General features: G+C 42.2%; 4 protein-coding genes across 4 annotated transcripts; 1 reads left to right on the top strand and 3 right to left on the bottom strand.

The window, feature by feature from the left end:
- Nucleotides 1-1,149: 1,149 nt before the first annotated feature.
- On the bottom strand, nt 1,150-25,003 carry LOC125098263 (olfactory receptor 13-like). Its single transcript, XM_047726915.1, has 2 exons — nt 24,925-25,003; nt 1,150-2,107 (listed from the first exon to the last, which is right to left on the bottom strand). Exon 2 carries the CDS (start codon nt 2,095-2,097, stop codon nt 1,150-1,152), a length of 948 nt encoding a protein of 315 aa, XP_047582871.1. The 5' UTR covers nt 2,098-2,107; nt 24,925-25,003.
- Nucleotides 18,930-19,877, bottom strand: LOC125097406 (olfactory receptor 2A5-like). Its single transcript, XM_047724944.1, has one exon. The coding sequence runs from the start codon at nt 19,875-19,877 to the stop codon at nt 18,930-18,932; it is 948 nt and encodes a 315-aa protein (XP_047580900.1).
- A 12,074-nt stretch (nt 25,004-37,077) lies between the features above and the next one.
- LOC125098850 (olfactory receptor 2A12-like) lies at nt 37,078-38,013 on the bottom strand. Its single transcript, XM_047728042.1, has one exon. The coding sequence runs from the start codon at nt 38,011-38,013 to the stop codon at nt 37,078-37,080; it is 936 nt and encodes a 311-aa protein (XP_047583998.1).
- Nucleotides 38,014-52,828: 14,815 nt separating this feature from the next.
- Nucleotides 52,829-53,776, top strand: LOC125097405 (olfactory receptor 2A12-like). Its single transcript, XM_047724942.1, has one exon. It carries the CDS (start codon nt 52,829-52,831, stop codon nt 53,774-53,776), a length of 948 nt encoding a protein of 315 aa, XP_047580898.1.
- Nucleotides 53,777-56,308: the final 2,532 nt, after the last annotated feature.

Below are 56,308 nucleotides of genomic sequence, written 5' to 3'. Positions count from 1 at the left end.
GCGGGGAGCCTGCTTCCTGCTCTCTCTGCCTGCCTCTCTCCCTACCTGTGATCTCTCTCTCTCTGTCAAATAAATAAATAAAATCTTTTAAAAAATTAAAAAGCTCTACCATGTGAGGATATCAGTAAAGGTATCTTTTGAGGAGTGCTGGCTGTTTGTAATCAGGTTCTCTTCATTTGGTATCTTGAAAGGGTGTCATAATTTTTCTGTAGTTTTGCCAAATCAGAGTTCATGAGCTTCTTGGTGACAGACCCAGACTTACTAAATCCACACCAGAATGAAGTATAAACAAATGCCAACCTCTTCATTTATAATGTTAGCTATCCTTTCCAGAGAGCCAAGTGGCCCCTCTTTTGAAGCTGAAATGGTCTTGATCAGTTGCTTGGTAATTGTGGTATTAGGAAAGAGAAGTAGAGCATAACAAGAATGGCAATGTTTATGTAAAGTGTGCAATGCATCAAGCACTATTTTGAGAACTTTACTTGCATTAACTTCTCACAGCAATCTTACAAGGTGAGGGTTTGTTGCAAAGTATGCGCTCTGACCTAGTGTGATATGGTTTGGGTGATGTTTTATCTGTATACGAGGGGGCCCCTCAAAATATCTCTTCACCACGGCAGGGACTCTCTGTGTACCTTGGACCCATACTCCCATGGAAGTGCTGTATGAACAATGACCGATTTCTGAACCCTGTTTCTAAGACCACTTTTCCTTTCTCCTGAGACTGTGTTTCTTTGATCTGTTCATGCTCCTGATTGAGATAAAATAAAGTCACTGATATGGGTCCTGTCAGTCTTCTTGTCCTGGCCATCTTGAGTTGATTTAATAGGCTCGAACCTTAGGAACTCTGCCATTTGATTAGCAAATGTTAATGATGCTTTGTTTGTTCCAGATCCTGGGCTAAGCCCTGGGAAAGAGAAATGAATCAGACATAAGTCCTGATTGGCACTTTGTCTACAGTAAAGTTGGGTTTCTTAATGTTTGAAGGTAGCTCTGTTGCTGCAGCCATCAACAAGTCACAGCCAGGCACCTTCCTTATGTATTATCTCCCTTCAGTCAGTGATTCTTGCCTATCCAGTGGGTAATGGGATGGAATGGGTGGCACTTGTGGTTTCAGTTCAAGTTGTGGCCTCCTGTGCTCCGGTGGCCTCACTCAGAGGCCCTACCCCAGCCTGTTAACTTGAGGAAAGCCCTCTTCACGTCTTTGTTTCTAAGGCTATAGATGATGGGATTGAGAAAGGCAGAGATAACATTGTAGAACAGAGCCAGTTTCTTGTCCCTCTCTGGGGAGGCATTGGCCCCGGGGTTCATGTACATAAACATGGCAGGTCCACAGAACATGGTGACCACAGTGATGTGGGAGGCACAGGTGGAGAAGGCCTTCAGTTGACCCTGGGTTGAGCGGATCTTCAAGATGGTGGCAAAGATGCAGACATAGGAGGCCAGAATGAAGGAAAGGGGTACCAGGAGAAGGATGAAGCCCAGGATGAAATCCACTTGGTCATTGAGGGATGTGTCTGCACAGGCCAGCTTCAAAACAGCAGGGACCTCGCAGAAGAAGTGATTGATCTCATTGGGGCCACAGTAGGGCAGACGCATCGTGAAGACAGTGTAGACTAGGGAACAGCTGATTCCCCACAATCCACAAAAGACCACCATTGCCCCACACAGCCATGGGGTCATGATAATCTTGTACCTGAGTGGATAACAGATGGCTACATATCTGTCATAGGCCATGACAGAGAACAGCCAGCCCTCAGTGATGCCCAGCACCAGAAAGATGTACATCTGGGCCACACACCCAACATAGGAGATAGTTTTCTTCTGGCAGATCAGATGTACCAACATCTGGGGCACAGTAGTGGTGACATAGCTCATGTCCAACATGGAGAGGACACTGAGGAAGAAGTACATGGGTGTGTGGAGGTGGGAGTCCATGTGAATCAAGGTGACAATGAGCCCATTGCCCACAAGTGTAGAGAGATAGAGAAAGAAGAAGATGTTGAAGAGGATTACATTAATGTAGGGATCCCTGGAGAAGCCCAGAAGGATGAATTCAGACACGAAGCTGTGGTTGTCCCAGGGGAAGTTCTGCATTCTCCTTCAGCTGCAGGAAGAGAAAGAGAACTACTAGTAACCCAGCGTAGGGTGCACATTGAGGTACCATGACGATCACTTGCTGACAAAGTCAGTGATTACTTGCATACAACTTGGAAGTAATATGAAGTCGGAGACTGAGGTCTAGCCAGAACGAGGCTAACTTTGGGAAGGGTAAAGGGAAGGAAATCTTCTTGGAATTCTCTATTTCTCAGGCCCAAATATATTTTTTTTTTTTAAGACTGCCAGAGACTCATTTTATTATATCATCCCAGCAAGGCCACCTGCTTTCTTGCCCTTCAGGAGCTACCATCACATAGTACATTGGGGTTCTTCTCCCCTAGTCCTGGCTATAGAGGGGGATGATGATCTGGATCTCTCCCATCCGTCTTCTCAAAAACCAAACACTCAGAACACTTTTCTTTGGTCCTTTTACCTTCCGATCATTACAGATATATAAAGGGGGTGAGTCAGAAATATGGGAGGATATATGAATCCAGAAATGTTAAGAGTTTTTAGAAAGTTTTACCCATGTCTGTGTTTCTTGAATCTTTTGAGTCTCTGGAAGCTTCTTCACATGTGATTTTATTTGAGATGAAGTTGTTCACCACTCTGCCTTCTCCTGGCTTTACCCACGAATTAAGGGAGGAATCTGCCTGATTGACCCTAAAACTATAAGAGAGTTAGAATAATAACCAGGTTTTTGTAGTTTTTGTTTGTTTGTTTGCTTAAAGGCAGCTTCAGTATCTCTGAATCCTTGCAGCCTGGTGGGAATGCCCCTCCCAATCTATTCCTTGGAGTTCTTTCTTTCTTGCAGTTGAGGTTTATGATTGGAAGAGAGACACATTTAAAGACTGTGCATGGATTTAGTTTATATCTTAAAAGTTAGGGCTGTTTCCTTGATTGTGGTGCATAGAAGGTGGTGTATTCTAGTGGAGCATGGGATTTGGAGTCAGAAGACTTGACTTCAAGTCTTGGTACTTCAACTATGACTCTATTCAAGTAATTTAATATCCCTGAACCCATTTCCTTCTTTGTAATTTCTGTGTAATACCTACCAGGAAGAGATCTTGTGAGAAGGAGTACATAATAGGTGTGAAGCCTCTAGCACTATGACTAGGACAGAGCAGGAGCTTAGTAATGTAAGTTCCCATCAAATTCCCTTCCTCATGGTGTCATTCATCAAATGGTCAATAAACACTAATTGAGCAACTCTTACGTACCAGGTTCTGTTCTAGGAGGCAAAGAGACAAGGACAAACAAATTATATTCTTAATTCTCAAGGAGCTTACAATCTGGTTGCAGAAATAGAGGAATAGAGACATAAACCATATTCCAATGTGTTAAGCACTATCATGGAAATATATGCTAGCAGTTAAACCTCTTTGCTAAGTACTAGGAATACAATAATAAAACTCTCTGCCCTCAAAGACCACACATAGGAAGGAGACTGATAAGCAATGAATGGCAGTCAAATGATAATTGCTAATAGAAATAAGTACAGGGCATCACAGGAGCCCGTTACAGAAGCAGCTAGGTAGTCTTTGGGAGTTAGACTTCTCCAAGAAGAGGACACATGATGTGAATCTTAAAAGATGAGCAGGAATTAGCTAAGTAAAGAACTTAAGGAAGAGTTTTTAAAAAGATGGAGTAATAGTTGTAAAGGACCATAACTAAGGGAGAGCTTTGTGAAAACACGGAGCACAAACCATAAACACGGACAGTCAGGCATCCACAGAGCACAAGCCCTGCACAGGGTAAGAGGGAAAAGATTGATGGGTATTAAGGAGGATTGCATGGAGTACTGGGTGTTATATGCAAACAATGAATCATGGACCACTACATCAAAAACTAATGATGTGCTGTATGGTGACTAACATAACATAATAAAAAAATAAAGGGCATTATATACCTTGATAAGGAGCATAGAGTTGATCATTTAGGTCATGGCAAGTTGCAGATGAGTTTCAAGCAGAGAAGTAATTCATTGAGGCTTAGGTTTTAGAGACATCATTTCTTGGGTGGAAGTTAGAAGAAGACATTGGAGGAAGACCACTTGAGGGGTATGGGGAAAAGGCAGAAGCAGTGGAACATTCTAGACAATGAAGAAGAGAAGAGAGATTAGAGAGAGGTATAGGAAGTTGAAGCAACAGAACTTGGTATCTGAGAGGTACGGAAGGTGAGTAAGAGGGAGAAGACAAAGATGAGCTTGACGTTTCAGGCTTGGGAACCATTTCAAGACAAAACTCGGGTAGAGGTGGAGGAGGGAGAGATGGCATGGAGCAGAAAGTAACTGGCAGGTAATGATTACCTCTGTTACAGACATAGAGCTTCAAACATGGGGTAGCCTTGAGGATCTGACCATCAGAGAATAGGACAGATAACCTTGAAACTCAGGATGGAGATTTAAGTGGAAGATCAAAATTTGGGAGGTAAATAAGGTACAAAATGGATGAGAACTCTCCTGGACACTTCAGATAAATTGCAAGGGATCAAAAGCTGCAACCTGGGGTGTAAGCATCCCTCAGAATAATATACTGCTTAAAATATAATAATGAGGAGTTGTGCTGGTCACACAAGCCTGCCTAAAGATGACCTTGAGAAAAACATGTACTAGCAGTGGGCCTCTGGTGGAGAGGATGATATCCGTCCTTGAAGCCCAGCAACTGGGGCTGCCTAGCTCGCTCAGTGTGGAACACCACCTGCTTCCCTTTCTCCTTGTCTCCCCTGCCTCAGAGAAAGCCTGCTGTTAAGATAATTACTTCAAGTGTGCTTGGGCTACTACAAATTCCATGCTGCTTGACCAGGCACACCCTACTCTTCTTCTTGTTTACCTATAAGACCTATGACGAATATATAACCTTCTTCTCCTTTGTTGGTTGTTATCTTGTATCTAATAAATAGGGGACTGAAGAGTTGCTCAGGGCGACAGTACTTTCAGCTGTCATCCCCTGCTCCCTTTCTCTTACAGCTGACTTGTTTGTGCCTCATTCTTCTCCTGAGCACCGTTAGGAAGTGGCACTGGGGCACAAATACTGGAGAGGTCAGCAGTGGAAGAGCCAGGGTCTGAGCAAGAGCGAGCTGCAAACTGAGGGAGCTGGCATCTCCCAAAGGGCACACAGTGCCAGACACTACAGAGAGGGCAGGAGGAGTAAAACTTTAAAAATATAATAATGTGGAAATTATTCTTGGCTTGTAAGTGGGAAATGTTGGTGGAGCGATGTCGGTGGAAATTAGACACCAGTAGGTTTGAGAAGTGAACTAGGTGGTGAAGTGGAGTAAGGAGGAGATATCTAAGGTTGGGACATAAGATGGAAGGAGTGTTTTGCTTATGTTGCCGTATTTTAAGAGAGAGGGGAGTTCAGAATGTATGTACACTGTGGGGGAAGCTAAAAGAGAGAGAGGGAGAAGTGACATTGCAAGGCCTCTGAGGCAGTGGGCAGCTGCAGGACGAAGGGCACAAGTCATGAGAGGCAGCTTTAGGAAGAGTACAAATGGAAGGTAAGAATGAGTTGCATACAGATCAGAATTTTCAAGATCATCTTCCCATGGACCAGTCAGTCTCATGACTTCTTCCTTCACAGCCTCTTACATAGATGGTGAGGAAGACAACCTAATCCAGTGGTTGAATCTCAAATGGATAGAACAAGAAGCTGATGTCAAGAAATGTTGATCCTGGGATCAAGTCCTATATTGCGGTCTCTGCTCAGCGGGGGGCCTGCTTTCCCCTCTGTCTCTCTGCCTGCCTTTCTGCCTACTTGTGATCTCTGTCTGTCAAATAAATAAATAAAATATTTAAAAAAAGAAAAAAGAAAGAAAAGAAAAGAAATGTTGTAGCACAAAGTTAAAATCCTCTGTTCCTTCCTTAGGTTGAAAAAGCCAACCATAACAGCATAGGTGGGGTAGCAGTTCATTGGGCAATAACTGAGGACTGAAAGTGGATCAGTGTAAGGAAACTTTCTAAAAAGTCAATGTTACGGGCACTTGGGTGGCTCAGTGGGTTAAGCCTCTGCATTTGGCTCAGATCATGATCCCAGGGTCCTGGGATCAAGCCCCACATCGGACTCTCTGCTCGGCAAGAGCCTGCTTCCTCCTCTCTCTCTGCCTACTTGTGATTTCTGTCAAATAAATAAATAAAATCTTAAAAAAAAATAAAAAGTCAATGTGAGTGACAACATTGAGAAAGGATGCTGACAGATAACGAAAGGTGTTTTGGAACCATATCTGCAGTAGTCAGACTCCTGTGGGGGCAGATTTCTCATTTCTGGGGCCACATTTTAAAGGGAGTGTGGATATGTTGAAACAGGATATAAAGAAAGGTCTGGAAGCCACATCATATGAGTGAGAGTTGAAGCAATTGGGGATGTTTGCCACGTGGAATGAAAAGTGAAATGCATTCTGGAAGCCGAGGGCTGACTCTCTGAAAGGCTTTCCAATGGAAGACTAATCTCAGACTTGTTCTGGGTGGTCTCAAGAGTACAGTTGGGAGTTACATTAGGGAGGCAAAATTCAATGTAATGTAACCAACTTACATTAGTGAGGGCAGTCCACTGATAGAATCAGTTGGCCTGGAAGGCTGTGAACTTGCTGACCCCATGATAGGATCAAACAAAATGTCAAAATGCTAATGAATCATTGAACATTATGTCAAACACTAATGAGGTACTATATGTTGGCCAATTGAATTTAAAAAAAAAAGTACACAGTTATATTACCAAAGAAAAATGTCAAAATGCATTGTGACCGATCTGCTGATGCGGCAGGAGTTTCTCTGGTCTACTCTATCTGGAAGAGTTAAAGACTTTGCCATCCCTCTGTGCTCTCTTTCCAGCTTCATCTGGACGTGATGTCTGATGCCTGGACAATTGCAGTAGGCTCTCGGTAGGCATCCCATCCCCAGTCCTTGCTACATACACAGTGACCAGAATATGGTACAGAATTGAGGAAAAGAGGAGTGTAGCAGGGGAGGGGATGGAAGGGCCAGGAATAGATGAATGGCCTCCAAGTCCACTGTGAGGCTTCTCTGCAGCTACCCCAGGGTCTGGCCTGGAGCTGTACCAGAGAGGAATGACAGGATATTAGTATCCTGTTTGGAAGCAATCATTTCCCTCCCCTTCCCAGTTAAGAGCATTGCAAATCTTCCTAGTTCTAACATCCCCCTCCAGCTCCTATCTTCTATAACTTGTCATCCCCACTTTCATCTCTCCTACCAAGGCCTTGTCCTATATTCTCCATGGAGAGCCAACTGTGTTAACTCCATAGCAGCAACCCTTCATTTCCTTCCACCTCTCTCCCCCTCAACTGAGGAGCACACCCAAAAGACAAGGAGAGAGAGAGAAGGACAAAGAGACAGACAGGTCACTGTACAAAGAGAAATCAATGCCACAGGAAGACAAAGGTCAGGAAGCTGAGCAGATGCCCAGGAGGACCTGAAGTGGATAGAAAGGAAGGAGTCAGGCATCTAGTGAGACAGGTGGGGACAGGCCTGGGTGCCCAGGAATGGGACTGCATGGCTCGGGCCCCTGCCTCTGCCCCTTCTCTCCTTACCTGGCACTGGACTCGGTGTGGGATGAGCTGGGAGCCTGCTGGGTCCCTCTCTTGTATTGTGCTCCTGATCCTCAGGGAAGACAAATCAAGTAGCTTCCTAATGAGCCTCTGTGTTGTGGGATTCTCCAGGGCCCATCACAGCCTTCCCAATCCCTGACCATACTTCACCTTCCCAGACTGGCACTCAATGCCTACAATGCCCAGGTCTCCAAGCCTCTTAGCTCAGTACCCCTCAGCTCTCCACAGGCTTCCTCCTACTCTGCCTTCAAGTCCAAGGGGACAGATGGGTGGGTATCAGTTACCCTAAGTGCATGGATTGAGAAGTGCAAGACGTAAGGGTCAGGCAGGAAGGCTAGGGAAGTCTTCCATGGACCATAAAGAATCTATAGAGGTTTTGGGAAAAAGAGGATGGCAAGGAAGGGCTCTGTTCTGCTCTCAGTCCCCGGGGCCCTGATGCACTCTCTCCATCGTGCCCTGCTGGGTACTGGCCTATGTTGTGCTCTGACATCTTGTGCTCCCCAAAGACTGTGGCTCCCTGCAGGGAAGAGAATATACCCCCAACAATTGTGAGTTCTTACACAAAACCTGGCTCAAGATGAACAATTGATAAATATTGCACATGGGAGCAAAGTCCTGACCAGTTGGAAGGTCTGAACTCAAATCCTGGTTCTGCCACTTACTGATAGTATAGTATTGGACAAGATACCAGCCTCCCTGTACCTCTTTTTGGACCAGTAAAATGAGGCAATAACAGTATAGGGTAGCTGTGGGGATTAAATATGATTAGCTAGGAGGATGGACAGTGGTAAAACATGCATATTGTTTATGCTTGACATGACTCCCTAGTGTATGTCAGATGGTTGATCTGCTTGTCCTACAAACATGTATTTCCACGAGACTCTGAGTGATCAGGCCCCACAACATCTCCTCAATCTACTTCTTGCTTGGAGCAGGACACATAGAAGGTACCTCATAATTGTGTACAGAATCTGTCCCAAGCATAGATGGAGGAGACAGCCCCTTGGATGACTTAAGGTGAGAAGTCTGAAGTAGCCTTCTTTGATTTGAAATCACTGTCACTGGAGTCCAACACTAGTGCTACTCGGAGATGGCAAATGGAGTTGTCTTATGTTCAAACTCTGGTTGGTGGCAACTGCCTAGAACACTGATCAGGAAGATGCTGAGCCACCCCAGGCTCACTGAGAAAGACTGCCGTGATTGATCAGTAACAGCTGCCATGAGCACTGGAGGGAGGTTAGTGGAACATTTTGTAGGTATTAGTATGGTGTTTCAAAAGCCTCCTTCAAGTTTTTATCATTCTTTTTATTAGTATGTACAGTTCAATTCAGCAAAGTGAGTATCCTGTCCAACACTGCCTGTGCTCATCCAGGAGAAAACCTCAGCTGACTTTCATCCTCCTATCTGCAAACTCCCCCTATGTTTTTGTTGAAGAGAAAGAAAAAAGAAGGCATTAGTTATGTTAAACAGAGCAGGGAAAGGGGGTAACACCTTGCAGCCCATTTTCTTGCCAGTTGCCACCTATTTCTTTGCTACCCTCTGGAGGAAGTGGTATGCAGTTCTTCTCCCCACTTCATGTCCTACATTCTTGCCCAAAACCACTGTAGTCAGGTTTCACCATCATCATGTCACTATGCCTGTTGGTTTGGCAGTGGTGGCCAAGAGGTGATCTCAGCTTCTAATTAAACAGAATGAAGGTTTTCTTCCCTAGTGAAAGGATTCCCCCTTTGAGCACTAGAACCTCCAAACACACAAAACCCGAAGTTGCAGAGAGGAAGCAGAAATTTCTCCAGAGTAGTAATTCATGTATTAGAGAGAGGGACCACTCCCATCACACCTGGATCCGTATGTCCCTTCAGAGGGAGATGGTACCATATAGTGATTGCTGTTTTAAATCACAAACTGCATTCTTTACAACAACACTAGAACCTTACAGGATGTTTTCTCCCATGTGACATGATAATGGAACCTTCAGTAGTAACTCTTTCATCCCATTAGACCCAGATGTTTCTGGGTGTTTGGGCACAATGAGAGACCATTGAGTTTTGTGAGTGTAAGGTCATTGTCATATACATATATATACACACACACATATATAAAAATATTTTTTGAGATAAAGTGTGTCTCTTGTTCAGAGATGATGCTGCAAGGGATACTATGGCGATGGATAACACTGTGCTCACTGTGACAACATATGCTATGATAACTGGTAACATATGCTCACTGTGCATGTGTATGTAGCACATGATTATGTTCATGTTCTGGGTCATGGAGAGGCACATCCACATGACCTTCTCTAGATCCCACATCATTAATCCTCCAATCTTCTTCTTTCCAAGTTTCTCCCATCCCATTAGCAACTGCCCATGAAATAGTGTATAGCCACACTGAGGGGCCTCTTTTATTCCCTGTAAAGCAGATAGCCAGATATACACTTAATATGTGATTCCATTTCTATAAGATTCTTTTTCTTTTAAGAGTTTATGTATTTATCTGGCGGAGAGGGAGAGCTCAAGCAGGGGGAATGGCAGGCAAAGGAAGAGGAAGAAATACACTGCCAATGAGCAAGAAGCCTGATGCGGGGCTCGATCCTGTTGGGTCCATGGTCAAAGGAACGAGACTGATACAAAGCGAAGGTCAAGCAAAGCTTTATTTTGCGCCAAGCATCGAGAATCAAACCGACCGTTCAGGGCCGTCTCTTGCAAAGAGGTGACCCCTCCCTGCCTTACAGACTAACTTTTATAGAGCAAAGGCCATGTGGTTGAGCCTGGCCACACACAGGTGGCCAATTGAATTACAATTCACCCTATAGTAGCTATTTGAACTAGCCTATCACTCTGGTCAGAATTGGCGCCCAAAATGCGCCCAAAAGGCAGGGCCCACATTCTTTGGTAGTCAGGGAGATAGTATGTACGCTTTACTGATTGGATGTTTCCACCTGGCCTGACTTGTCCTTGCATTCTGGGCTCTGTTGTCTCTCCCTGACCTGACACGTTCTGGTATATGGGCTGTTTTATTAGGAGCTGGTCAGCCATATTTTACCCTTTTCCCAGACCTGTTTCTAAGTGAGTTCCTCTGGGGGGTAGGGTCAATCTAAGTTCACTGCATAAACAACAAAATGGCTGTTCTACCAAGGTGGGGCTGCTCCGGCTAAGTAGATTTCAGTGATGAAGTTTTAGAATATAAGTGAGGTTCAGTGGGGTGGAATCTGGAGCCAATGACCAAGAAAGAATTCTTGAGACATCTTTGGTGCAGAGTGGTGGTTTATTAAAGCACAGGGACAGGACTCATGGGCAGAAAAGCTGCTGCCCCAGGATTGTGAGGGGTGGCAGGTTATATACTATGGGGTTGGGGAGGTAAGGAAAAAGAGAGGTTTCAAAAGAACTTTCATATACTAAAGGTGACCTACATGACACGGGAGGCCTTGAGGCCTTGCCATTGTCAAGGTTCTTTCCTCTAGCAACATATTAACATTAAGATAGTTGGGAGATTCCTAAAGAATGTCACATCTGTCCCACCCAGGAGTGGGGGTGGGGGCGTTGCATGCTGTCAGCTTTTGCTTCGTCCTCAGCCAGCCTTCTGATCCCTCATCACCAGACCCTGGGATCAGGACCTGAGCCTAAGGCAGATGCTTAATCAACTGAGCCACCCAGGCGCCCCCATTTCTGTAAGATTCTTGAAACGACAAATTAAAGTGATAGAAAACAAGTCAATAGGTAACAGGGTGAGAATTTTGGGGAGGGATGACTACAAAGTGGGTAACATGAGTGTCTGTGGAAATGGAACAGTCTGTGATAAAATATCATAGAACTCATACTGGTTTGCTAGGACAGCCGTAACAAAATCCTGCAGACTAAAAGAATTAAGCAAAGGAAATTCGTTTTCTCACAATTGGAGGCTGAAAGTTCAAGGCCAAGTTGTTGGCAGGGTTGGTCTCTTCTAAGGTCTCTCTCCTTCGCTTGCAGACAGCTGCCTTCTTGCCACGTCCCCACAGGGTTTTTTCTCTGTGTGCAAACATCCCTGGTGTCCCTCCGTGTGTCCTGATTTCCTCTTTTTATAAGGACCCCAGTCAGATTGGATTAGGGCCCACCATATGACATCATTCAACTTTAACTACCTCCTAAGGCTCTATTTCCAACTGTAGTTATATTGAAGATTAGGGCTTTGACATGTGAATTTGGTGAGGGACAGGGGAGACACAATTCAGTTTGGAACAAAACTTCCAAAAAAGCTAAATGCATATTAAAAAAACTGGTGGAATCTGAATAATGTCTTTGGTTTAGCATTGTAACCAATGTTCCTTTCCTAGTTTTGATAATGTACTATGATATGTAAGAGGGCGTCATCGAGGGAAGCTGGGTAAAAGGCACACCAGAACTCTATGAACTCTATGGTTCTTGCAACTCCTTGTGCATCTTAAGTGATTTCAGATAAGTTATTTAATTTTTTTTAATTTATTTTTTCAGTGTTCCAGGATTGTTTATGCACCACACCCAGTGCTCCATGCAGTACATGTCCTCCCTAATACCCACCACCAGGCACCCATTCCCCCACTCCCCTCCCTTCCCAAACCTTAAGATTGTTTCTCAGAGTCCAGAGTCTCTCATGGTTCATCTTCCCTTCTGATTTCCCCCAGTTCACTTTTCCTTTCCTTCTTCTAATGTCCTCCATGTTATTCCTTATGCTCCACAAGTAAGTAAAACCATATGATAATTGACTGTCTCTGCTTGACTTGTTTCACTCAGCATAATCTCTTCCAGTCCAATCCATGTTGATACAAAAGTTGGGTGTTCATCCTTTCTGATGGAGACATAATATTCCATTGTATATATGAACCATATCTTCTTTATCCGTTCATCTGTTGAAGGGCATCTTGGCTCTTTCCATAGTTTGGCGACTGTGGCCATGGCTGCTATGAACACTGGGGTACAGATGGCCCTTCTTTTCATTACATCAGTATCTTTGGGGTAAATACCCAGTAGTGCAATTGCAGGGTCATAGGGAGGCTCTATTTTCAATTTCTTAAGGAATCTCCACACTGTTGTCCAAACTGGCTGCACCAACTTGCATTCCCACCAATAGTGTAAGAGAGTTTCCCTTTCTCCACATCCTTTCCAATATTTGTTGTTTCTTGTCTCGTTAATTTTGGCCTTTCTAAGTGGTGTAAGGTGGTATCTCATTGTGGTTTTAATTTGAATCTCTGTGATGGCTAATGATGATGAACATTTTCATGTGTCTCTTAGCCATTTGTATGTCTTCTTTGGAGAATTGTCTGCTCATGTCTTCTGCCCATTTTTTGATATGATTATCTGTTTTTTGGGTGTTGAGTTTGAGGAGTTCTTTATAGATCTTGGATGTCTGCCCTTTGTCTGTAGTGCCATTTGCAAATATCTTCACCTATTCTGTGGGTTGCCTCTTTGTTTTGTTGACTGTTTCCTTTGTTGGGCAGAAGCTTTTTATCTTGATGAATCTAATACCTTTACCTTTTTAAAAATTTATAATCAATTAATTAACATATAGTGTTATTAGTTATTAGTATTATTAGTTTCAGAGGTTTTCAGAGATAGAGTTTAATGATTCATCAGTTGCATAAAACACCCAATGCTCATTATATCAAGTGCCCTCCTAATGACCATCACCCAGTTACCCCATCCCCCCACTTACCTTCCATCCAGCATCCCTCAGTTTGTTTCTTTAAAAAAAAAAAAAAGATTTTATTTATTTATTTCAGAGGGAGAGAGTTTGCAAGCACAAGCGGGGGGGGGGATGGGCAGAGGGAAAGGGAGAAACAAACCCCCCGATGAGCAGGGATCCTGATGCAGGACTCAATCCCAGGACCCTGAGGTCATAACCTGAGCTGAAGGCAGATGCCTAACCACCTAAGGCACCCAGGCACTGTTTTCTATAGTTAAGAGTCTCTTACATAACACAATAAAAAAAATTTTTTTAATCAGCTTATTGAAAAAGAAAAAAAGAGTCTCTTATGGTTTTTCTCTCTCTCTGATTTTGTCTTATTTTATTTTTCCTTCCTTTCCCCTATGTTCCTTTACCTTTTTATATAAGTTTTCAGATCTACTTGTTCATATCAAAAAAAATTTCTGCTGGGATATTGATAAGAATTGCATTAAACTGTAGACTAATTTGAGGGAAAATTGGCATCTTTGTTATGTTAAATTTTCAATCCAGGAGCATGAAACGTCTCTCCATATATTTACTTCTTTGATTTTTTTTTCATCTGTGTTTTACAGTTCAACACAGATACTGTACATGTTTTGGTAATTTATACCTAAGTATTTAATTTTTATGATGCTAATGTAAATAACATCATATAATTTTAGTTTCCAATTGTTCATTGCTAGTATATAGAAATGTAATTTATTCTTGCCTGTTAATCTTATATTCTGTGACATTGCTAAATCCATCAACTAGTTCTAAGAGTTTTTATGTAGAATCCTTGCCTTTTTTCACATGGACAGATAGGTTATCTGCAAATAGAGACAGTTTTACTTCTTCTTTTCTTATCTTCTCTTTTCTTGCCTTATTGCACTGGCTAGGACTTCCAGTACCACTTTGAATAGGAGTGGTGAAAACAAACTTCCTCATTTTGGTACTGGTTTTAGGGGGAAAGCACTTGGGCTTTCACCATTATTTATGAGGCTAACTGGAGGTTTTTACCAAAAATGGTCACAGAGAGTAAATTTCCTTTTACTCCCAATTTGCTGAGATTTCTCTCTTTTTTTTTTTTTTCAAATTATGAATGAGAGCAAGGGCATTCCAAGCCACATGCATTTGAGCCTTATGAAAATATATTTGAATGATATGTTTGCAATTCTTGTTGTCAAAGGGACTGGAGGCTAAGATAAGTGTTGGACTCCTTAAGATGTCTCCTAGCCAAGTATTCTATGTGGGGCAAGGAGGATGAAGAATTATTTTTCTGGACTGAAAGTAGTTAGGAAGCTTCCTGAAGAAGAGACCTGCATGAGTCCCTTACGTTTGAACAAGTAGATAGTAAGCCAATGCTGGACAGAGCTCTTTGGGTGGAACAGCCTATGCAAAGACCTGAGCAGTCAGGACTGGCCAGAGGAGAGGGATCATGCCAGGAGGTGAGAACATTAAATGGGCCTGCTATGCATTTCTACTGCTTTGAGAACTTGAAGAAGGAAGCCCTTTTAGCTCCAGAAGATGATCCTCAGTTGCCACCTCTAATGACCCAGAACAATTATCCTAACAAGTCCCCAAGAAACACAATCAGCATGTTTTGCTGACAATTCTTTTTTTTTTTTTTCTTTCCTGGAGATAATCAAGTCTCCTCTTTCCCCACAGTTTCTCTCCTTAGAGGTTGTGGCCTTCAGGGAGGGGAAACCTTAGGACTACAAATACTTTCCTCCTCAAGATTCCACATCACTCTTATAGTTCTCATTCCTTTAATGCTTGGGGAATGCTAAGAGTGCTCTGGGCTAACAATCCTCCTAAATTTATCTTCTGGAGAAAGTTGCTAATGAGCAAAACTCACTTGTAGCATTTAGTAATCTTTTAGGCTTTCTTAATGTTCAGATAATCCTTGGTTTAAAATAAAACTTTTTTCTAAGTAGCTAAGAAAAATTGGAATATTTTGTTGATTGAATCCTATTAGAAAGATGTGTAGAGAGCAGTTGATTTTAAAAAGGTTCATTTTATATTGCCTTCTGGAAAGCAATTTAATATTGGTCTGAATTCAGAGTGACAGAAATTTGATTTGCTTTGAGAGCATTAGAAATACTTTAGTTCCTGGTTAATATGGCAGCTGATGTGATTGTGTCTCACTAATTTGTGTGTGTGTGTGTGTGTGTGCTGAATGTATGATTCCGTATATGCAGTTAGTTATCATCATGAGTATCTAACCCACACATCCTGACCTCACAGTAGACCTGATCTTAACATTTACATTTGACAAATACAAGCTACCATTAATAACTTAATGAACATTTTCTAAGGTATCTAGCTTTGAAGACAATGACTCTCTAATGATAATTCATATAATCATTTAAGTTTTGAGGCCTCTTCCCATTTGAACTTAAAAATAATTTTATATTATAGCCCAAGTCAGGTATGATCACTATCTCCATTTTAAAGATTGGGGAACCAGGGGCACTGAAGTGGCTCAGTCACTTAAGCATCTGACTCTTAATTGAGCCCTAAATCAGGCCCTGAGCTCAGCAGGGAGTCTGCTTGAGATTCTCCCTCTCTGCCCCTCCCTCTACTCTCTCTCTTTTTCCCTCTCAAAAATGAATAAATAAATCTTTAAAAAAAATAAAATAAAGATTGGGAAACTGAGTTCCAGAGAGATTAGTTGTTTTTTCTAAGTTCTCAACAAATTAAGGAAGGATTAAACCTCAGGGCTCTTCCCATTGTCGCCCTGGTCTTTCTGGTGACAAAATAAATTTAAGAGTAAGTTAGTTGTGGAAATCAAAACACTCTATTTGTGAATAAAAGACTAGGTTGCTGGAAGCTACAGTTGCAGGTATGTATAATGAAATGAGAGAGAGACCTAGGAAAGTGAAGAGGAGCTGAAAGAAAAATTGGGGAGATTGCAGACCAAGGACAGAGGTGGGGCTAGGAAAAAGCACTCAACAAACACTTACTGAGAAGTTAATGGTCTACAGCACAATGCTATTTTTTTAGCCTGTGGAATGCTGGTGAGGAAGATCTAAAGAGTCCAATAGAGCTCTAGACTTCATGGATTTGACCCTATAGTTGTGACTTAGAATGATAATCCTAAGTAAACATTTTCCTCAATACCATCACATCCATTATTTCAGCTGAGCCTCAAAAATATCTATTAACAATTCAAGAAATAGCATAATATAACCGATGGCATTTAGCAACTCACTTAATCTTCTTGTGCCTCAGTTTCTTTGTATGATGAAGATAATAATACCTATCTCTGGAGTTAATACTAAGTATATATAGTATATTAGTAAAATACTAAGTATATATAAAGTGATACCACTTAGTGACACCATATGCAAAGCAATCAATAAAGTCAGTTATTATTACTTAAGCACAATGAGTATCATAAAAAAACATTTTACAGATGTGGAAATTACATCCCAGAGAAGTAAGGTGATCCTTCCAAAGCTGCAGAAGATCAATGACATATTTAATTTTTTTCCTATTTATTTTTCTTTCTTCTTCTTTTTTTTTTTTTTAAGATTTTTTATTTATTGGGACGCCTGGGTGGCTCAGTTGGTTGGGCAGCTGCCTTCGGCTCAGGTCATGATCCCGGCGTCCTGGGATCGAGTCCCACATCCGGCTCCTTGCTTGGCAGCGAGCCTGCTTCTCCCTCTGCCTCTGCCTGCCACTCTGTCTGCCTGTGCTCACTCTCGCTTCTCTCTCTATGACAAATAAATAAATAAAAAAAAATTAAAAAAAATAAAAAAAAGATTTTTTATTTATTTATTTGACAGAGAGAGATCACAAGCAGGCAGAGAGGCAGGCAGAGAGAGAGGAGGAAGCAGGCTCCCTGCTGAGCAGAGAGCCCGACGCGGGGCTCGATTCCAGGACCCTGAGATCGATTCCAGGACCCTGAGATCATGACCTGAGCCGAAGGCAGCGGCTTAACCCACTGAGCCACCCAGGCGCCCCCCTATTTATTTTTCTTATAAAAATAGAAAGTCAGTGATTTTTTTGTCAGTGATTTTTTTATTACATTAAAAGTGAAGGTGATTATAAAACCTTTAAAATATTCTCAGTATGATGATGAAAAAAGAAAAAAAGTTGAACACTTCTCCTAGAAAGCCACAAGCCAAAGGCAATTATTTCTTGGCTTTTTTTTTTTTTTTTTTTTTTGCTCAGTTATGTAAATGTCCATTTGTGGGAACAATGGAGTTGATCCAGAATCTCATTTTATTTTATTTTTTATTTTTTATTTTTTTATTGTGTTATGTTAGTCACCATACGGTGAGTGCATCAATAATTTTTGATGTAGTGTTCCATGATTCATTGTTTGCATATAGCACCCAGTGCTCCAAGCAATCTGTGCCCTCCTTAATACCCATCACTAGGCTTACGCATTCCCCTACTCCCTCCCTTCTAAAACTCTCCACTTGTTTCCTGGAGTCCATAGTCTCTCATGGTTCATCTCCCACTCCGATTTCTCCCCTTTCATTTTTCCCTTCTCCTAATGTCCTCCATGCTAGTCCTTACATTTCACAAATAAGTGAAACCATATGATAATTGACTTTATCTGTTTGACTTCTTTCACTTAGCATAATCTCCTTCAGTCCCTTCCAAGTTGATGCAGAAGTTGGATATCCATTCTTTCTGATGGCTGAATAATATTCCATTATGTATATGGGCAACATCTTCTTTATCCATTCATCTGCTGAAGGGCATTTTGACTCTTTCCAGATTTTCCAGTTTCCACATTTTGGCTATTGTGGACATTGCTGCTGTGAATACTGGGGTGCATATGGCCCTTCTTTTTGCTACATCTGTATCTTTGGGGGTAAATACCCAGTAGTGCTATTGCTAGATTATTATATTGTTTTGTATTGTAGGGTAGCTCTATTTTTAATTTTTTGAGGAACCTCCACACTGTTTTCCAAAGTGGCTGCACCAATTTGCATTCCCGCCAACAGTGTAAGAGGGTTCCCCTTTCTCCACAACTTCTCCAACATTGGTTGTTTCTTGCCTTGCCAATTTTTGCCATTCTAACTGGTATGAGGTGGTATCTCAATGTGGTTTTGATTCGTATTTCCCTGATGGCTAATGATGATGAACTCTTTTTCATGTCTGTTAGCCATTTGTATTCTTCTTTGGAGGAGTGTCTGCTCATGTCTTCTGCCCATTTTTTGACTTGATTAACTGTTTTTGCGGTGTTGAGTTTGAGAAATTCTTTATAGATCTTGGATATCAGCCCTTTCTCTGGAGTGCCATTTGCAAATATCTTCTCCCATTGTGGGTTGCCTCTTTGTTTTGTTGACCGTTTCCTTTGCTGTGCAGAAGCTTTTGATCTTGATGAAGTCCCAAAAGTTCGTTTTCACTTTCGTTGTCCTTGCCTTTGGAGACATGTCTTGAAAGAATTTGCTGTATTTAAGCTTTGAACACAGTTCTCCCTGAGTCCTTTCCTAATATTTTTAGTGGTCAAATTAATGCAAAGTGTTTTTTCTTTCCAGATATTTTCCTTACCTTGGGCTCCTCAACCAGTCCAGTGACTCCCATGGAAGTGTGGATGGGACGAACAGAGATCAGAGATGAGGGCACTGTAGGTAGCCTCAGTTCATGGCCTAATGACCATCTTCACTTATTCCAGTTAACTTGAGGAAAGCCCTCTTCACATCTTTATTCCGGAGGCTATAGATGATGGGATTGAGAAAAGCAGAAATGACATTGTAGAACAGGGCCAACTTCTTGTCATCCTCTGGGGAGGCTTCAGAGCCAGGCCTCATATACATGACCATGCATGGAATACAGAACATAGTGACCACAGTAATGTGAGAGGCACAGGTGGAGAAGGCTTTTATTCTTCCCTGTGTGGAGCGAATCTTTAGAATGGCCATAAAGATGCGAACATATGAGGTCAGGATGAGAGATAATGGGATCAGGAGCAAGATGAAACCTAGGATAAAGTCCACTTGGTCATTGAGGGATGTATCTGCACAGGCCAACTTCAAGACAGCAGGAATTTCACAAAAGAAGTGGTTGATTTCATTGGGGCCACAGTAGGGCAGATTCATTGCAAAGACTGTATAGACAAGGGCGCAGGTGAGACCACAAAGGGCAGAGCTGACTGCCAGGACTACACACAGGGTTTGACCCATCTTGACCCCATAATGGAGTGGATAGCAGATGGCAACATATCTGTCATAGGCCATGGCTGCAAAAATCCAGGTCTCAGTGATGCCTAAGGTCAGGAAAATGTACATCTGGACCACACACCCAATATAAGATATGGTCTTTCTCTTGCTTATTAGATGGACCAACATCTGGGGCACTGTGGTGGTGGCATAGCTAAGATCCAGTACAGAAAGGATGCTGAGGAAGAAGTACATGGGGGTGTGTAGGCGTGCATCTACTCTGATCAGGGTAACAATGAGCCCATTGCCCAGGACTGTAAATAAGTAAAGAAAGAGGAAGAGGAAGAAAAGGATCCAGTTGGTCCTGGGATTTCTGGAGAAGCCCAGGAAGATAAACTCAGTTACAGAAGTGTCATTTCTCCAGCCTCGGCTACGCATGGCCTTCATTCTGAGGAAAGAAGAGAACATATTCCTGAATCCTTTGCTGTCTCAATGAGAGGACACCACATGAGATCCACAAATGCAGGGACCAAAGGCATCTCGCAGCTAAACAATCAAACCAAGTATGCACTTCCATGCCCAGGGAACATTCTGTTCCAATCGGCCAACTGTAGCTCCAGGCACCTAGTAGGGATTCTAGAAATATGTATTGGTTTGTCTAACAAACTAGCTGTCATAATATTCCAAGGGTGCTCTGGAAGGAATTGTACCAGCAGAAGTCTTTTGAAGAATACACACACACACACACACACACACACACACACACACACACCCCATAAACCAAAGTACAGAGGCTAGAAAAATAAAAAATGTTTTATAGTAAACCAAAAATTGTAGTGGTCTCTGTAATTCTTTTTTTTTTTTTTAGAAAAGAAAATAGGGTTTATTTTTTTAATTTTTTATTTTTTCAGCATAACAGTATTCATTATTTTTGCACCACACCCAGTGCTCCATGCAATCCGTGCCCTCTACAATACCCACCACCTGGTGCCCCCAACCTCCCACCCCCCCACCCCTTCAAAATTCTCAGATCATTTTTCAGAGTCCATAGTCTCTCATGGTTCACCTCCCCTTCCAATTTCCCTCAACTCCCTTCTCCTCTCCATCTAAAGTCATTCTTTCAAGTATCAAGGCTGTTAGGTGTTGGAAAGGACAGTGTAGTTGTGAAACAAACAAAACCCCTAGCTTCTTCTCTTTGCTTTCTTCCTCTCTGGTGCTGTACCATTGAAAACCCACATACCATAAGTTTTCAGGAACAAGGAAAGTTTCAGATAATCTTTTTGGGGGAAGAGGAATCTTTCCCCTAGAACGTTTATCCCCTTTTATACTCTCACTTTCCAGGCCTACCTGCAGTGATTACAATTATAAAGAACAAGTTGGCAGATAAAGATGGTCAGAGACTCAACAACTGAAACCTAGAGAAAACGTCTGTGCCCCTGACATTTCTCAAGAAAATGAAGCATATTTACTTGAGAATTAGGTGCCTGTATGTCTGGAAGCTTTTCTTAAAAACCAGTAAGGGCTCTTTCACAGTCATATTCTCTCAGGAGAGATTTGGGTAGTGGGTAAAATTCCAGTTAGATCGGGACTCAATCCTTGATCGAAACGTGGGCAGACCTGGATGACAGAACATGTCACTGACCAGTCCTTTTCTCTTTCTCCTTGCTTTAGTCCCTAAATGACTGCAACAGAACACAGGCAGCTGGGTGTACCCCTTTTCCAGACCCAAAAGAAAGAAATGGTCATTTATAAAATGGCACTCTATAAAAATGTTCTAATAAATATGATTTCACTAGATTATCACCACAACCCATGGAGGTCAGAATTACTATTCTCATTTCATAAAGTCAGCCATCTGAGGTGAGACAGAGTAAGACTCAAACTTCCAAGTCACATGCTCTTCACACCACATTAAGCTAAAATGTCTCTCACACCATTAGATTTCATGCAGGGTTTAGCAGTTATCGAGCACAAAATAGGCCCACTTTAGGTGACATTGTGAGAGAAAACTGACCTGTGTAATCACACTTGTAGAGGGCAGAATGTGCATATTGCATGGCTTTGCAAATGGTCAGGTCTTTTCATAAGAGAACCCTAAAACCTTGGATCGGTATTTCGGTAACTGGAACATTGACTGGTAGTGAAAAGGCTGAGAGCTGTCAATTTGGGTTAAAATAATGCCACATGAAGTCATGGACAGGACTCAGGCTCAGAGGGATGAGAATAATAACACTGATACTCATTTAGAGATGCAATGGAATGGTGGCTAGTGGGATTTGAATATAAACCCTCACTCTGATTGCATATACAATCTAAGGCTTTAAATACTGGTGTATGCTGATATATCTTTTTTTAAATTAATATATAATGTATTATTTGTTTCAGGGGTACAGGTCTGTGAATCATCAGTCTTACACAATTCACACCACTCACAATAGCACATACCCTCCCCAGTGTCCATCACCCAGCCACCCCATCCCTCAGCTCCCTCCCCTCCAGCAACCCTCAATTTGTTTCCTGAGATTAAGAGTCTTTTATGGTTTGTCTCCCTGGTCCCATCTTGTTTCATTTTTTGCCTTCCTACCCACCACAACTCCCCGCCCTGCCTCTCAAATTCCTCATATCAGAGAGATGATATGATAATTGTCTTTCTCTGGTTGACTTATTCCGCTTAACATGATACCATCCACTCGTTGCAAATGTATGCTGGTAAATCTGAACTATATTTCTATCCCAGATTTCTTCTCTTAATTCATCTATCCAATTGCCTCCTTGCCATCCATCTTCATTTGGATATCAAACAGGCATGTTAAAATAAGTATTTTCTAAGGTCAAACTTCTAATCCCCTATAAGCCTGCTCTTCTCACAGCTCAACTAATGGCAATTCCACCCTTTAATGTGGCTTAGAGTTTTTAAAAAAGCAACTTAAAGACTTTCTAACTTTTCTCTTTCTCATCAGCAATATTGCCAGTTCTCTTTAAAATATGTATCCCAAAAAAAGATCACTTCTCATCATCTACACCATTACTGGTCCAGATCATTATCTTCTCTTGCCAGGAATATTGCAATATCCTCTAACCAGTTCCTGGGAATCCACTCCCTTCCCCTACCGTCTATTCTTAGCACAGTAACTACAGTGATCCTATTAAAGTATAGGTCAGGGGGTGCCTGGGTGGCTCAGTGGGTTAAAACCTCTGCCTTCGGCTCAGGTCATGGACTCAGGGTCCTGGGATTGAGCCCCACATCGGGCTCTCTGCTCAGCAGAGAACCTGCTTCCTCCTCTCTCTCTGCCTGCCTCTCTGACTACTTGTAATCTCTGTCTATCAAGTAAATAAATAAAATCTTAAAGTATAGGTCAGATCATTTAAATATTACATAAATCATCCTTTCAAACTTTCTAGCAGCTTCAGGTAATGCCCAGAAGAAAAACCAAGCCCCCCCCCATCACTTCCCTGGCTCCATCTCTTACCTCCCACTTCTCACTCTGTCTGTCCAGCCAGCCAGCCTTTTGTTGCTCCTTATTCAAGACATGTTCTTACCTCAGAGTTTTTGCACTTACTGTTCTCCCTGTTAGAAATTCTCTTGCCCCTTCATCTCCTTCAAGTGCTTGTTCAATCTTCTCAGGGAAGACTTGAGTCTTTCTGACCATCCTGCTTAAAACTAAGGTATCCCACACTCCCTTTCCTGATCTCCTGTTTTATCTTTCTTCATCGTAGTTTCTTCTAATATACAATATAATTTTAACAGTTTCCCTCACAAGAATGTAGGGATTTTTATCTTCCTGATTGATTGTGTACCATCAGATTCTAGAACAGTGCCTGGAGTGGAGTAGGCATTATAAATGTTGGATGAACAGATGGACTGAATCTGAGCTGGGCCTCTGAGGGGGCAAACCACTGGTGATACTTATGATGGAACTATATTTAGTGCTGAACTTGGCTTCCTGTAAAGCTAGCTATTGTGCTAAGCTCATTTTGGGCTTTCCCTTGCACTTACATAGCTCTCCACAGGTTTCTAAATAAGAACTGGACCAGACCATCTACAGACAGACATCATCAACAGTCATCCCATAAGGCCACAAGGTCAGTACTTGCTATTATCTAGGTAGAATCCAAAGGCTGCCCAGAGAAGTTTTTAATTTTTGGACCTGCAATTTAAAAGGGAAAATGACAAACTAGAGCTTGTCTACACAGAGAAAAGAGCTTTTCAGTAAAGGACCCATGAAACCATGCTATTGAGGGAAGAGTGGAAAATACTAGAATGCTTAGCTATGGGATTTATGAGGAACCAGAGAAACCTCACCAAAGACTTCATAAGTTGTCCTACAGAGAAAGGTGGAAATGTATGCTATGTGTTCTCAGAGAAAAAATTAGAAATGATTAGTGAAAGTTGCAGGGCAGGGTGGGGTATGTGTGTGTGTGAGGGGGGCAAACTTTAAGCTCAATTTACAAAAAAACAAAAAAAAAAACAAAAAAAAACCCAAAACAAAACTTCTGGTGATTAATCTGCCAGATAACGAAACATTCTGCTGGTAATGGGAAAGTGAAATGACAAGTTCTTCATTTTGAGAAGTGTTTAAGCATAAGTTGTAAGTCTATATCATTTAGGGGCACTATCACTTCTTTGGAAATGAAGTCAGGATGTACAACCTTAAAAGTCCCTTTTACCACAAATATCCTAAGGTTCTAAAACTCAATGATACCAAGATTCAGAGAATCTGAATCTATGATTTTAGGAGTGACTTTTCACTCTGCACCAACCTCATAACACAATCTAGAGTCAAAACAAAGTAATATGGTACTGATGAGAACCAAGGAAGCCTGAAGGAATGTGGGAATGCTGTATTAGTTAACTGGAATGTGAAAAGTTGAAGGATAATTTAAAGATTTTACTGGCTTATTTTTGCAGAAATATGCACGGTATGCTATGATTGGTACCCAGGAGAGGTTATTCTCCTGCCTTCTGAGCAAGCCCTATATAGGCTCTATTGAGGAAGGAAAAGGGAGAGCCTAGAAAAAAGAGCAGGCGAGAAGCTAAAGGAAGGATGTTATTATAAAGACTGCTTTAAATCTTTATGTTTTCTTGTTGAAAAGACTTTATTTTTGTCTCCTTTGAGAGAATGTTCTAAGAATCCAACCAGGGAAATATGGACTACTTAAAAAATTGTTAAGTAGCTGCTGTATGTAAATCACAGGAGGCCAACACAAGATCCAAGGTGGAGTGTGGACAAGAAACATCCCAGAAGAGTATTTCCACTGAAGAAGAACTAAAACGTCTTCCTCGGTCTTTCCTGTTCTAGTCTTTCTTCCATCCATCCCCTCCTACACACTGCCAGAGAGACTGTTCAAAAAGGCAAACCGACCATGCTATTGCCCTGCTTGAAAGTCCTTCAGGGGCTCCTGTTATCCATGAACTGATGCCCAAAATCCTTAGCAGGGTGCTCAATGCCCTTTGGAATCTGATCCTTACATCTTGACATCCTACCATTACTTCCTGTGCTCCTGCTCAATCCTCAGCTTTTATATGGTCCTCCAGCTAGGCATGGGTTTTGCATGGTTGAAAAAAATTTTTCATTGATGTCTGTGGCTGCTTTTGCTTATGACAAGAGTGGAGAAGCAATGATAAAAACCATATGTGTCCCACAAAGCCTGAAATATTTACTGGCCCTTTACAGGCAGGGTTTGCTGACTCCAGCTGAAGACAAACCAACTTATTCATCACCATCCTCTAAATATTCCAGGTCCTTTCATAAAGTTGCTTTCCATGAAGCAGTATGTACCAAGGAGGCAGAGAGACTCTGGGATCAAAGAAAATTAGGTTTGAATCCAGCTCTGCCACTTACCAACAGCACAACCAAGAGAATCATTTACCTCACTAAACCTTCATTTCATCATTTGTAGGGAGCACCTGTCTGGCTCAGTCAGTAGAACATGAGACTCTTAATCTCAGGGTTGTAAGTTCAAGCCCCATGTTGGTGTACATATTATTTAAAAATAAAATCTTTTAAAAATGCTTGCATTTCATCATTTGTAAAATTGGGAGAATAACATCTACCTTGAAGGTTTTTTATGATGATTGAGTGTTATCTTAGGTGTAACACTATAGCAGTAAATATCTGTTATTATTGCTACTATTATCATCAAATGACTCCCCAGTTAAAATGCCCTTCTCTTGTTTTCTCCTTTTTGTAAAAGCTCTTGTGATTCTCACCATATTTCTAGGCTATGATAACACCTTTAATATGTTTCTGTTACTCCCTATACATATGCTGGTACACACACTGGTTTGTGGAATTCCTTAATTGGAGAATCATGTCTTACCTTTCTACCTCCAGTTCTTAGCACAGAAATGGGTAGTGGATTGGATTAATGACTTTGTGAAGTTATGCCGATGGTTTAAGGGTTTGTTGCAAGGATGGGACTCTCAGCCCAGTGGTTTCTCCATCACTTTCTTTTTCAAAACTAGTATCCACGTTTTCTTCTCTCAGGGCTTCCCCTCAAGATACCCACTCCCAGCACAACTAAAATCCTCTTCTTGGCAATTTGTTAGCTGAAATGCACAAAGTTAAATGGAAAATAAGAGAAAACAAATCAATAACGCATGAACTGTACTAGCTGCAGATGACTACCCTTTGCCAGAGCTCTGGCTGACAGGAATCTGGTATGAGTAGCCTTCCCAGACTCCTGGTCTTGTCCTGCATACCCTTTAACTATCCTCCCACTCTGATCCCAAATTTAGTACACACCCCTCCTTCACACTCATGTCTCACAACTGCCTTGGACAGCTCCAGTATTGTATACTGGTCTATAAGAGGATACTATTTTAGCCACTCTCCAGAAGCTGCTGCATCTCAGGAGCTCCCTAGGAGATACCTGGTTGGTATTTTAATGAGACCCATAGTATCAGGGAACAAGGAGTCCCAAGGATGTAGCCAAATAGATCCCAGTGTCACCTCAGGAGTCTTCCAATCCTGAGGGATCTCATTACTCACAGGAAGGTTCGGCAAGGAGTGAATACAGAGAAGGGCTATATGTGCTCCAAAGGACACCTAAGATTTGGGGGAATTAGAACTACAGGAGGGGTATGGAAACTGGTATTTTAACTAAAGCCTCCATAATTGGGGCCCCTAAGTGAGGGCAGCTAGGAAGCCAACATCAAGACTCAAGTTCTAGCTACTCTGCTGGTCTTATTTGAACTTTATTTAGGTCTTCCATAGAAAAAGAACATCTAAACTGGAAAGCTGTTAAGTATTGTCTTCCCAAACCAACATTTTAGATGTGGGGAAACCAACACATAGTGTCCAGAACTAATTCTGGAAAATCACACAGACAGAACTAGGACTAGGAGTCAGGTATCTCGATCTCACTGGGTAATGTTGTCTCACCTGTCCAGTGATTGGTGTGTCCAACTGAAGGCTGAGCTGATTGCACACCTGACTTTGGCCTCTTCCTATTTCTATGCCTACCCCGCCCACTTTTAGCTCTCCTTTCCAGAGTTCAGGAAGATCTCTTCCCATGTTTGTCCCCATTGTATAAAGCATAAAGTGAATATTTGAGTATGGTGGATTGGGTAGGAATGGAGAGATGAGGGAGATGAGTCTGGAGAAATGAGCAGGACCAGATCATGGAGAGTCTTGTAGACCAGCCTGAAGAATTTATAGTATACCTGAAGGCATCAAAGATCCATTGAAATTTATTAATAAAGAAAGTGACATGGTTTAGTGGCATTCTGGAGCTGACTCAGTGGCTCATGAAAGCCACTTATTCTCAATTCTTTCCAACTCTGTGCTCAGTAATATCACATTGATAGCATGAAATTGGTCATGGTGGAAATATTTACACCAAAGAAATTGGCAAACACAACAAATCAGAACTTTTTGTTTTCCCCAAAGAACTGATTGTAAAATATTTACCAGCATACCATTGAGTAGTCAGATTAGTGTTTTTGAAAGATTAATAGCTAGTTTGGTTAATAAGACTGGAAGGAGGAAGACCAGTGGGAGTCCATTAAAAGAGTCTAACTGAGAGATTATTAGATTTTATTGGCCAGGAATTGTAAGGATGAAAATGAGACAGATTGGAAAGAATCAAAGAGATTTAGCAGTGACTAACTGGATGTGGAACATGAGTTGCTTTGGGCTGTTGGGTGGATGATGATACCATTTATTGAAAAAGCATTTGACAAAATAGGTCATCCTTTTTTGATAAGAACTCTCCAAGTGTAGGAATAGAAGGAATATACTGCAATATCGTAAAAGCCATATATAAAAAATCCACAGTGAATATTACCCTCAACAGGGAAAAACTGAGAGCTTTTCCCCTAAGGTCAGGAACATGACAGGGATGTCCACTGTCACCACTGTTGTTCAACGTAGTACTGGAAATCCTAGTCTCGGCAATCAGACAACAAAAACAATGAAAAGGCATTCAAATTGGCAAAGAAGAAATCAAACGTTCACCCTTCACAGAAAATATGATACTCTATGTAGAAAACCCAAAAGACTCCAACAAAAATTGCTAGAACTGATACAGGAATTCAGTGAAGTGGCAGGATATAAAATCGATGCACAGAAGTCAGTTGCATTTCTATACACTAACAATGCAGGGAGAAGAAAGAAAAATTAAGGAATCGATCCCATTTACAGTTGCACCAAAACCCATAAGATACCCAAGAATAAACCTAACCAAAAAGGAAAAGGATCTATACTCTGAAAACTATAGAACACTTATGAAAAAAATTGAGGAAGACACAAAGAGATGGAAAAGTATTTCATGTTCATGGATTGGATGTCTACGCTACCCAAAACAATCTCCACATTCAATACAATCCTTATCAGAATATCATCACCATTTTTCATAGAGCTGGAACAAATAATCCTAAAATTTGTATGGAACCAGAAAAGTTGCTGAGTAGCCAAAGGAATGTTGAAAAAGAAAATCAAAGCTGGTAGCATCGCAATTCTGGACTTCAAGCTCTGTTACAAAGCTTAATCATCAAGACAGTATGGTACTGGCACAAAAAGAGACACAGAGATCAATGGAACAGAATAGAGAACCCAGAAATGGGCCCTCAACTCTATGGTCAACTGATCTTTGACAAAGCAAGAAAGAATATTCAATGGAAAAAAGAGAGACTCTTCAACCAATGGTGCTGGGAAAATTGGACAGCCACATGCAGAAGAATGAAACTGGACCACTTTCTTATACCATACACAAAAATAAACATAAAATGGATGAAATACCTAAAAGTGAGACAGGAAACCATGAAAATCTAAGAGGAGAACAAAGACAGCAACCTCTTCGACTTTAGCCACAACAACTTCTTGCTAGTCACATCTCCAAACACAAGAGAAATAAGCAAAAATGAACTACTGGGACTTCATCAAGATAAAAATTTTTGCCCAGCAAAGGAATCAGTCAACAAAAATTAAAGGCAACCTACAGAATTGGAAAAGATATTTGCAAATGTCTTATCAGATAAAGAGCTAGTATCCAAAATCTATAAAGAACTTTTCAAACTCAACAGCCAAAACCCCCAAAAATCCAGTGAAGAAATGGGAAGAAGACATGAACAGACATTTCTCCAAAGAGGACAACCAAATGGCCAGCAGAAACATGAAAAAATGCTCCACATCATTCATTATCAGAGAAATACAAATCAAAACCACAATGAGATACCACCTCACACTGGCCAGAGTGGCTGAAATAAACAACTCAGGAAACAACAGATGTCGATGAGGATGCAGAAAAAGGGGAACCCTTTTACACTGTTGGTGGGAATGCAAACTGGAGCAGCCACTCTGGAAAACAGAATGGAGGTTCCTCAAGAAGTTAAAAATAGAGCTAGTCTATGACCCAGCAATTACATTACTTGGTATTTATCCAAAAGATACAAATCTAGTGTTTTGAAGAGGCACATGCACCCCAATGATTATGGCAGCAATGTCCACAATAGCCAAAATATGGAAAGAGCCCACATATCTACTGACAGATGAATGGATAAAGAAGATGTGGTGTATATATATATATAGTGGAATATTATTTAGCTATCAAAAAGAATGAAATCTTGCCATTTGCAACTATGTGGATGGAACTAGAGGGTATTATGCTAAGCGAAATAAGTCAGTCAGAGAAAGACAAATACCATATGATTTAACTCATATGTGGAATTTAAGAAACAAAACAGATGAACATAGGTGAAGGGAAGGAAAAAATAAAATAAGATGAAAATTGAGAGGGAGGCAAACCATAAGAGATGTTAAACTCTAGGTAACAAAATGAGGGATGCTGGAGGGGACATGTGTGGAGGAAGAGATAAGTGGATGATGGCCATTAAGGAAGGCACTTGATACAATGAGCACTGAGTGTTATATGCAACTAATGAATCACTAAATTCTGCCTCTAAAACTAAAAAGAAAGAAAAAGAAAGAAAGAAAGAAGGAAAGAAAGGAAGGAAAGAAAGAAAGAAAAAGGAAAGAAAGAAAGGAAGGAAGGAAGAAAGAAAAGAAGAAAAGGAAAGAAAGAAAAATGGAAAACCCATGAGGGGAACACGATCAAGTGGATGGTAATGAGTTTCCTTTTGAACATGTTAAGATCTGCCTCTGAGATATTAAGTAGGATGCCAGTCAGGCAGAAGGACACAGATGTATGTTCATTAACTTTAACATTATAGAGGGCTAAGATTTACTATATTCCAATGGAATTGGAATTAGCTTCATTCCATAGCACAGGATTTTGGAATTTCCCTCCATCGTGGGCGACTGGGTGGCTCAGTCAGTTGAGCATCTGCCTTCGGCTCAGGTCATGATCTCAGGGTCTTGGGATCCAGCCCACATCAGGCTCCCTGCTCAGTGGAGAGTCTACTCTGTCTCCCTCTATTCCTACCCAACCCCCGCAACCCCAGCTCATGCTTGTTCTCTTTCTCTCTCAAATAAATAAATAAAATATTTTTAAAAAGAATTTCCCCCCATTGTAGCTCTCCTCCTCACCATTGCACATATTCCTTCTTTCTCTGATATTGGACATGAATTTAGAAATTTCCATTATGGCCCCAAGAGCTTCAGTTGCTCTATATTGAGCATTTTTTATTTACACCCAGACATAAGGGTGAGAAGCTTTGTCCTTCCAAATAATTCATTTTCAGAGCCATTTAGACCTTCTCTCCTCTCCATGAGGGAATCTCAGCTTGCCTGCCAAGGGTTAGATTGGCCTCTTAGGAACTATTAATTCAGTTCCATAACATTTGCCTGGGAGCCAAGGAGAAGATAAAATTTTAAGCAGGAAGCATCAAATAGAGCTGAATACCATAGAGAAGATCACCCAGAGTCAAGTCTTTTAAGCTGAGGCATACTTGCCATGTCAGAAAAGAATGCTTCGTGCCAGTTGAAGGTTTTGATGTTATAACCCTGCCTATAACCAAACTCACATCAATGCAATCATTCTTAGATCTTGATATTAATTCTCATAGTGGGCTGGGGAAAAATCTTGAAAAACCAAATTTAAGCAAACTATGGATAATTTCATTTTTATTTGTCTTTTTCCAAATAATTTTTCTTCATAGAAAAATTGTGTCACTCTTTTCCACCCTGAGTCCTATTAAGATTATTTTAAGTATTAGTGAAATAAAACTTCCACACAGTGTAATACACGTGCATCTTAAATACACAATGATAAGTGTACATGTACCTAATACATGTACTGTATTAGCAACAACTGACAGAATTAAAGTGAAAATCAGGCAATTTCATAATTGTAGTGGCAATTGTAATACTCTTGTCATAGTACTTGATGGAACAATTAGACAAAAATCATAAAGATGTAGATCTGAACAACAATGTCAATGCTCTTAATCTAATTGTCATTTATTAATCATTATAGCCCAAAACAGCATTCATTTAAAGGCCATATGGAATGTTTATCAGTATAGACCATACATGAGGCTATAAAATTTCAAAATATTGAAATCTTACAGAGTATGTTATTTGAACACAATGGAATTAAATTAGAAATTAAAATATATATGTACCTGGAAATGATCCAAATATTCGAAGTTAAACAGCACATTTCTAAATAACTCATGTCTCAAGGAGGAAAGCACAAAGGAAATACAATATTTTGAACTGACTGATAATGAAAAAACGACATAGTAAAATCTGGGGCTGCACCTAAAGCATTGCTTAGAAAATTTATAGCTTTAAGTACTTATGTTAGAAAAAAATGAAAGGTCCTTTAAAAAAAAAAATCTCAGGTTCCACCTAAATAAACTGAAAAAAAAAATCAATGAGATAGAAATGGACAAACTATAAAGAAAATCAATGAAATCAAAAGATAATTCTTTGTATTGTTCAATAAAATTAATAAATCTCTAGCTAGTTGATGAAGAAAAAAAAGAAAACACAAATTATCAGGATTAGGAGGAAAGACGAGGTATCACACAGGTCTCACAGATATGAAAAGAGTAATAAGGGTATGTTCTGACCAACTTTATGCCAGTAAATTCAACAACTAGATAAAATGGACAAAATTCTTGAAAATTACAGCTTATCAAAATGGGCATGAGAAGAAACAGAAAGTCTGAATATTTCCATGTACCTTAAGTAAATTAAATTCATGACAAAAAAACTTGTTTCACAAAATAAAAATTAATAAACTGGATTTCAGCAAAATGAAAAACTTTCACTTATCAAAAATACCATTTAAAGTGGAGGGAAGTGTGCACGTGGGTGGCTAGTTAGTTAAGTGACTGTCTTTGGCTCAGGTCATGAATCTGGAGTCCTGGGATTGAGTCCTGCATTGGACTCCCACAAATTTTACTATGTTGTTAACTACAGAGAGCAAACTTATCATTACTGGAGGGGTGGTAAGTGGGGGATGGGTGAAACAGCTGATGGTGGTTAAGGAGCGCATTTGCTGTGATGAGTACTGGATGTTGTATGAAGTGTTGAATCACTATATTGTACGCCTGAAACTAATATTACACTATATGTTAACTAACTAGAATTTAAATAAAAACTTAAAAAGCACCACTAAAAAGTGAAAAGGCTCAAATGGGTCAAAATTTTGAACATAAGACCCAAAACCATAAAATTCCTAGAAGAAAAGACAAGTGGAAACTTACTTCAGCCCAAGCTAAGATGCTCACTGAAAAAAAAAAATGAGCTAAGGATGTACATAGAGAGATGATCATTATACCCCAGCTTAGAAAAATATAGCAAAAATAGGACAGTTAGTCATCCTCTCTAATGCAACCATTTTCAGTGCTATTCATGTCTTAGGGGAATGCTCATGATATTCTGGGGAAAAAAAAATAGGCCACACTGAGATTGAGAAGCTGAGCTCAGGGAATGGAGGGACAAAAATCAGACTTAGGGTAGTCTAAGGAGGAGTGCCCTGGCAAACATCACAGACTTTCAGTTTGGGACCCCCAGGGGACTGTGAGTAAAAGTCAAACAGAAATATACTCATAAATACAAAGACTGAAGCTCAGCTTTGAGTCAGCTCAACCCCTGAATAACCTAAGGTGATTTTCCACTGCCCAGAGTGCCCCCCAGGGCAAAAAGTAAATCCACTCTGAAGGGATACAGCATAATCCAGAGCCTCAAATCATCTCTAGAAGGTTTTTTATACTTAGTGTCTGGAATTTAATAAAAAATTACCAGACAAACAAAAAGATAAGAACTCACTCAAAATTAAGAGGAAAAACAGAGGCAATAAGAAATGGACCTATAGGGCATTTAGGTCTTGACATATATCAGACACAGACTTAAAAATAACTGTGATTAAATAATAAGATGGGGAATTTCAGCAGAGATTTGGAAACTAAAAATGAATAAAATTAAAATTTTAGAATTAAAAATATAGTTGTAATTAAAACTTTATTCCTGGGTTTCATGGCAGAATAAACCCAGCTGAATAGAAAAATTAGTAAAGGAAACCAGGTCAAAAGAAAATATGGAAACTGAAGCACAGTAAATAAAATTGTGGAAAGTATATGTGTAAGAGACATAGAGGTCATGATGAAAAGGTATAGAACAATCTTTATATATGATCTCAATTGTGACAAATGTTACATAGAGACATAAAACAATACACAAAAATATTAAGAATAGTTAGCACTGAGGGGTGACATTTGAGGCATATTGTAATTACTTTACATTTTTCTGTATTTCCCCCCTCAAATCCACCCATTCATACACTAGCACTTCTCAAAGTGCATTTTTGGAAAATTCTAGTTTCTTTAGGAAGAAAGAGCTCTGTGATCCAACAAGTTTGGTAAGTATTCTGTTAAAAGAATTAGCATAGGTGTTTTCCTTGTTTTTTTCCCCTCCTTAACACTTGTTTATCTATTCATTCATTCATTCATTCATTCATTCATTCATTTTTAAGGAGAGACAGCATGAGCGGGGTGGAGAGGAGCAGGAGAGGACCAGAGGGAGAGGAACAAGCAGACCCTGTGCTAAGTGTGGAGCCTGAAGCAGGGCTCCATCTCCTGACCCTGAGATCATGATCCCAGACAAAATCCAGAGTTGGACACATAACTCTGTGTTATGGCGCCTCAGTGTTTTCCTTGTTATTAATTGTTCTTTTATCTATTGGTTGATTACTATCAGTCTTCTCAGATTCTTTAACATCCTCTCTGTGCCCTCTGAAGCATGAAGAGGACATCAGTGTTTCTGAGGCTATATGGGCAAGAAATCTTTTCATTGTAGACTGTTTCACAGGGCCACAGTTCCAGGTAACAGTACTTGGTAAATACAGTCATTTAGAGAAGTTCTCTACCTGAACCTGAACCTGAAGTTCTCTACCACTGCTGAATTTCTTTACCCTATCTGTCATATGCTCTCCCCTCACTGGGCCTGTGTCCTAGCCATCCTGCCCAATCTCTATAAGCTCCACGTCTCTAGGTTTTCAACATCATATCTCCTCTGTCTGGGATTCCCCCACCCCTGCCCCTTGCTCTCTTCTTCAATGTTTCCAGCTTCTACTCATGCTGCCAGCACCCAGCACAAATGTGGCCTCATCACTTCCTCAGAGCTTTGAACATATTTCCAGCAGCACAGTTAGTACCTTATAGCATCCTTGTCTTGTACTTGTCTCTTACCACTAGACAGGGGCTTAGCTTATCATGCCTGCACCCACAGGTGCATGCCTGCATTTGGTCAATGAATGTTTGATGCCATCATTATGGCTAACTTTCTTTTCTCAGACAGGACAAGTTTTTCTCAAGTAATCTTAAATTATTTCTCCTATAAAGACAATATATGCTGATTGTAGAAATTTTAGAGAGTAGAGAAAATAAGAAATAAAATAAAAATCACTCATTATCTTACTATCTGGAGATACCCATGTTAAAATGTTAACATGTATCCATTCAGGCTTTTAAAAATGAACATATTGCATGGAGCACTGGGTGTTGTACATAAACAATGAATCTTAGAACACCGCATCAAAAACAAATGATGTATTTTATGGTGACTAACATAACAGGATAAAAAAATAAAAAATTTAAAAAATGAATGTATGAATATTTTATAAAACTTAGGTTAACTTTATACATATAACTTTATATCTTGATTTTTCTATCTGACATATCACACTTTTCAATGCCATTAAATATTGCTTTAAAACATGATACACAGTATTGATTGCATAGCATTTAATAAATTGATATATTATATATATAGCTGCTTCTAATAACACTCTGAATAACATATTTGTACATAAAACTTGGTCTACATTTCTGATTTTGTTCTTTTTTTAAAAGATTATTTATTTATTTATGTTACAGACAGAGATCACAAGTAGGCAGAGAGGCCTGCAGAGAGAGAGAGGGGGAAGCAGGCTCCCTACTGAGCAGAGAACCCAACACGGGGCTGGATCCCAGGACCCTGAGATCACAACCCAAGCTGAAGACAGAGGCTTAACCCACTGAGCCACCCAGGCACCCCTCTGATTTTGTTCTTAAGACAAAGTTCTAGAAGTGAAATTTCTGGACCCAAGCTTATAAATATTGTTAAGTTTCATGATACATATTATTACACGCTTTCTAATTATTGGCGTTCTTATTAAATGAATTAATATATGTAAAATTTTAACAACTGTGTTGATACAGAAGTTTTGAATAAGTAAAGCCATAATTATTAGTATTATACTCTTCATATAAGAGATTTATTGAGTGCCTACTATGTGGAAGGCACTACTCTAGAAAGGTCGAAACAAGGATATTCTTTTCAGCAATACGTGTGGGTGTCAGTCTCACTGCATTCTTCCCAGCATTGAGTATCACCATTTTTGTAAATTTTGCTCATTTAATAGGTGAAAAATGTTATCCCACTGATTCAATTCATGTTTATTAATAATAAAAGCAAACTTTTGGGAAATTTTCCCTATGATTATAACCCAACAACACTTCATCCTTTTTATCTCCTCCCCTTTTTGTACCTGCCACGATTTCCTACATTTTTCTGCTCCCAATTCATCAGCTTTCCCACTTACTGGTTTCATCTGCCCTCTCTGGCCTTTCCTGTGAAGTGTCTATCCCTTCACTCATAAAATATCTGTTGAAGTCTGGAATGTGGGCAGCATGGGGCTGGATCCTAGGGGTCAACTGAACAATCAGGATCCTGCCTCATGGACGCTGCTATCAGGCAGAGAACTCAGATGTTGAACCACATGCCTTTTTAATGAGAGAAAGGTACAGGGTGCTTTGGAAGGCTCACTCTGGGGGCTCAAGAAAAAGCTTATTTGAGGAGCTGCAGTTTAAGCCAAGACCCGACGGATGAACAGGAGTCAATGTTATAATGGAGTCGGATGGAGGGGGGGTGGGGTTAAGGGTGAGGAGAGAAAAAGACCATATGTGGAAGCCCTGAAATGGGAAAGAATATGACACAGTCAAGGCAAAGAGAGGCCAGTTTACTTGGAAAGAGAGAAGGAGGAAGAGAGTGACCTGAGATGGGTCTCAGGGGTTGGTCTCAGGGAGATCAATGCAGCTGATCACAGCTGGTCCCCAACCATCCCAGCGTGTTTCCAATCTCCATGTCCAAAGCAAGCATACCACACCCCTAAGTCACTGCAGTGATGTTCACTCACTCAATCCTCCAGAAGCCAGGAATCCTCCAATGTTAGTGCCCTTACACTTCCCTCCAGCTAACCTAACACAAAATGTGTGTGGTTTCCAGAGGAGAGTGAACCTTTCTCAAGATCCAGCTACACAGCATACCCCAAAGCCCATTCCTTTTGTCTCAATAAAAGACTTCAATGGCTCAGACACCCCTTCTTTTGTTATGTCCTGAGACTCTAAAACAAAAGAAAGCTGTAAAATTGACATGTCGGGCACCTGGGTGGCTCAGTGGGTTGGGCCTCTGCCTTTGGCTCAGGTCGTGGTCTCAGGGTCCTAGGATCGAGGCCCGCATCAGGCTTTCTGCTCAGCGGGGGAGCCTGCTTCCCCCCTCTCTCTGCCTGCTTCTCTGTCTACTTGTGATCTCTCTCTCTGTCAAATGAATAAATAAAATCTTAAAAAAATAAGATTGACATGTCTATGAGATATTTCATGGTGACTAGTCTGTCAATTAAATGTTTAAGGCATTGACTGTGCATCCTGAATCTTGTTTCTCTGTCCCTCAGCTATCCTTCTAGGATCTCATTCTGGAGCCCAGCCCACCACCTTAAAGAAAGCCCTCTTCACGTCCTTGTTCCTGAGGCTGTAGATGATAGGGTTGAGGAAAGCAGAGATGACATTGTAGAACAGGGCCAACTTCTTGTCCTCTTCCAGGGAGGCCTCAGAGCCAGGCTTCATATACATGACCATGGCTGGCACACAGAACATGGTGACCACAGTGATATGGGAGGCACAGGTGGAGAAGGCTTTCAGTCGCCCCTGGGCTGAACGGATTCTCAAGATGGCAATGAAGATGTTGACATAAATGACAAGGATAAGGGAGAGTGGGATCAGGATGACACTAAAACCGAGAATGAAGTCTACCCAGTCATTGACTGAGGTATCTGCACAAGCCAGCTTTAAGACTGCAGGGACTTCACAGAAGAAGTGGTTGATCTTGTTGGGGCCACAATACGGCAGACGCATGGCAAAGACAGTATAGATAAGAGCAGAGATGACACCCCAGAGTCCACAGAAAATGACCATTAGCCCACATAGCCATGGGCTCATGATGACCTTGTACCTGAGTGGGTGGCAGATGGCCACATACCTGTCTATAGACATCATGGCAAAGAGCCAAGACTCAGTGATGCCTAGCACCAAGAAAATGTACATTTGGGCCACACAGCTGGCAAAAGAGATGGTCTTCTTCTGGCTGGCTAGATGTGCCAACATCTGAGGCACAGTTGTGGTGGTATAGCCCAGATCCAACATGGAAAGGATGCCAATAAAGAAGTACATGGGTGTGTGGAGGTGTGAGTCCAGGCAGATGAGGATGGTGATAAAGCTGTTGCCCAGAATAATCAACAGGTAGGTCATCAAGAAGGCTGAGAAGAGCAGAGGAGTTGTCCTGGGGTTGAATGAAAAGCCCAAAAGGATGAATTCAGTCACGTAGGACTGGTTAGGGTCTTGCATCATGTCCTACTTCTAAATGAAAAAGAAAGGAATCTATTCCGACAGAGAACTAGCTAAACTGTGCACTAGGGTGAGGGTTACTGATGGGATTGGAGTAGCAGTCGTCAGTGTCCAGTTATGAGACACTGTGATCCGCCTCAACATGACAGCCCATTTTATTTATTTATTTATTTATTTATTTATTTATTTATTTATTTGAGAGGGAGAGAGAGAGAGAGAGCGCACAAGCAGGGGGAGCTGCAGAGGGAGAGGGAGAAACAGGCTTCCCACTGAAGAGAGAGCCTGGTGTGGGGCTCAATCCCAGGATCATGACCTGAGCCAAAGGCAAATGCTTAACCAACTGAGCCACCCAGGTGCCCTACAACAGCTCATTTTACCTGCTCTTGGCCACTGCCACTGCTCTCAAGAAATCTGTGGTGAGGAAAGGGCTTCCACCTCAGGTCAAGGCTCTGTCTCTGACCCACCAGTAATTACCCATTTTAGCCTCCGATCCCTCAGCTGTAAAATGAAAGCGTTGGGCTAGCTGATCTCTACTTCCCCTTAGCATCCCTTCTCTTTAGTAAGGCAGCCAGATATTTAGAGATAAATATTGGCATACAGCCTCTATGCAATTTGGCAAATTACAGTGAAAGAACTTAGTTTGTCCTGTTGAAGACATCAATTTATTTTCCAGTTTAATTTTATCTTCAGTCCACTCCAGGCTGGGCCATCTCTGCTACCCACAGGCCCCCTCTCGGGCCATGGCTTGTTAGAAGGCACTGAGTTCTAAGTCCTGGCTCTATAATTTACTAAGTGAATGACCTTGAGCAAACCCTTTACCCCACTCATGTACCCATTTGAGACTGCTTCCTTGAGTACAAAATGAAGATGATTGTCTCCTAGCTACAAGTTTGCTGTAAGACTATGATATCTATGACATATGATATCAAGGAATGACATTTGGGCATGAAAAGCATCACACAGAAGGCCAACCACGGGGAAGGTGCATAGTGAGTGTTAACTGTATTTCTGGATGGTTTTCCATACACAAAACTGAGATTCAGGTCTGAGCTATGCAAGCAAACTTCCTGAGAAGTACCCCATCATACTTGAAGCCCATAATCAATTTTCACTCTCCCAGAGGCCCACTCTCTGTTGCTCCTTCCCATAACAGAGAGTATTTCTTTCTTTCTTTTAGCTTCTTACTGACTCTCAGCTGTTTCTCAACCTCCCTGAGCTTCAGCTTCTTCATGGAGAACAGGGAAAGGACAGCCTCATCGAAGAGGTGTCATCTGCATCATTGATTGGTATTTAGGGAATGGGAGCAATCTTGATGCTGTCAATATTTTCCTTCTCCTGGCACTAATTTATCTGATGCAACCTACTTGTTCTCCAGTCTGCTTGTTCTCCTTCGGAGCATCATGAATGAATCTGCACAAGAACCTGTGTCTACATTGAACCCATCAGATGGTTTCTTGACTTTGACCAAAGGACTGCATACACTCTGAACCTCCTATATGCTAGGCACTTTTCCAGAACCTTCAGAGACATTAGCCAATAGCTATCCAATAGTCAGATAGCTGGAAAATAACTATTTTTTATTAAATCCCCTTTCACTGAAAGGTCTTTTTTAAGTCACATTCTCTCCCCAGGGGGAAAGAGCGTGGGGTTTAGAGACAGTGGGTTCTGCTTCAATCCTAGCTCTGGCTTTACTTGCTATGTGACCTTGGGCTGCTAGCTTACTTCTCAAGCCTCAGTTTCTTCATCTGTAAGATAGGAATAAAAATACCTACCTTGCAAGCGACCCTCTTCCTGAGAGGAAATTTCCCAAGGACCCAAGGTGAGAATACTCCACCTTGGGGCCAAGAGTGGGAAACGTGCTGCCATTTCTAGCTTTTAATTTTTCAAACAGAGCTGATGGATGGACTGACTCTTTCATAGTCTTATGTTAAAGAGTGCTTAACATGGTTGATCCGTGCAGGGAGGCAGAGGACAACTGGAACAAGCTGTCTATAAACCAACAAAGTGTGCCCAAGGGTGCTGTTCCACAACCAGGATCCTGGGTCAGAAACTCAGGCTCCCTGAACCCCTGGCTCCCTGTCTTCCTTCCCCTGACTCTCCTGAGGGGAAAACGTTTTTTTTCCTCTGGTAAAAAAAAATTGCCTGACTCTCAGGATTATAACCAGAAGCCCCATGTGAGGGAGAACAAATGGAGGCATTATTATCGACCATGATGAACTGGCTTCTGTGACTCTATTTGGGCCAAAAATATAGAATTTGGCTTTTGAGGTGTAGCTTACAATATACCTCGACATTCATTCTCTTTGAGCCTCATGATGACTCTGAGATGTATACGATAGGGATCATTGTTCCTACCTCATAGATGAGAAACTGAGGCTCAGAGATGGAGTATATAGGAGAAATGGAGTCTCATTCATTCTGTAGTAACAATAAGGTTTTCTATGTGCAGCAAAACCATAGCTAACCAGAACTCAACTAATGAGCCCTCAATTTTTTTTTTTTTTTTAATGAGCCCTCAATTTACTGAAATGTTTTCTGTTTTTGATTCTTGGGGGAAAGGCAAATGTGAGGGCAAAGAATTTTGTGTTGGGCTTTTAATTTAACTATATGATATATGGGTATAGATGTGTGCACGCACACACACACACAGATTAATTGATGGTATCTCTGAGGTGAACAGTCATATCAATCAGAAATGAGAAAATCTCCTGAGCTCCTTTCCCATCTCCCCGCATCCTATCCAACTCCAACTTCCTATTGCTGCCACCTTCAAAATGCCTTTCACACCCATCTGTCCCTCTCCAATTCTACTGCTACTAGACAGTGTCTAAACTAGACACTTGGCCCCTCTCTCTGGTTTCATTTCCAGCCTGCAGCTGGGTCTTTACCCAGACCATTCTTTGCACTAGCCTCCAGAGTGCTCTTTCTAAAAGAGAACTCTGACTGGGCCACTCCTTCCTTTCATCCTTCAGCAGATCCCTTGTCTACAGGGAAAAGTCTAAGAGAGTTAGACCCATGCCCTGGCATCACTCCTTAAAGTCAGATTCAGTTTTGGTCACCAGGTTCCAAGGCAGGTTGGTGGGATCTTTGGCCACTCAAGGGCTGAAACAGAAAGCCTCCCTGTGACCCAAGATGCCGTGTGCAGAGAGGACACATAGGAAAGAGACAGATCCCAGGTCACAGTGGGAGCTTGTCCCAGAGTTCAGATTAGGACCCAGAACCCCTGGCTACCAGCTGCTCAGCTCCTCAGCCTCTGTGCTAGCTCAAGATAGGCCCAAGAAAACTGGGATCCTGAGGTCAGACACAGCCTGCTAGCAGCTCTTTCACTGTGTGCAATTTAATGGTTTCCCACTGTACCCTCATTACTTCATACCGAGCCCAGCGCATAGTAAGACCTAGTAGCTGCTTGGCTGAATGATAAACAGACTGAGAGACCCTGGGAACCAGGAAAAAAAAAGAGAGAGAGAAGTCAGAGATTCCAGATATTGTCTCTGTCCCTACACTTTCCCTTTGAGTTTATCAGAGATCTGGAGAAAAGTATCTGTGTCTGGAAATCATGAGTGCCTTGGGGAATAGTCAGGACGCAAGTAGGTTGAGGGAAAAAGAATGAGAGAGTTGGCACTAAGGTTACAAATCTCTTGTCATTTCTCTCAACTCCTGTCCTAGCCACTAAATAAAATAATAAAACAAAAACACTATTTTAAAGACTATAATAATTTAATAATTAAGATAGTGATTATTACTATTTAATACTTTAATAAAATATTATTCTTGTTCTTTTAGCAACTCTCTGTGGACCAGATGCTGTAACACGTGCTTTACATGCACTGTAATTGGGGCGATAGCTGAAGGATTTGATAGTAAATATTGGCACCCTCTGATTAGAATATACACCTGCCACAGGAAGCAGGAAAAGCTGTACCAGCAGGTGCGCAAGCTGAGCAATAGCCCTGTGCATAGCCACCCTACAAGCGGGTGTTATTGCTGAGTCCACGCTAGAGGTGAGGAGAGCAGAGACACAACTTGCCCCGGGGGGTGACAGCTGTAGCTGACTCCAGAGCCTGGGCTCTTAACCACCAGGTGATGCTGCCTCTCGGAGCATCTCTGGTAGGAATGGAGTTGGACTGACCCACCTGGAAACAGGTCCTCCTGTTTTCTCCTCATCCCCTACTCTCTCACGTGCTCTCTTGTTTTCTGCCTCCTCCAGGGTAGACGCTGAAATGAAAGGGAAGAGGAAGAGCAGGAATCATGGCCAAAAAGCAGGGGGAGTGAAGCTGGGGGCAGGCAGCCCTTCAGGCCAGGCAGATGCGGGAGGCAACAACGCCAGCCATGCTCCTAAGGCTGCTGCTGCCGGCTCTGCACACAGCAACACAGACATATGCTGGCCCTGCGTGAGCCCATGGGTCCCCTCCACTCTCCTTTCCAGGGACTTTGTCCTCCCAGCAAGGTCCAAGAGGGGAACGGGCACCCTGATGGGAGGTCAGAGGCTAGGCAGGCAATGCTGGGGCTGGCTTTTCCCACATGTCCTCCTGCTGCTGCATCCGGCAGCCTCTGGAAGCCTCCAAGAGAGCACTGCTTGTGCACAAGGGCAACCAGGGTGTTCTCTGATGGGCCCGAGGTCGTCTGCACCAGGGGATTGGTGGAATGAGCCACGGGAGCCTAGTGGGATCCAGAGAATGCTGGGAGACCAAAGACAGAGCAGGTGTAAGGAGGGGTCTGAAGTGGCAGCTCCCCAACTAAGGGCAGCAAGGAGGGACTAGGGCATAGACCAGAGACCCAGAAGCAGACCAGGAAGGATCAGTGTACACAGATGGACAGATAAGAGGACAGAGGACTATGAAGGCAAGTAAGAGTATGACTAAACTGGAAAGGGATGGCAAGTGAAGTCAGAACCTGGCTGCTGGGCTGGGCGGGGGGCGGGGGGAGGCTTCCACCTTCACTCACCCTCTTGCCAGAGCATCCTGAGCGTGGATGCCAGAAACATACAGCCTCTCCCAGTACTGCAGGCAGATGCTGGCTTCAGAGTAAGACCCTGCCCATAACACTCCCAACCCTGGTCCTCCCCTCCCAGCCAAGGAGGGCAATCCCAGTCCAACTAACATCTTGCGTCTAGGTGGCAGGTGATTCACCAAACCTTGGGACTGGAGGCGATCTTGGAGAATCTAATCCCGTTCAGGACATGAATTTTCTCTGCAGCCTCCCTGGCAAAGGATGCTCCAACTCTCGTTCACATATTCCCAAGGACAGGAGGCTCACTATCTCCCAGGGTAGCTTAGGTAGCCTTGATTGCCTTTCACAAAATCTTTTGTTGCACTGAACGGAAAGCAAGTACTTCTGACATCAATGTTGTGTTCTCTAAAATACCTATTTGCCCCTCCACCCTGCTGCTTCTAATCACAACCACCACCCCCCTCCGGAATCCCCAGTCTGCATTACAATGCACTAGCAGCCCTTACCTGCCCTACCTTTCCTTATGAGGGTCTCTGAGGCTGTGTGAGCTGCCTTCCTTGCCCTTGATAAGCCCTCCTGCTCTGATCAGCCCATTTTCCCCGAGCTGGAATCCTGCCTTGCCCAGCATCTCTGATGCCAGGCAGCACCCCAGCAGAGCCCTCACACTGGCAGCCCAGGGAGGGCCCCACCCGTCAGCTCAGCACCTAAGGGCTCCAGTGAACAGCCTCTGGGGAAGCAAACAGTGCTCTGATGAAGATCCAGGGATTCGTAGTCAGGCAGATGTCCCTGTGACCTAGCCAAGCCACACAGCTTCCCAGAGCCTCAGCTTCCTCTCTGTAAAATGCACCTGTGTTCCCTAGATCAAAATAATACTGGCTATTGGGTTTTAAATTTTTATTTTATTTTATTTTTTCAGTATTCCAAGATTCATTGTTTAACCACCATACCCAGTGTTCCATGCAATACATGCCCTCCTTAATACCCACCACCAGGCTCACCCATCTTCGCACTCCCACCCCTCTAAAACCCTCAGTTTGATTCTCAGAGTCCACAGTCTCTCATGGTTCATCTCCCCCTCCAGTTTTCCCCAATTCACTTTTCCTTTCATTCTCCTAATGTCCTCCATGTTATTCCTTATGCTCCACAAGTAAGTGAAACCATATGATAATTGACTCTCTCTGCTTGGCTTATTTTACTCAGCATAATTTCTTCCAGTCCCATCCATGTTAATACAAAAGTTGGGTATTTATCCTCTCTCATGGCTGAATAAGATTCCACTGTGTATATGGACCATATCTTCTTTATCCACTCGTATGTTGAAGGGCATCTTGGCTCTTTCCACAGTTTGGCGACTATGGCCGTTGCTGCTATGAATATTGGGGTACAGATGGCCCTTCTTTTCACTACATCTGTATCTTTGGGGTAAATACCCAGTAGTGCAATTGCAGGGTCATAGGGTAGCTATTGGATTGTGTGTGCGTGTGTGTGTGTGAGTGTGTGTGTGTGTGTGTGTGTGTGTGTAGCCATTATGGGCCAGACACTTGATATCTGTGCAGCATTATCATCACCACTTTAGAAATACAGAAATGGAAACTCAGAGTATTAAGGAGCCTATACAGAGCTGAGATTCTGCACGTAGTTTTGTCTGACCACAGAGGCTGTGCTCCTAACCAATGCTGAACCCAGTGTCATGATCAGACACAAGGCAGACCAGAGGCAGGGAACCGTGAGGCAGCTTGGGGTGGGAGGAAGGACAGAGTCACAGGTGGAGTGGAAGGTGGTTGGCTAATGCACTCTACACCTAAGAGCAGCATTTTTGAGGGTGGGAGGCTCTTCGGGGGCTTCTTCCAGATACACAGTATCCTGAGGATAGGGAAGGAAATGGGGAAAGGGCCAGCATTTATTAAGTACCTCTATGTGCCCAGCACTTCACAGGTATCATTTCGTGCAATCCTCCAAGAAGCAATTTATTTCCACTCTATCGATGAAGATACTGAAGTTCAGGGAGGCGAAATGACTTATTCAAGGTCAAAGCAGCAAGATCCCAATGTAAGTCTCCCAGATTGTAAAGTGCCTCTAGCAACACACTCTGTTTGGGGGTGGGGGAAGATGACAAGCCAGGAGCACCCAAGTCTCTAGTCTGGGGATGGGGTCTGCCCCCAGCTTTTCTGATTCTCCTAATTTGCACACCAGCCTTTCTTCGAGTCCAAACTTGTTTCTGAGGCCTCCATGTGTGCTACAAGGTGCTAGAAGCTGAGTGAGAGACAGAGAATCCTGTTCTCAGTCAAGAGGCTGTTCCACTGCGAATTCCTTTATATCCAGAACAGTCCCTGGTGGAGTCATCCCTGTTTTCCGGGTTACAAAAGTAACCCATGTTCATCAGAGAAAAGTCATAAACAGAGAAAGGTAGAAAAAAGAAATAATTGCTCTTCAGTTCCTTCCATACTAGAGAACATTTCACTGATGGCTTCCAGATGTTTCTCTCTAATTTTTTCTATGCCTGAATGATAGTAGCTTTCCCCCCCTCATCTTGTTAATAGCACACTTTACATACAGCTTTATTGTGACAGATACTGCTTGGTTAACTGTCCATTTCCCCCTTGTTTGCTGATACAACCGTGTTCTTGCTAACAACATTTGTTTGAGGCAATCAAAGCCCAAATGACAGTGTCGTTTCTTCCTTTCCCAGAATCCTTCTCAGCAAGGACAGTCACAAGATGTAGTCCTGTCCAGTGAGGCATGAGGGAAACTCACCTGAGGAGCTTTTGTGAAAAAAAACTTCTCCTAACAAAAAGGTTAGAATGACAGTGATACATCCTCTTCCCACAAAACTCCATGAATACAAATGTCATGTCCACAATTGGGCAAGTCACCTTGAGACCATAAGGAAGAGGCTGGGGTTCTCTCACTAACATTATCCAGCTGCAAAATATTAACTAGCTTCCTACCTCGAAACTTCTTTTTAGGTGAAGAAAATAAAATTGATTCTTGTATATCTAAACCACTGTTTGGCGGGTTTTCTGAGTTTTGTATGCAAATCCTAATGGATTAAGTACCTGCCTTTTAAAACATTTACCATTATTTGATAAACCTGTCACCATCTACTTACATATTCTTTATAACCATTATTGTCAAGCATTTATTCACCTATTGTTGGATATGTAGTTTTAATCCCATTTTTTTTCTATTACACATGATACCACATGGGATATCACCGCAATGTATTGATTTCCTGACACAAGAAATCTATTGGGTTGAATTAGAGTTATAAAATAGAAAGACACCAGTTTCATACTTTTGTTCCCAATCAGGATGAAGTAAAAGAAACCAGAATTACTGCCCCACCTGTAATAACTAAAAACCTAGACAGATTGCATAGAATAATGTTTTCCAAGACACTGGATATCAAGCAACAAAATACAGGGATTTGTGAGAGATGAGAAACTGATGAGTTGAGCCCTGCAGTTGTCCCAGGTTACTGTTCACAAAGCGCCCAGGCTGCCACAGGAAGCAAGGGCACAGAGGAAGCTAGTGGTTCCCCTGGGCAGAAGAGACAGAATTGAGAGTGTGGGTGGCTGCCATGGACTGAATGTTTGGGTCCCCTCAAGGCTCGTGTGTTGAACTCCTAATCCCAGCAGTGTCCACATTAGCCAAACTTTGGAAGGAGCCAAGATATCCTCCAACAGATAAATGGATAAAGAAGATGGATGTACAGTGTAATATTACTCAGCCATCAGAAGGGATGTATACCTACCATTTGCATCGACATTAAAGGGTATTATCCTAAGTCAAGCAGGGAAAGACAATTATCATATGGTTCCACTAATATGTGGAATATAGGGAATAGGGCAGAGGATCATAGGAGAAGGGAGGGAAACCTGAATGGGAAGAAATCAGAGAGGGAGAAAAACCATGGGATTCTGGATTCCGGAAAACAAAGGCTGCAGAAGGGAGGGGAGGGATGGGGCAACGGGGTAACTGGGTGATGAGCATTAAAAAGGGCATGTGATAGGACAAATAATACATTATATGTTAAAAATAATAACTTAAAAAAAGAAGGGCATGTGATCTGATGAGCACTGGGTGTTATATGCGACTAATGAATCATTGAACAATACATCAAAAACTAATGTACTACATTATGTACTACATAATGTACATGTTGCTAATTGAACTTAATTTAAAAAGGAGAGAGAGAGAGACTAATAGAAGGCAGGGAAGTGTTCTGGAAGGAAGGGGCACCAGAAGCGCACAGGTCTGGGTGCAGCTTACCAGCTGTTGGCCTCAGAGGAATGGTGATGATCATGACCATGACCATTACAATGATGACAACTTCTTCCATCCCTCAAACACATACCATAATTCTAGTGTCAGATGCTTAAATATTCCATTTCGCTTAGTCCTAGAACAAACATGTGAAATTCACATTTTTCTCCAAATTTTATAGTTTAAGGAACTGAGGCTTGGAAAGATGAAATAACTTGCCTGAGTAACAAGTAGGGACAGACTGGGATTTGAACTACGTTCAGGACTGAATGACAAGGACTAGACAGTTGGCACCACACAGCCCGGCTCAGTAGACAAGCTCCCTTACCTGCTCAGTCATTTATGGATGCACCATCCCCTCTGGGATGTTAAATCTCTGCTTCCTATCCCAGAGATGCCAGTTTCAAAAGTTTCATCCTCTTTTTGGGAAAAAGGAAATGACCACTCCATAAGCACAGTCCCCTCTTGCTTGAGAAGTGTGACCTGGGCAGGGGCTCCATTCTGCAGGCGGGCATCCAGGCTCCTGCCTGGCTACAGGGTGTCCAGCTGCCAGCTGGGGAAGAACTAGCCTGACCCTTAATACTGCTCACTTATTGCTGTTAGTATGGGATCTGCCACAACAAAGTCCCTTCTGTGGACCAGCACTTGTGCTCAGCACCTTACACGTACTTCCTTAGTCCTCACAGCATTGCTTTCTGTTCTAAATATGATGAAAATGAGGCCCAGAGAGGGGAAGTGATTTTCCCAAGGTCACATGGCAAAGAAGGGATAGGGACAACATTCGACCACCAATCTGTCTGGCGTTTTCTTCCCTATCTTGCCCAACAAACACTGGCTTTGTGTCTTCTGGAACTTTAGAACCTAAGCCTGGGGCAGAGAATGATGTAGAGATAAACAGTTATGAGAGAAAATATATCAAAATCTAGGACTGTATTGTGCATCACCTGTTCCCTGTGCCTGCCCCATGTCAGGCAGCCAGAAGGCTCATGACCGCTAAAATAGACCATATTAAGTCCAAATTCAGATACATTTTGAGAGCAAAAAGGAGAGTTTGAAACAGTGACTGGAGTTAATTGATCTACAGCAGGAATAAACCAGAACTGTTCCACAAAAAACAGTGTATGAGATCACCTACCTAATCCCATCCTTGCCTGCCTTGTCTCCCCACAACTGGAGCCAAGCACTGTAACTGAGACTTGTCAGCCCTAAAAATCTATGTTGTCTGGATGTGCTATGTCTCTAGGAACTTAAGCAGTAGATCTGAGATAACATCCAGTTTTGCTCACTGCTGGCTTGTCCAACTTCGCCTTCTAAATATGTTACCAAGAGTTCTTTGTTCTTGACCTTGAGAACCTGTCCTCGAGGATGACTTGCTCTTTTCAGAACCCCTTCCAGTTCCCAGGTCTCATCCAATTCTGCCCCCTCAGGTCCCATCCAGGGTTCTGTAGACAAACACCCTTTGAACTCTAAGTATCACTTGAGTTGGATTCCTCATCACTGACTTCTAGCAAGGTTAAAAAAGTATTCCCCTTTGGTCTCAAATCCCCCAGTACCCAACCTGGACTTCATCTTGCCCTGAACTTCACCTTCATTGCCACACTCCTCAGAATTTTAATTCCACCTCGCTGGACTACACCATCTCTCATAGTTGGTTAGTGCCTCCCACCCATGGGGCAGTCTCCTTTCCAGTGAGCCTTGTCCTGCAGTAGTTAATGAGGCCAAGTCAGTCTTCTGCCTTTCTCTCCTGGAATTCTATAAGGACCCAAGAGAGCACGTAGTTGGGGAGAGTGTCTTCCAAGTCGACCGGAGAAAGACTGTACATTTGTGCTGGCCTTTGACCATCTGGCACCTACATCTACAGCCTGACTGTACACACCCTATAAACCAGCATTGCACCTTGGCCATAGAGACGCTGCGGGAGAATGATCTCCAATCTGGCAGATCTAGGTTCAAATTTAGACAATATCTTTATCTGCTAGGAGGTATGAACAAGCCACTTAATTCTCTTAAACTCCTGACTACCAAATGGCTTGCTGACCTTGTTGCAAGGGTGAATTGTATTATGTGTTGTGCCCAGTGTACCATATGATCAAAGTAAGTGCACAGTACTAGGCAGTTATTGCTAATGCAATAGGTTTTATAGCATTTACGCCGTAATGAGGTCTGTGGCCTTGGATAATGGCAGTTATAAGGACACTAGTATTAGCAACATTTATGCTGTCCATATCCAAGCCTTAGGCACACAATCACGGGTAAGATGCTGGGAACATAGAGATACATATATGCATGCTTCTGAAGGAAACAAAGCACATCTTACTAGTACAATCACTATGTCACACAGAAACATGGCAGCTCAGCTGTAGGACTCCTCCCTCCTCTTGAATCTCAGTGGGAAGAAGTTTCAGTCCCTAGTGGAAATTTAAGAAGGATGCCCAGCTCACTAGCTCTAGGGGCCAAGCCTGAAGTGTCTTGTGGCATTAAACTCCCTGGCCTAGGCTTTCATCCAGCCCAGCGGCTCTGTGTTGCATTTACGAGCATGGACAGAGAATCCTCAGGGCTTTTCAGGGATCAGAAATACACTCTCTAAACCCACTGTAGTATGAAGAGGACCTCCATGTCTGCCGGCTGGAAGCCCTCCCCTATAAGCCACCATGCTAAGGTGAAGGGCTGACTCCTTCTATACTGTATGAGACTAAGAGAAAGCAGGTTGTTGGTACCACAGGAGGGAAGGAGGCTACTCAAGCAGAACAAGGTACTGATCTTTTGTACGTGAGACTGAGGGAGGGGCTGGGGGGTTCCTTCCTTGAGCACCTCCAAGAATGACAAAGGAGCCCAGTCTTCTCTGCCCCAGCACTGGGGAAGGAGATAAGGGGGGACCTGCCCTCACTGAAAAGTAGCAGGATCTGCAGTACACTTCCTAGACTTGCACAGGTCCCTCTCAGGAGCACCCTACCAGCCCCATGCCCAGAATGGGTGCTGGGGCCCTTGATAAGGCATCCTCTTTCCTTTTGTGCACCTAAGGAACAAAGGCTGGGAAGGAACAGTGAATTGCTGGCAAGTGGAGAAAGGAGAGCGGTTCTGAATATGGCATTTTCCTAGCCCAAGTGCTTGATCTAATTGTTTCTTCATTGGTGCTTTGAGACAGAGTCGCACAGTGGTTAGAGCCTGGCAGACTATGCAATCAGAGACCCAGCCCTGGAGCAGGTGCCCAAAGCAGCCTGCCAGTCCCTGCTAGATAGTGTGGAGAGACCTAAAAGAGACATAGCCTCTGCCTACATCCTGGTTGGGAGGACAGTACACAAAATGGATAGGGCTAGACTGGTTGAGTAAGGAGGAGGAAATCCAAAGCTGAGCCTTGGAAGTCAATGGAATGTGGAGAAGCAGAAAGAGTTACAGAAGGCATTCCCAGCAGATAAACAGCTCAATGGAAAGACAGTGTAGATCACCATGGCACATGTGGCTGATACTGAGAAAGCTGGGTAGCTTGAAAGATCTGTGGCTCAGACAGGATGGCATCTCAACTGCCCAGACTAGGGTCCTTTGGGGCCCATGCTGTTAACATCATGGCTCCGAAGTCTCGGTGAGGTACTGGTGAATCACAGACCTGGAAATGGTTGGAGACAGATGGGAGAGTCCTTAAATTCCAGTCTAATGAGGTATGAAAACGGGCAGGACAGATGACAGTAGCAGTGGCTGGTGGGTGGACCGGGAAGAAGATCACCAAAAAGCCCCTGAAAAAGCCCAGTCTGGGGTGTGGACATTGTGAAAGAAGGATTTGATCTCTTCCTTCTTTGCAGCCCTCATCATCCGGGCTTTGGGGTTGGCCACTGGCACTGCTGACCAGTCTTAATCTCTTCAAAAATTTCCCCTCAATGTATAAGACTCTGAGCTTCCCTAGTTCTCCTCTTTGCTTCATAAACACTTCTGATCTAGGACCTCTTTCTTTTTCATCCAATTACTGGTGTTCCCTAAAGCTCTACACAAAAATATGACACCATTTTCTTTTGCCCAGACAGCCTCAAACAATGTTTCCATCTTCAAAATCCCCCCCAGCACCCCGCGGCAATGAGTCCCTACAATCGTGTTTTCAACCCTGTCCTCTGGAGCCTCAAATGCTTGAAAATGCCAGGATAGCTCCTCTCTCTTCCCTCTACCCCTCCTTCCACTCAGCTGCCCATTATCTAAATGCCCAAAAGGAAGCCCTGTCATTAGATCAGATATATTTTGCATGATCTCTGCTACGGAGGAGATATGACACATGAAGGATGTGGGACTCTGAGAGACTAAGTGACTTAGGACCAGGTAAAGAGGCTACAAGATTCAGGTGTGTTGACACCAAGTCTACAGTCTATGTATTCTCCTCTGCTCTGGTCTCATGTCTCCAAGTCCCAGAAGGAATCTCTTGCTGATGCAGTCCTGGTCAGCGGACTGCCCAGCTCAGCCTTCCCCTTGATGCTCATGGCACAGGTCTTCACAGGTGATCACAGGTCTTCAGTCTGCTATTCCTGGGATCACAGAATAACAGAGATCGCAGTTTTCTTTGGAGTGGGCAAGTCTGACAGCCTCACTTAAAAATGGGACTGTGAAGTTCACAGAAGGATATGGAGTTACCCAAGATCACACAGCAAATCAGGGACATAGTAAGGATCAGCCCTTTACTCTTCTGATTTCCAGATTCATTCCACTTGTACTAATCCCTTTATTTGTCTAGCATTTTATATTTTGCCAAATGTCTTGACATATAGAATCTCATATGCTTCTTCCCATTACTCTGTACCTGGATTCTTCATCTCTAACAGGTGGGATGACTGACACCAATGGAAGTGAAGGGACTTGCCCAACGTCACACAGCTGGGTAAGTGACAACCATGGGACATTCAGAAAGAGAGGAATTTAAAATGTGGTCGTGGGGTAGTAACTATAAGGATTCAACAGAAAATCTTCCAGGTATCCAAGCACAGGATACAAAGGGGGATCTGGGGGTACAAGTCAGGAGCCAGAGTCACGCTCTCAGTGGCTTGGGGCTGTGAGGTCTCTTCTTTGCTGCCCTGCATGTCTGCTCTATCATTTCTGCAAGGCTGCCACTTTTCCTCTCTATTGCGCCAGCTGTCCTATGGCTATGTAATCACCACTGGCTCCAGGTTGTTGGTACCTCAGGCACCCACAGCCCACTGACATAGACATCGACAATGTTGTAATTTTAAAATCCCACCAGAGAATTGTCCTCCAGACTGGGACAGGTGTACACCTTTGGTACAATTCAGCAGTGGCCAGAGGTTGGCTAGGCCTGCCGCTACAAACATGGCTACAGAATCCCTTGCCCTTTGTGGGTGAGGATGATTTCCAGAGGACCTGTGGGCCATCAGGCATCCTATGTTCTATTACAGGTATGAATCCAGATCTCCTGACTTATTTCCTAGTGCCACAGATGCCCTTTCTTCCTTTCCCTCTGCATCTCACTCAACAGGTTTGATGAAATTAGTTTGAGCTACTGTGCAAGGCACTATGTGTGTGTGACTCAGCTTCTGTCAACTCTGTCCTCCCTCCCCCAAGGCCAAAGGCAGAACAGGGAAGTCCTTGTCTCCTTAATAGGCAGACCACCATGCACAGCCTTGGCACGAAGAACCACAGCTCTGTGTCTGAGTTCATCCTTCTGGGATTCTCCAGTGAGTCACAGGTCAGAATAGCCCTGTTCTCCTTCTTCCTTCTCCTCTACCTCATCACTCTTCTGGGTAATGGACTTATCATCACCCTGATCTACCTGGAATCACACCTCCACACACCCATGTACTTCTTTCTGAGTGTCCTCTCCTTGGTGGACGTGAGTTATGTCACTACCACTATGCCCCAGATGTTGGTTAATATGGTGTGTCCAAAGAAAACCATCTCCTGGGGAGCTTGTGTAGCCCAGATGTTTATCTTCTTGGTCCTGGGCATTGCTGAGTGTGTCCTCTATGCCATTATGGCCTATGACAGGTATGTAGCCATTTGCTTCCCCCTTCACTATCCCCTACTCATGAGCCGTCCCATTTGTATCAAGATGGTCACAGGCTGTTGCTCCATTAGCATAGCTGGGGCCCTGATCTACACCATCTTCACCATGCATCTACCTTACTGTGGCCCCCAGAAGATAAACCACTTCTTCTGTGAGGTCCCCGCTGTCCTGAAATTGGCCTGTGCAGACACGTCCTTCAATGACCATTTGGACTTCATCTTGGGTTTCATCCTGCTCTTGGTTCCGTTCTCCCTCATCCTGGCCTCCTATATCCGAATCTTTGCCTCCATCTTAAGAATCCACTCATCCCAGGGGAGGCTCAAGTCTTTCTCCACATGTGCTTCCCACATCACTGTGGTCATCATGTTCTATGGATCAGCCATGATCATGTACATGAGGCCCAGCTCCTGGTATGACCCAGAGCGAGACAAGAAGCTAGCCCTGTTGTACAATGTTGTCTCTGCCTTCCTCAACCCCATCATCTACAGCCTACGGAACAAAGATGTTAAAAGGGCCTTTCTGAATGCACTTGGTAACAGAAGAACTGCTCACTGATCCAAGATGTTTCAGAATTGTCCAGAGTCATGGGCAGGCTTGACAGGGCTCATTTGGTATCATACAAGTAGGTTCTAACCAACCTGAGCCTTTCTAGGGTTGTGAGCAACCAAGTTAGGAGTGGCTGTGTGGGTACCCCTAAACTGAAGGCCCCTCCATTGGCTGCCACCATCCTAATGCTTCAGTTGAGAGTTGAGGGCAAAGGCTTTCTTCTACAGTAACTATGTCATGGTTCCAGGCATTGCTTTATTGCTTTTCCTGGGTTCTCTCCTCACCTTTAGAAGTTCATGTCAGTTCACTCTGATTACAGCCAAATGTGTACACACGATTTTCTACTGTGTAAGGGATGTGGAGGTGAAAATGACATCAAGAGTAGACAGGTCATGCAGAAGCAGTCTTTCCATGCGCTTACCAATAATAATCAGCATTGTTTTTTTTTTTTGCACTAGGAGCTATAAATTCCAAGCCAGAACTATTTTAGACACATCTCTGTAACAATGTATCTAATAATTGATCTGGACTCCGCTTGTGATACTAACTCTTCCCTCTCTAATTTTACCACCTAAATCTCACTCTTATTTTGAGAAATAAATACTCCATATATTTCATAAAATAAAAAGATATGTGTTTATGTATATCTACATATCTGTATGCATTTATCTATCCCTATATAGAAAGGGAGACAAAGAGAGAGAGAGATACCCGCAGACAGAAATAAAAATACAAAGACCCCATTTCTCCATACCCCAAATAAATACTTAATGTTTTGCCATATTTAGTCTGAGACTTTTTATCTTTTTAAAAAAGGATTAAATAATTACAGATGCCATTGAAGGGTCCTTTGAATATTTCCAGCTCCAGGAATCAACCACTACCATTAAACTGAAGTCATTCCATAGGTCTTTAAACTCTTGCTTACAGACTATCGAACCCATAGAATTGTTCTTGTATGAGTTTGAAAATCTATAATGGTGGCATGATATCCACATTATTCTGAAGAAATTGTAACTCAGCATCATATTTCTGACATCTACCTATTTGTTATACACAAGCCTACTATATTCTCTGTAGCAAGCATTTGAATATACCACACCTCATTTATCTTTTTTTTTTTTTGAGAGAGAGAGAAAGAGAGAGAGCACATCTTTTTTTTTGTTTCATTTGTACTTCCCTGGTTGCTAGTGAATTTAACATTTTTTTTTCCCATAAGCTTCTTGGTAGTGTTGTGTAGTGAACTAAACTCAAAAGCCAGACTCCTGTGTTCTAATCCCAGTCCTACCCTTTACTAACTCAGTGGTGATGGGCAAGGTACATAACTTTGTCTGAGTCTCAGTTTCTTCATCTGTTAACAGGAAGAAAATAGTATAGACCTGAGGAGGTAGCTGGAAGGATTAAATGAGATAATATACGAAAAGAATTTGTCATAATGAAAACCAAACTAAATATTCAATGAATATGAGATATCATTTGCCTTTTCTTAATTTGCAGTTTATTATGTATTTTGGATCTTCTTTGTTTATTGCATGCATTGAGAATATCTTCTCTCAGCTCATTGCTTGTTTTCTTTATAGTAGTACCTGTTTATTCTTAAGTTTAAGAGCACAGATGCAAACAAAAAGAAGAAAATGAAAATTACCCATTACCTTAGACTTGGTGATAATTACTGTTAACATCACAGCATCTGTATTTTAGGGTTGAAAGATTTTTAATTGTTTTTATTAATACTTTAAAAGAAATAGAATACAATTATTAAGCTACTATGTGTTTTCATGATTTCTTAAATGTTTTAAGCACCCAATTTTTTGGTCAGATTCTCACTTTATTTTATTTATTATTATTATTTTTTTTTAGTATAGTTGAAACACAATGTAGTTTCAGGTATACAACAGAGTGACTCCATATCGCTATACATTATGTTATGCCCACCACAAGGGTAGCTACCATCTGTCACCATACAATGTTATTCCAATATCATTGACTATATTCCCTGTGCCGTGACATTTATTCCCATGACTTATTCATTCCATAACTGGAAACCAGTATCTCCCACTCAACCTCACCCATTTTGCCCATCCTCCCACTTCCCTACCCTCTGGCAACCATCAGTTTATTCTCTTTATTTATAAGTCTAATTCTACTTTTGGTCTATTGGTTCTTTTGTTTTTTAGATTCCACATATGAGTGAAATCAGATGGTATTTGTCTTTCTCAGTCTGACTTATCTCACTTAGCATAATGCCTCTAGGTATTCCTTCCATGTTGTCACAAATGGCAAGATCTCATCCTTTTTTATGGTTGTGTGATTATTTTTAAATTTAATTATACAATATACATTCTTCTGTAACTTGAGTCATTCACTCAATAATAGGTTTTGACATTTGTCATGTTGTTTTGTTTTCACTGCTGAAGAGTCTTCTTCTCTTTTGATGAATAGAACAATGATTTTTAATAAATAGAATTTTTAACAAACTTATGATTCTCTTCTTTTATGGTTTTTCTTAAATGAACATGTGTCAAAGATTTCACTAAGCTC

This window comes from Lutra lutra, chromosome 4 (assembly GCF_902655055.1).
Source record: "Lutra lutra chromosome 4, mLutLut1.2, whole genome shotgun sequence".
NCBI classification, from domain to species: Eukaryota; Metazoa; Chordata; class Mammalia; order Carnivora; family Mustelidae; genus Lutra; species Lutra lutra.
This window is presented reverse-complemented; position numbering and strand designations above follow the sequence as displayed.

What these genes read in the sequence shown, in the direction of transcription:
- LOC125098263 (XM_047726915.1), bottom strand. Translation starts at nt 2,097, where the DNA reads ATGCAGAACTTCCCCTGGGACAACCACAGCTTCGTGTCTGAATTCATC.
- LOC125097406 (XM_047724944.1), bottom strand. Translation starts at nt 19,877, where the DNA reads ATGCGTAGCCGAGGCTGGAGAAATGACACTTCTGTAACTGAGTTTATC.
- LOC125098850 (XM_047728042.1), bottom strand. Translation starts at nt 38,013, where the DNA reads ATGATGCAAGACCCTAACCAGTCCTACGTGACTGAATTCATCCTTTTG.
- LOC125097405 (XM_047724942.1), top strand. Translation starts at nt 52,829, where the DNA reads ATGCACAGCCTTGGCACGAAGAACCACAGCTCTGTGTCTGAGTTCATC.